Below are 71397 nucleotides of genomic sequence, written 5' to 3'. Positions count from 1 at the left end.
ATTTCTTACCTTCATTGTCCTCGAGCTGCTTCTTGGCACGCCCGAGCTCTTGCTCGGACCGCTCGAGGACCGCTCGAGGCTCAAGCGGTCCACTTCCACAGTCAGTGCGGCGGACGCAAGCAGGGAAGCCTGCATATGCATATTGACTCATTTTTGTTAGACTCCTGCGTATTCTAGTTGATCCTCTATTCGGCTTTTCTTCCCGAACGCCAAACAGAGCATCAGGGGCTACTGTCTATGCGGTACTATTATTTACACATTCTTTACTTACCTCAAAGCCTGTCAAAAGGCTAGTACAAGCTTCAGTCAGTCCGCTCTTGGCGGACTGAACCTTCTGGACCACTGCACTCATAATAGTGCGGTGCTCCTCGTCAATGGAGGCACCTTGGAGCGCCTCCAACATATTGTCCGACGCCTCCGGTTGGACGGGGGCCGCCGGCACGGTGGACTTGCTCCTCTTGGAAGGAGGTCCCCCACCGGACTCTGGAACCTTTGAAGGTTCCGGAGCGGTATCCGGCCTAGAGCCGGACTTGGAGCCCTGGGGGGTTTCATCCCCTTTACTCCTGGAGTCCGGGAGGTCACCTTGCGGCGCCTCCAGGACCACCTCCTCCCAGCTTGGAACCTGTTGGGACAACACTTCGGTGTCGTCCGTAGGGCGGGGGGAGGAAGCCGTCGGAAGCGAGTTCACATCCGACGAGTCTAGTGAGCCGCTCGACGACGCGTCGAGCCTGTCTTTGGGTGGGCTGCATAAACATATTCGACGTAAGGGAAAGCTGTGCAATAAACGAATACTATGAATTACTCTGGTATCGGATGCTTACGATTTTTCCAGGGGCTTGGCCCTGGGCTGCCACTCCTCTCCGCCGTCGGCATCGGTGGAGTAGTCCGGAGGAAGGGTTTTCCCCTTCTTGGACCCTCCGGCCTCCCCAGAGAGGGCGGCCTTCCTTTTCTTCTCTCCTCCCGCTGGAGGGGGGAGGTCTCTTCTTCTTACTCCTCGTCTTCACGGGAGGAATGTGCCTCGGAACCGTTGGATGATGGATCCGACACCTCCTGGCACCGGGCACTCTTTTGAGTCCTCGCGGCCTTTTTTGCAGCCTTCTTCTCCGGCACCACATAGGGTGCCGGAACCAGCAGCTTTGCCAAGCAAGCGTCCGCTGGGCCTTCAGGCAAAGGAGCCGGACAGTTGATCTGTCCGGATGTCACCTGCCAATCCTGTCAAAGGTAAGGGAGTTTAGATCCCGCATGGAGTCAAACTATGAAAAACGGATACCCTGTAAAAGGAAAAAAAACAGCTTACCGCGAGAGCATGACGCTGCGCACTGAATCCACGATCCTCGGTAGCGGATGCGGGAGCCTCGGCGCCCTTGAAAAGCACCTTCCAGGCATCTTCGTACGTCGTGTCGAAGAGCCTGCTCAGAGTTTGGTGCCGCGCCGGGTCGAACTCCCACAGGTTGAAAGCCCGTCGTTGACACGGGAGGATCAAGTGGATGAGCATAACCTGGACTACGTAGACAAGTTTGAGCTTCTTGTCTACCAGGGTTTGGACGCATGTTTGGAGTCTGGTCAGCTCTCCCTTCTTACCCCACAACAGGCCCGTCTCCTTCCAGGAGGTGAGCCACGTAGGGGGTCCCGATCGAAACTTAGGGGGTGTGACCCATTCGGCGTCGCGTGGCTCGGTGATGTAAAACCACCCCGATTGCCACCCCTTCAGGGTCTCCACAAAGGAGCCCTCGAGCCAGAGGACGTTGGCCATCTTGCCCACCATGGCGCCTCCGCACTCCGCCTGGTTGCCGCGCACCACATTTGGCTTGACATTGAAAGTCTTGAGCCATAGGCCGAAATGAGGGCGAATGCGGAGGAAGGCCTCGCACACGATGATAAACGCCGAGATGTTGAGGACAAAGTTCGGGGCCAGATCGTGGAAATCCAGGCCGTAGTAGAACATGAGCCCCCGGACAAATGGGTGGAGAGGAAAGCCCAGTCCGCGGAGGAAATGGGGGAGGAACACCACCCTCTCATGGGGCCTAGGGGTGGGGATGAGCTGCCCCTTTTCGGGAAGCCGGTACGTGATGTCGTTAGACAGGTATCCGGCCTTCCTCAGCTTTTTGATGTGTCCCTCCGTGATGGAGGAGACCATCCACTTGCCTCCCGCTCCGGACATGGCTGGAGAAGGTTGAGGTGGGGAGTGCGGACTTGGGCGCTGGAGCTCGAGTGCGCGAAAATGGATAGGCAAAGGAGGAATAAGGCGTAGGTGAAAAGATGGATCCTTATCCCCTTATATGGGTGGATGCGACTACGCGTCCCCACCAGCCTGGTAAAACTCGCTTATCTCCAAGCGCCGTAATCAATGGCGCGGTTGGGTTACCCATGCTCGTATTGATGAGAATCCCGGGATAAGGGGACACGATCTCTGCTTTAACAAGACATGCCAAGGAAACCGCCTCGCATGACGCGCTGAGGTGGGATAATGAAACGACTCGGATAAAGGCTTGGCCGTGGTGTGACACGCTACGGAATACGTCAGCAGATTAGATTGGTGTAAATATTATTCTCTCTATGGCAACATGTGGAAACTTATTTTGCAGAGCCGGACACTATCTTCGTGTTCAAAATCTTCTATGAAGTACTTGGAGGAGGAACCCGCCTTGCAATGCCGAAGACAATCTGCGCGCCGGACTCGTCGTCATTGAAGCCTGGTTCAGGGGCTACTGAGGGAGTCCTGGATTAGGGGGTGTTCTCGGATAGCCGGACTATACCTTCAGCCGGACTCCTGGACTATGAAGATACAAGATTGAAGACTCCGTCCCGTGTCCGGAAGGGACTTTCCTTGGCGTGGAAGGCAAGCTTGGCGATACGGATATGAAGATCTCCTACCATTGTAACCGACTTTGTGTAACCCTAACCCTACCTGGTGTCTATATAAACCGGAGGGTTTTAGTCTGTAGGACAACATACACATCAACAATCATACCATAGGCTAGCTTATAGGGTTTAGCCTCCTCGATCTCGTGGTAGATCTACTCTTGTACTACCCATATCATCAATATTAATCAAGCAGGACGTAGGGTTTTACCTCCATTGAGAGGGCCCAAACCTGGGTAAAACTTCGTGTCCCTTGCCTCCTGTTACCATCCGGCCTAGACGCACAGTTCGGGACCCCCTGCCCGAGATCCGCCGGTTTTGACACCAACAATCTCCAAACTAGATCTTCGCAGCATCTCTTTGTCACCTTTAATACTGAAGCCGACAAAGGTTAGAACCTGTCCTCCTTCAAGAACGGGCGCAGGCTCTTGGGCCTGCAAGGGGGATGACACATTTAAGGTGGATCCATCAAGTATCCATCAAGTACATGCTTATATAGTACGCATAATTCATGGATGAAAAAATTTCAGAAACTGCTATGCAAAGTTCAAAATTAAATACAAGCACAGCATGTTATTTTTCTTTTGGTATTTACACTTGAATCAATGACCTATCTGCTTCTTAGCCACGTTACCACATCAATTCAAGAAACTGAACTATATTAGAACATCAAGTATAGAAACTACACTAGAATGTCAAGTTCAGAAAATAATCTCGTACATCAAATTCATAAATTAATCTAGTGCATCAAATACATAAACTGATCTGGTGAGTCAGGTTCAAAATCTATTCTGCTGCATCTACTTCAGAAACTTCACTGATACATCAAGTCAATAAACCAATTTAATCAAAATTTAAGGTGCATAGCTAATTAAACAGAAGCATGGAGAGGTTGAATTTGTAGGATGGTTCACCATTTTGTTGCCGCGGTGATGTGGTATACCAGACAGAGTTCCTCCATGCATAACTGCAGGACCGCTGCCCTCTGCGGAGGTTCATCATCCCTGGTATACTCGACATCAACACCGATGTACTGAGGGTACAAGCCGCAGACCCTCTTCAGGATCCTGCTGATCATCTTGTCAGCTTCGTCAGGATTGCTGGTGCATATGACATCCAGCTTTTCCTTGCTGTGGATGTCAACCTCCTTGAGGTGCCTTTTGTAGTCATGCTTCTGACCGGGGACCTGAATGTCGTCGACCTCGATGCTCTGGTCGGATGTCTCACCACGGGGACGCTTGGCAGATGGTTCCTCCGCCATTACGCTCCTCCAGCGATGGCGGCCTTGAGACAGAGATTGTGGGGAGTTGCTAGTTGAGATGGAGCGGCAATGGTATTTTCGGAATTGAGCGGCTATGGAAGCGCAGTTGCCTTTTTGTGGCAAGGTTTGGGTCATGGAGGAGGCAGTTGGACGTGGCCTCGTCGTGGTAGTGAGGGCGGTGGACATGCGCTCGTCGTTGCTGTGCGTCGGGGCAACCGCCGAGTGGCAGTGCACGCGGTTGCCGGGAAAAAGCAACCGTCAAAGCGTCCTCTTAAGCACGTACAAATGTTTTTGCATAAGCCATTTAAGCACATACTGCACTGGCACGCTTAGATAGTGTGCACTCCGTTCAGCTATTAAGCACGTACTATGATGAACTGCTTGCACCTTTCCTGACGCACGCCGCTAATACCACACGACGAATGTTGGTGAGACTTCACACATGTAGACCCACAACCGATACTCTCTAAGTAGTATTCGCACCCATGTCTCTACTAGCACACTTCCCGACGCATGACTCTCACGTGTCCGTGGTGACACACGCTAGTAACTCTAAAGACTTCACAATCGTGACTCTCTGAGTGAGTCTTCGGATGCATGCCCCTGCCACCACACATTTGTGCATCCATAGAGTTGATACCAGTGCCTCTATAATTCCAATGCCGGTGCCTGTAGAGCCTGGTGTTTCGTGCCTCACACGTCTATTAAGATGCTATAATGAACAAAAAAACCACAGCCAAGCGGCACGAATCTTGATGCTAAAATGAGACCGTCGAACATTACAGACGGTTCCACCATTTCCATATCTCCCACCTCCACCACTCTCTTGCTTCCTCTCTTCCACAGTAAATCTCGAAACATTCCGCACTCACACAAGGTCTCCTCCTCCGTTTTGCACACGGGCCCAAAATCGAAGTACAGTTCCACTCACAAAACAACTGCCACCGCATTTCGCCAACCACCCTCCACTTCGAGATACACGCCGTCAAACGGTGCGCCCAACAACACAAAGTACCCACCCGGTGGCGACGAAGCGAGGACTTCAACACCGGCGGCGGAGATCACAACAAAAAAAGACGAACGGACAGAATAGACCAATGGAGGCGAGAAGCCGAACACAAGCAATCAAAGGTAAATGCCAATCTATCCCATTGCATTCCTCGAGGTAGATCGTAGTGGTTTCTCCATTTCTAGGGACAGCAACCCTAGCCACCACAACAGCCGAGTTTTGCACTATCCAAAATCAACTTGTCTAAAAAATTGAAGTACCATACACACGAGATTTAATAGAAATGCTACTGCTCCCCGCTACGAAATTTTTGCCACACGATATGTGCTTAAACGTACTATACCTGCCATACCACTAACTGGAATACCTCAAACGATTCAAACACTGCGAGCATACTGAGAGCTCAAACCTGGTAATTACACCAGATTTTCTCTGCCCGTTGTCCCTTGATTGTAACTGTTTTCAAGTTAAGTGCCTCATGTCCGTCACTGCAGTGTTTTTTACTTCAGTGCCTCCTGTAACTGCATCCGTGCCTCCTGTGCCTTCAATGTCGTGCCTCTTGTGCCTACATCCACGTCCCTCACGTGACACTTGCCGTGACTCTTAAGGGCCCGTTGTGCCACACCCATGTCACTTCACAACCATGGTTCTCTAACCGAGTAGTCGGACCCATGCCTCTGCCGCCACACATTTGTGCATCTAGGACATGCACGTGCGTGCATGTGTTGCCTTCACTTATGTGCCTTCCGTGCCTGCACCCACGCGCCTAATGTGACATGCGTGGCTCCTGAGACTTCACAACCGTTCCTCTGTAAACCGAGCATTTTGACACATGCCTCTATGACCGTGATACATCTCCGTCGTATCTACTTTTCCAAACACTTCTGCCCTTGTTTTGGACTCTAACTTGCATGATTTGAATGAAACTAACCCGGATTGACGCTATTTTCAGCAGAATTGCCATGGTGTTATTTTTGTGCAGAAATAAAAGTTCTTGGAATGACCTGAAAATCAACAGAGATTATTTTTGGAATATATAAAAAATACTAGAAGAAGAATCCACGTCAGGGGGCCCACACCCTGTCCACGAGGGTGGGGGCGCGCCTACCCCCTGGGCGCGCCCCCTACCTTGTGGTCCCCCTGACGCTCCACCGACCTCAACTCCAACTCCATATATTCGTGTTCGGGGAGTAAAAAATCAGAGAGAAGGATTCATCGCGTTTTACGATACGGAGCCGCCGCCAAGCCCTAAACTCTCTCGGGAGGGCTGATCTGGAGTCCGTTCGGGGCTCCGGAGAGGGGAATCCATCGCCATCGTCATCATCAACCTTCCTCCATCACCAATTTCATGATGCTCACCGCCGTGCGTGAGTAATTCCATCATAGGCTTGCTGGACGGTGATGGGTTGAATGAGATTTATCATGTAATCGAGTTAGTTTTGTTAGGGTTTGATCACTAGTATCCACTATGTTCTGAGATTGATGTTGCTATGACTTTGCTATGCTTAATGCTTGTCACTAGGGCCCGAGTGCCATGATTTCAGATCTGAACCTATTATGTTTTCATCAATATATGAGAGTTCTTGATCCTATCTTGAAGTTTATAGTCACCTATTATGTGTTATGATCCATTAACCCTGAAGTGACAATAATCGGGATCATTACCGGTGATGACCGTAGTTTGAGGAGTTCATGTATTCACTATGTGTTAATGCTTTGGTCCGGTGCTCTATTAAAAGGAGGCCTTAATATCCCTTACTTTCCAATAGGACCCCGCTGCCACGGGAGGGTAGGACCAAAGATGTCATGCAAGTTCTTTTCCATAAGCACGTATGACTATATTCGGAATACATGCCTACATTACATTGATGAACTGGAGCTAGTTCTGTGTCACCCTATGTTATGACTGTTACATGACCGATCGCATCTGACATAATTCTCCATCACCGATCCATTGCCTACGAGCTTTCCATATATTGTTCTTCGCTTATTTACTGTTCCGTTGCTACTATTACCATCACTATAAAACCCAAAAATATTACTTTTGCTACAATTACTTTTTGCCACCGTTACCACTACTATCATATTACTTTGCTACTAAACACTTTGCTGTAGATATTAAGTTATCCAGGTGTGGTTGAATTGACAACTCAGCTGCATATACTTGAGAATATTCTTTGGCTCCCCTTGTGTCGAATCAATAAATTTGGGTTGAATACTCTACCCTCGAAAACTGTTGTGATCCCCTATACTTGTGGGTTATCAGACCGCACTCTTGTGCATCCACAGGGTTGATACCCCGTGCCTCGAGAAGCCATAAGTCCGTGCCTGCGTTGCCTGGAATGTCGTGACTCTTGTGCCTACATCCACGTGCCTCCTGCGCCTACATCCACGTCACTTCACAACCGTGGTTCTCTAACCGAGTAGTCAGACCCATGCCTCTGCCACCACACTTTTGTGCATCTAGAGCGTGCATGTGCTGCCTTCACTTATGTGCCTTCCGTACCTGCACCCACGCGCCTAACGTGACATGCGTGGCTCCTAAGATTTCACAATTGTTCCTCTGTAGACCGATCATTCTGACACATGCCTCTGCGACCACACTCTTGTGCATCCACAGGGTTGATACCCCATGTCTCGGGAAGCCGTAAGTCCATGCCTGCGTTGCCTGAAATGTTGTGACTCCTGTGCCTACATCCACGTGCCTCCTGCGCCTACACCGACGTGACTTCACAACCGTGGTTCTATAACCAAGTAGTCGGACCCATGCCTCTGCCGCCACACTTTTGTGCATCCAGAGTGTGCATGTACGTGTTGGGGAACGTTGCAGAAAACAAAAAAAATTCCTACGGTTTCACCAAGATCCATCTAGGAGTTCATCTAGCAACGAGTGATCGGATGCATCTACGTACCTTGTAGATCGCGAGCGGAAGCGTTCAAAGAACGGGGATGATGTAGTCGAACACGACGTGATTCAAATCACCGATGATCAAGCACCGAACGGACGGTGCCTCCGCGTTCAACACACGTACGGAACGGATGACGTCTCCTCCTTTCTTGATCCAGCAAGGGGGAAGGAGAGGTTGATGAAGATCCAGCAGCACGACGGTGTGGTGGTGGATGCAGGGCGTCACAGTAGCAGGGCTTCGCCTATACTACGAGAGAGAGACATAACGGGGAGAGAGGGAAGCACCAAAGGCTGAGGTATGAAGTCCTCCCTCTCCTCAACTATATATAGGAGGGCCAAGGGGGGTGGTGCGCAGCCTAGGAGATCCAATCTCCTAGGTGCGGCTGCCAAGGGGAGGTTTCCCTCCCCCCAAGGCACCTAGGGGTGCCTTCCACCACTTGGACTCTTCCTTGGTGGAAACCCTAGGCGCATGGGCCTATAGGGGGTGGAGCCCCAGCCCACTATGGGCTGGGTTCCCTCCTATTTCAGCCCATGGGGCCCTCCGGGATAGGTGGCCCCACCCGGTGGGCCCCCGGGACCCCTCCGGTGGTCCCAGTACAATACCGATAACCCCGAAACTTGTCCCGATGGCCGAAACAGCACTTCCTATATATAATTCTTTACCTCCGGACCATTCCGGAACTCCTCGTGACGTCCGGGATCCCATCCGAGACTCCGAACAATATTCGGGTTACTGCATATACATATCTTCACAACCCTAGCGTCACCGAACCTTAAGTGTGTAGACCCTACGGGTTCGGGAGACAAGCAGACATGACCGAGACGACTCTCCGGTCAATAACCAACAGCGGGATCTGGATACCCATGATGGCTCCCACATGCTCCACGATGATCTCATCGGATGAACCACGATGTCGAGGATTAATCAACCCCGTATACAATTCCCTTTGTCAATCGGTATGTTACTTGCCCGAGACTCGATCGTCGGTATCCCAATACCTTGTTCAATCTCGTTACCGGCAAGTCACTTTACTCGTACCGTAATGCATGATCCCGTGATCAACCACTTGGTCACCTTGAGCTCATAATGATGATGCATTACCGAGTGGGCCCAGTGATACCTCTCCGTTATCCGGAGTGACAAATCCCAGTCTCGATCCGTGTCAACCCAACAGACACTTTCGGAGATACCCGTAGTGCACCTTTATAGTCACCCAGTTACGTTGTGACGTTTGATACACCCAAAGCACTCTTACGGTATCCGGGAGTTACACGATCTCATGGTCAAAGGAAAAGATACTTGACATTGGAAAAGCTCTAGCAAACGAACTACACGATCTTGTGCTATGCTTAGGATTAGGTCTTGTCCATCACATCATTCTCCTAATGATGTGATCCCGTTATCAATGACATCCAATGTCCATAGCCAGGAAACCATGACTATCTGTTGATCAACGAGCTAGTCAACTAGAGGCTTACTAGGGACATATTATGGTCTATGTATTCACACGTGTATTTACGATTTCCGGATAATACAGTTATAGCATGAATAAAGACAATTATCATGAACAAAGAAATATAATAATAATGCTTTTATTATTGCCTCTAGGGCATATTTCCAACAGTACGTGCCTGTGCTGCCTTCACTTATGTGCCTTCCGTACTTGCACCCACGCGCCTAACGTGACATGCGTGGCTCGTGAGACTTCACAATTGTTCCTCTGTAAACCGAGCATTCTGACACATGCCTCTACCACCGCATTCTTGTGCATCCATAGGGTTGATACCCCATGCCTCGGGAAGCCATAAGTCCATGTCTGCGTTGCCTGGAATACCGTGACTCCTGTGCCTACACCCACGTGCCTCCTGCGCCTACATCCACGTGACTTCACAACAACGGTTCTATAACCGAGTAGTCGGACCCATGCCTCTGCCGCCACACTTTTATGCATCCAGAGCGCGCACGTACGTGCCTATGCTGCCTTCACTTGTGTGCCTTCTGTACCTGCACCCACACGCCTAACGTGACATGCGTGGCTCCCGAGACTTCACAACCATTCCTCTGTAAACCGAGCATTCTGACACATGCCTCTGCCACCGCACTCTTGTGCATCCACAGGGTTGATACCCCGTGCCTCGGGAAGCCGTAAGTCCATGCCTGTGTTGCCTGGAATGCAGTGACTCCTGTGCCTACATCCATGTGCCTCTTGCACCTACACCCACATGCCTCACGTGACACTTGCCACGACTCTTACGTGCCCATAGTGCCACACCCACGTGACTTCACAACTTTGGTTCTCTAACTGAGTAGTCGCACCCATGCCTCTGCCGACACACTTTTGTCCATCCAGAACATGCACACCAGTGACTTGAGAAAACACATGTACGTGCCTGTAGTGGATTCACTTTTCTGCCTTATGTGCCTGCACCCACGTGCCTAACGTAACATGCGCCGTGACTCTTACATGCTCCCACTGCCACGCCCGCGTCACTCCTGACACTTCACAACCGTGCCTCTTTAACCGAGCATTCTAACACATGCGTCTGCCACCACACTCTTGTACATCGACATGATTGACACCCATGCCTCGAGAAGCAGCAAGTCCGTGCTCGTGTTCGCTTCATTTTCTGTGCCTCCGATGCTTACATCCACGTGCCTCACGCGACATTTGCCTGTCCCGTGGTTCTCTAACTGCCTGTAGAACATGCACTTCCGTGCCTCCTGTGCATGCATCTACGTGCCTGTAGAACCTGCACTTCCGTGCCTCGTGTGCCTGCATCCACATGCCTGTAGAGAGGCCCCACTTTAGCACTACCAGACTCAACACTAAAAAATAATAATACTATAGAACACAAAAAACCCGAGCCAAGCAGAACGAATCTTGATGCTCAAACGGACGGTTGTAGATTAGAGACGGTTCGATGGTTTCCATCTCTCCCTCCCTCTTCTACTATCTTGCTTCCCCTTTCGCAAAGTAAATCTCGAAACCTTCATCACTCCCGCACGCTCTCCTCCTTCCTTTTGCACAAAAACACAAATTCGAAATCGAGTTCGCGTCACCAGACAACCGCCACCGCATTTGCCAACTGCCCTCCAGTCCAACATACAGACAGCCAAACACTGCTCGCGACAACATCAATAACCCCGCCGGCTACGGCGACCGACGGCGAGGACTTCAACAGTGGCGGAGGAAATCACAACAAAAAAAAGAGCAACGACACAATAAGCGGATGGAAGCGAAGAACACCACACAAGTAATTGAAGGTAATTATCATTCTATCCCATTCCATTCCACCGGGTAGATCGAAGTGATTTTTCCACTTCCAGGAACAGCAACCCTAGCCACCGATACCAAGGAGTTTCCCAATACCCTAAATCAATTTGTTTAACAGGTTGAACTAGCGTAGAGATGAGATTAATAGAAATGCTACTACTCTCGGCCCTAGAATTTTCGCCATACGATATGTGCTCAAAGGTACTATACCTGAAACATCACTAACTAGAATACGTCGATAGATCCAAACCCCGCAAGCATCCTGAGAGGCCAAACCTGATAACCATACGAGATTTTCTACATTCCTTGTCCCTTCAATGTAACCAATTTTCAAATTAAGTGCCTCTGGTGTGAAAAACCGTGAACAAAGAATAGGTGTACCATGTGCTTCTAGGGTGAAACAACCTGTGCCTCTCTGTCCATACAAATTTGTTTTCACACCATGCAGTTTTTTTTCGTAACACTCAACTATGATTCTAACACCTGGCCATTTTTTATGCAGCAATGAGAAACCCTCACGAAGAAGCTAACACCCAGCAAAGTACTGACGAAGACCCTGCTGAAGAGCATGCAATACAGCAAGCTCCTGTCAAAGGTTTGAGCAAAGTGTCGACTCTCGATATAACAAAAACTATAAAGAGACATTAATAACTTAACTGCTCTCCTTGACAATAATAACTTAATTATTTATACAAATAAAACTACATGCCCCTTTTTATATATTTGTTTACAGAAAACATTAAAAATGTCCACACACTATCTTATTTTTAATTCAAAAACAGTTTATCTTACCCAGTAAATCTTCGACTCTGCTTGATGATATTCCTCCCATTGTGAAATATCACCTGGAGTGTGCATTTTTGTCCCAGAAAATACTTGACCCTAACTTCACTTCCTCAGCTGCACTTATAACCATAATTAATAGTTTGTTCTATCCCCTGATTACCTGAATCGGTAACAGTAGTAATATACTATTTTAACCCAAAAAAGAAACTAAAAACCTCGTTTCGGAGTTTCACATTCCTTATGCATAATAGTGGAAGAAATAAGTTTTAAATCTGTATCAATTTTTTCCGGACAAAACTATATCCTTTTTTGTTACCTGGTCATTATGCAGGACACAAAGACGGTGATACTGAAATCGCAGAAACACACAGCATGTCTCCTCATTCGTCAGAAAAGGACATAGAATAAAACATGAAGAACAAAGCACCTGCGGCAGAAATGGTAACTTACACAAGGCTCAACAGGACTAAACATATAGCAGCAAGCAAAAAAAAAGAGAAAATCAGTTACCAGTACTGTTTTTACTCCTGGAGCAAAAAGGCCAAAGCAAAAGGACAATGCTGAAAACATTGTCGACACTAGTACCTTGCAGCATCAGCCAATACCTCTAATGGTACTCCCGCCAACAGCACCAATCGCCACAAAGAAACAAGGTGAAAGCAAGAAGAAAAACAAACGACAAAGGGTAGAAGAAGAACAAGACGATGCCAACATCAAAGGTTCAAATACCGATGATGCCGACGATGACAGACAACATGATGCAGATTTCATTCCTGCAGACTGCGATGATGCGGAAGAGCATGACAGTGACATAGAATAGGACGACGATGTAAAAACGCACTTATGTACTCATTTTGAATACCACTATTCAACACTCAAGATCTAACGGTCCTTTCTAACAAAACCTTTTTTTCTTCTGAAACAGCCCAAATCAAGCCAGAAAGCCGGGAAGAGGAGAAAGGCGAGCGGAAAAGAATTGGCAGTACCAACAGTTGACGAAGAACAAGAGGCAACAACAAATAAGGACGAATGCAAAATCAAGGCAGGAGCAGCATTCGCTCATGTCAAGAAAGCATGGAAATTACTTAAAGAACGTCACAGGCAAGATATTAGGACGACATGATTTGGCAGCATAGAGAACTGCAAAATAACGGGCTCCATCTGCAGACCGCTTGCATCACACATCTACAACAACCTGGACACAGAAAGCATGACAATAACCTTCGGTGATGGTACCGAAGACAAAAAAATCAAGATTACCAAGGAAGCTATCCACAAGGTCTTTGGATACCCAAACGGCACGCAAATGTCAGCACCAAGACCAACGAGTTCCCCAAGTTCAATGAAAGAACTGATGTCAGACCTTGGCTTCAAAAGTACAGAGTTCACGCCAAAACAACTGTTCAAGGAGCTAGAAAAAATGGTGGAAATAGATGACAAAGAGTCGAACAGGAAATCAGTTAAAATATTTTTCCTTATTTTTTTCCACAACGTTGTCTGCGGGTCAACCGCCGCTATCTTCAGCCAACAAGCTATAATGGTCAAAAACATGAATTATGAATATATGGCACAGATGGATTTCTGCGAGCTAATCGTCGAAAGGATTAAGGAAGGAGCCAAGAAATGGCAGGAGCACAGGACATTGGATCAAGAAAGCAAGAACAAAAAGCACCTCAATGGTTTGGTACAGGGACCAGTAATCATGTACCTCGACTCCCTGCTACCGCCAACCGACACCAAAGAAATGCGGAAGATTGCAAAGACAATGGACAAGACCTCACTACCACGAGCAAACCATCTGAAAGAGAGTCACCTAGCAAAAATAGCTAGAGCAGACATGAAAACGGACAGAAAAGCACGACCGGATGACTATGAATTTGGCAAGATACAGGTATAGCTCTATTGTACATAAATCAATCCTTTCTTTTTTTAAACTATTTCCATTATAATGAACTCCATTTCTACCAAAATAATGCAGACATGGAAAGGAACAACAGAGAGGATCGTCTATGCCAGCATAGCATCAACTTACTTCAGATTAGCAGATACCAGGAGAACATCGCTGACAACAACAACACCAGCACACGACCAAACTACTACCACCTCCACCCAAGCGCTGGCGCGAACCACGTGTCAGCACCAGTGGAAGCAGGGAACCAAACACAAGCATCAGCACAGGACCAGAAGAAAGATTACAAAGGATAAAGAAATTGTTGGAAAAAGTGCTCCATGAAGCAGAACGGTTATCCAGAGTAACCACGAGGGTTGAACACCAATGCAGCGAAAAAGAGAAGAGATTGGATGAAAAAAACAAGAACTCAGTCGTGCAACAAACAATATCCCTGATCGAAGCTGTCGGACAACTCAGAGAATTTCAGGACATAGTTTGCGCAAGGTACCTGATAGACAAGGCGACCCTGCAGACACTAGAGCAAGCAGATCCAGTAGCCACAAGTAGACTACTCGATGACAACCGCACAAATGAAACCGTAGCCACAACAAAACCAGGAGAAAGGAGAAAAAGAAAGAAAGAAGAAGAAGACGAAGAGAGGAAGAGAAGAACAAAATCAAGGGACATGGGCATTGACAAGAAAAAGATAAAGCGGCAAAAATAGGTAAATAAATAGTAATGCATCGTGCCCTCCGCCCCCTAAAGCAAACCGCTGTTTTCATACCTCAACTGAAAAGAACTCTCTCAATGCTTTCAGGAACGTACCAATAGGACGCCAGGCCAAGATGAACTCCAACAGCAGGATGATGTCAACAACCCCAAAAACAAGAATGAATGCAACAAACAAAGAAACCTCACAACAGACAATGCTACAACAACAACTACCCCAACACAAGCACAAGATACGATCGACGACAGAACTAGTGAAGAGGTCAGTATGAACATCCATTTTTCCTTTCAAAACTGGATAGAGTTATAAGTTAACTGACAAACCTCCAACAAAATATAGGCTCAGCTAGAGAACAATCAAGTCAGCAGTCCCGCCAACCAAATGCAAGAGGCTGACCCACAATCAACCGTTAGCATAACAAACGACAAAGAAGAAGAAAACAACGAAGAGGAGGTAAACTTCCACATCCCACTACAGCCCACACCAAAAACTCATAATGGCAGGAAAGAAAGTGAACCGCAAACTCATATTGTTTGATCTCCAGGTATCACAAGCACTGCAAGACCAAGAGACAATCCGTGTTGAAATTGAACCCCTTAGTGAACCTCAAATAGACGAAGGCGTCACAGAACAGGAAGTTTGTGTACAAGAGATTTCCAGTGCCACAACATTGTAGATCACCATCACGAGTACAAAGGAGAAAGCCCAAGACATCCCAGCCGATGAGAAACTAGAGACTGTTATACCTGACAAAGAAACAGTCGATGCAGGCATGAATAACCCAGTCATCAACACAGAGGTAAAAATTCAACAACAACAACAACCCCTTTTCAAAATATTTATGATGTCTGAACTACCTAATACACCCCGCCACCGCAATACAACAATTATAAGGGATGTCTCACCCTTTTCTTTGAACAAATGCAGGAAAAAAATGAGTACGTTGATCTCGAAGATCAAGAAGTAGCACAACCAAAGGAAACTCAAAAACACACAGGACTTCAAACAACAACATCTGAAGAGGTGAGGTCACAAAACTCAGACACAAATGAAGTTCAGTCTATAATTTCAATTTTTATTAAACATGAAGAGGAAGCAAGCGAAAGCACTGGCATAGACATTGAACAAGAAAAACAAGAGGACAACACGAGACAAGGAGAAGCCGTAGTTCCAGCAATAGACAGTCCTGCCACTCCAGAGAAAGAGGTCTTATAAAAAAATTGCAACTGAATAGTCAGAGATGCACCCATTTCTTAAATATTTTTTGTGTTAGAGCAGGCCCAAGAAGCTCAAGAGAGCACCAACAATCAAGACCATCAAACACAACCGGAGGAGCCCAATGAACAACCCAAACATGTTCTTCAAACGGTAGACAACAATGCCACTGAAGACCAAGCCACAAAAAATTCACTCACCAAACAACAGGTAATAGAGACGGCGGCAGCGTCAACGATTGAGAAGGTAAAGTTACGAAACCCGCAACTATGAAATTATAAAATTGCTGCGTGCACACTCAAATAAACTCCAACCTACCACATATGTATTCACTCAAATGCACGCTCACTTTGCCACCTCTATGTTTGAATAGCTGCAAGAAAAAAACAAGGTCAGTGATGATGAACAGCAAAATAAAGAGCAAGAGAAGGACCCAAAACCACCACTCAACGAAGAACACGTAGAACAATCAACAGTAACAACAACAAATACAGAGGTGAAAACACATAATACCTCTTCACGATCTTATAGTTCAAAAATACGCATTTGACATTTCACTACCTTCCTGCATTGCAGACAGAGGAGACCAGTGAGCAAAAGGAGGGCACTGAAGAAGGGCAGCATGTTCTTCAAACGGCAGACATCAATGTCACAGAAGACCAAGCCCCAAAATATTCACTCACCGAAAAACACGCAACAGAGACGGCAGCAACGACAACGACTAAAAAGGTAAAGTTACATAAGCTGATCCTATGAAAGTATAAAATAGCTCTCTGGAACCTCAAATGCACTGCCACTTAGCCACATGTGTGTTTCAAAATCTACAAGACAAAAATGCCGGCAACGGCGATGAATTCCAAAAGAAAGAACAAGAAGATGCCCAAAAACCTCCACTCAATGAAGAATAGGCAGAACAGTCAGCAGCAGCAACGAGAACAGTAGCAGAGACAACAGAAGCAGTAACGATTGAGGAGGTAAAGTTACGTAGGTTGATTCTACGAAAATATAAAGTAGTTCCATGAAAACTCAAATGCACTCCAACTTAGCCACCTTTATGATTGAACAGCTGCAAGACAAAAACCATGATAGTGACGATGAACATCAAAAGAAAGAACAAGAGGATCCCCAAGAAACAACACTCAACGAAGAACGGGTGGAACAGTCAGCAGCACCAATGACAACTCAACAGGTAAAGTTGCACAAATTTTTTCCACAAAATTACAACTTAATCACAATCAAAATAGCTCAAAGCACACACCGAACGCTTCATTATTTTCCCATACAACTTCATTAATTAAAATAAAGTAGCAAGTTAAATTATTTCAATGCTTGTTCAATGATAACGCAGAAACACGAAGAAGGCAACCACGGAGATACAACCAATGAAGCAAACACACAGATTGTTCCAGAGAAAGAACCAGAAACTATCGAAGAAAACCCTACACCGTCGTACGATGCCGATTCCCCTGGGAGAGAGGTCAGTGCCAACCAGGTCGAGACTGAAAAACAAGACGGAAAAGACCACCAGCAAGACATGACGGTTGACAAGGAAAAACATGATGCTAAGAAAAGCACAGACGACTCAAATGAGGATGGAGCAGAAACTGGACAAAAGAATACAACGCAAAAAGAAGAACATAACATGTCGCAAGAAGCAGAAGGAGAATAAGAAAGGAACAACACTGGACAGGACTATCTTCTAGCACCGAAGCAGGCAAGACAATAGAAACTTAATTGCTATCTTGTGATTTGGAATTATTTAAATTAAATTCAAAACCATCGCAGGCACAATGGATAAAGGGGGCAAAGATAGTGATTCCGTCAACAAAGCCATCGAAGACCTGTACAACGATGTATGCAAGCCATGGACAAAGAAAGAAAGGTAAGTTCATGCAATTAACACAAAACACATTCTTACACACGATCATTTTAACTGTATCATGTGTAAACTAAAACATTTTTTAAATATACTTTGCATGGATGAGCTTTTCATTACAACGGACAAGTTTGATGTCAATCTAGGCCATGTCGCCGAAAGCTTCAAGGTCGGTAAACCAGTAAGCACCGAAGCAATCGAGCCCATGCTAACGATCTTAAGAAAACAACTCAATGGCACAGGGAGAAAGATTTTGTCGTTAAGCAACATTGTAAAGATCACGGCAAAAAGAATCACGTTTAAAACGATAAATATGACTTTATAAATAGATAACTGAACTAACAAAACCCTTTGTGTATCTGTGACAAAACAAGCAGCACTCGATAAAGGAAGCCGACAGCGAAGACCCAATGTGCTACAAAAATAATGATCAAGAACACATTAGAAAAAAATTACTACCTGCCAGGCTTAGAGCATTTTTCAACCTGCAAGAAGAAGAAAAACTGCAAGATTATAACATGGTAAGCAGATTAACTGTTTCAAAAACGAAATACAATAGCGTATATGTTATGCAAAGTTCTCTTTTTATTTTATATTTCTAAATATAAGAAGATTTCTAAATGTTTTCTTTTTATTTTGTGTTTTGCAGTTCCTTCTACCATGTTCGTTACGCGGGTTTGAGAAAGACGAAACTATAAGTCATTACTTCACCATTGCAGTTAACATGCAAAAACAGCGCTTTGAACTCCTTGACTCTTCAACTCCATACCCAGGCACAATAGAATTCTTCAACAATGTAACCAGCAAATTAATGAAAATCTGAAAGCACGTAAGCACAGAGCTACAGCTTTCAAAAAAAGCATCGACCATTTCAAAAAGGTCAAACTGCAAGTGCCACTTCAAGAAGTAGACACGTAAGCACTTCCAACATTACTCTTCTTTCTTTTTTTCAATGCAAGATTCACTACTACCATTACTGAAGTAATTCCGTTATTTCGTCTTTTCAATGCAACAATTACCACTACCGTTGCTCAAACATTTCTCTTCTTTCCGTTTCTTGAATGCAACAATTACCACTACCATTGCTCAAACATTTCTCTTCTTTATGTTTCTTGAATGCAACAATTTTACTAGTACCATTCCTCTACATGCAGAATGAACTGCGCATTCTATATGTACATGAACCTGAAGCACTACTCCAATGATGGAACATCAGCAATCTTAGAGCCAGAACAAGTACCAGAGTTGAGGAAAAAAATTCTATATCAACTAATCAGTCAACACAAAGAGAATACCAAACTGTCATTAATCAAGTGTACAACAGGTTAGTCTTTTCAGAAACAAAACCTTACAATTTTGTCACACTACAACAAGTAATAAGTTTTTTTAATTATTATTTTTTGATTCTAATACATATGCTGAAGTATGAAGTCGATATGGGAGACAAAGTAATACAACAGGCAGAATGTTGCATACTAGAAGAGCTTCTGCCAAATCCCGAGCCAAAGGAACATATTATGCATGCGACAACCACACAAGAGCATGAAGTTATTGATATATCCAGTAAACGGAAAGAGCTTATGCATGTCAGCAGCCACGTCGTCGCCCAAGAATCTTGCACAGACCATGAAGAAAAGGATCCACCAATAGAACCAGATCAACCACCACCAGACAACAAGATACCACATCATCCTGAAGAGGAAACAGACACCACAAACGAGCAAAATATCAACAACAATATCCCGAGCATAGAGCAACTTGAACAAACAGGCACTGCTTTAAAAAAGGATGACAGAAGCAACGACATACCAAATACACAAGAACAAGTTTCCGACCAGAATAAACAACCTGTTCTTCTTCAAGAAGAAACAGGCTCAACAAGCAATCAGCAAGGCACCTCCAGCACCATCTCTCTAGACTTCCTAAAACCCAAAACAACGAAAAAGCATGAAGAAGTTGATGAATTTCTTTTAAGCCTTAACTCACTCCAACTAAAGGAATACCATGAGTTTGTAAAGATGGGCTATAAATTCGATGTAATCAAAACATGGCTGAATGACCATGAAAGCTATGAATTCAACAAAGACGCCACGCCGTATCTGACAATCTTGCAGCAAGAATCAGGAGAACATTCAATGCCTCAATCATCTGAGAACAGCTCAGACAAGAAAATCTCGATTAAGAAGAGGCCGGTAAAGCCTTCAAGCAGACTCCATGGAAAAATCATGATTCCTACTTTTGTCCCAGGAGATTTCAAATTTATGAACAAAGCCAGAGCACTTCAAGAATACCTATTCAGCAAAGAAGGACGGGAAGAATGCGCAAAGTAAGTACTTTCTCTTATCACAACAAAAAACAAAGAAATGTTGCTCCTTTTTAAATCCACCTAATGTATAAACTTTTTCTGCCTGCAGTCTAAATGTATAAATTAGCTCGAAGCGACTCGATTGGATTACAGGAAAACAAATAATGGAACAGCTGCAGAAAGGATATGCAGGACAGATGGAGGGCTCCATCGCAAACGCATTGTTCGAAGAATGGACATGGCAGCAACAATACAACACAACTGATAAAGCCATACTTCCCGTAGAATTTGCAAACGTATGAAGTCCAATTTGACAAAAACACTTGCATCATTTTAGTGATTACAAAGATTGAACTAAAAAGTAGAAAACTTTTTTGTCGCAGATTGTGCTCGGTGTTAATACTGGAGAAGGAGGAGGACTAGCAGAATTCAATGAGGACGGAGCATTGAAACAGTTTGTACCCCGTGTATCAGGGAAGGAACTTAAAAAAAGCTGGTAAGTTAATAGAAATATACAAACATAATTCATGCTTCCTATATATTGCACATTTACATGTCATTTAATTCTTCCGACAAGAATGAACTTTAACTCACTCTGTCTCCAAACACCGCAGATTATGATACCTCACAACACAGCTAAACACTTCACATTGTACGTGCTCAACAAGAACACGAGCTCCATCGACATATTTGACTCACTGAATTACAGACACGAAGGGGGAAAAATACATGGAAAAAACACCATAAGGATCACCCAGAACTGGTACGTCAATTCAACCTTGGTTTTCTAATTAATTTTCCAATTCATGTATACCCTTTTTTTAATGGCAAAATCCAACAATAAAACCAAACCGTAATCACATATTAAAATGATGCATGCACTCATGAAGAAGCATTACGACGAAGCGGAACTACGAGCCAACAGTGAACCAAACTGGTCGAGGATAGCAGAAACACCTAACAAAGTTTGCATGCCAAAACAGCAGGGTATCCAATGCGGACACTTCATGGTTAAATTTGTAAAATACTGGAATGACATTGATCTCATAAAAGATGATGAGAATTTCCATGTAAGTGAATAGTACGAGAGCAACAATTTTATTTTTAGAAGCAGCACTACTTGAATAATTCAATTATCGCATCAAAGAAAAATAAAAGAATATCTGATGACCTTCATACAACATAGCAAGGTAGATGCCGAGTGGAAACTAGAGTTCCTTTTTACAACCATATTTGGTGAAACAAACCAAGTAAAGTGCGAGCAACTACCTGGAAGAATCAAAGAATTCAAACCAGAAACTTCAAACTTCTTTTCCACCAACAAAGGTAAGAAAATTGTTTCTCGTTATCTTTTTTTGTAATGACCTACCAATCCCATGGTTGATCAATGTCTTTGGTATCACAAGAGCTTACATATTACATATCTGCTTCCACTGACAGAAACAGATGAAACAAAAAGGAAAAAAGGACGAAGCACCAATCCATACCGAAGACATTCTCATTACTTCCAACACACAAAGGAGGCATCCGACCTCTTCCAACTAGTCATGAGCGACAGCTGGCAGGAGGAATTCAAAAAGTGAGTTGTTTTCTATTGCACATCAAAATAGTTGAACCGAGGCCAAAAATAAGGTAAAAAACTGTTTCTCAATTACCCTGACCTCTAAAATTATTTATCTCCCTATCACAGTAAAACTATATTTAGGCGCATCCGTAGGGAGAGAAAAACACGCAACTTACTGGAGCCCAACTGAAGGCAGTATTTGGTCCAAGACCAGCACAGACAAACATACCACATCATATGGAAAAGAGTGTGCTCGATGACATAGCAGAAATCTGGGAAAGCAGACAAGATTCAAAAGAGACTGACAGAATAATATTAGGCCCAAACTTTGCAGAGGTGAATTTAAAAAAAGCAAAATCTTGTCTATATTGCAACACCTACTCTTTCTATATTGTTACACTGCTCTTTTTTCTAACAGTTTTTCATCGTAATTATTATTTGCAGCATATATTGAATTTAAAGAAACACAAAACTAGTATTGCAAAATTTAAAAATGAATTGCAAAAAACAAAGAATCAACTGGTTCCCATGTATCTCAAAGAAAATCAACAGAAAAAGCTCTCAACAGCAAACATGGTAACATCCCTTTCCTCCATGATAAAATCAAAAAATATGCATTCTATTAAATTACTTTATATTAAACTGTCATCTAAGCAACAAGTATTTTGGACGCAGATATTCATTCCAATGGAGAAGGGTGACCGCTACATACTATATATGCTGGACAAATATAAACACAAAGTTCACATTATTAATCCTCGAGAAGCGACTCCAAAGGAATTTGAGAAAGAAAAGATAGACATGGATAAATTGGATCCACATGAAGCATATTGAGTTCTTCAGGAACATGAAGACGCTCAAAAAGAAAGAGAAACACAGTTTCAGAAATATCATGTTCATAAGTCGGCAATTGTAAGCATTTATACATAACAATTTTTTCAGTTTTACAAATTGTAATATTAAAACAATTACAAAATGCAATTCTCAGGTATCTAGGTTTAAAGAAGTCTTCAACATCATGTTAGGACAAACAATGAATGCCAAGGGTACAAGATGGCAGATTCATACCGTGCAAGATGTTCCAGTGATAGAAAAGGGCGAATCATCATTTGTTGTTTTAAATCTTGCATTTCTCTACGATGGTGAAAAATTCATCGAAGACCTGAAAGATTTGACAGTAAGTCTATATATATATTTATTTATATACAACTTTTATGTACCAACTCTAATAATATACTTCTCTTTTCGGCAAAATTTCATAGAATGAGGTCGAAAACTGAAGAGCAGAGGCAATGTACATTCTTTTACGTAGCGAGATGAATCAAGTCAAAACTAATGAAATGAGTGATGAGATTAGCAAGATCTTCAGCAACAATGAAGACTAAAACTTTTGATTTAGCCAACAAGGCTATCAAGACGTGACAAAACAGTTTATCAATAACTCACATTTGTATGTAATGTAATTAGAAATTGCGTGTTTATGTTGAAAGGAGAACATCATGAGAGAGTGCCATTACACTATAAACAACAGTGCCTCTTTTTATTTGTTCAACATCAGTGACTCCTTAAACGAACCCTTACGCATGACTCTGGAGACAACCTCTCGTGCCTCCAGAGACAATATCCACACACACATACCAAGAGCGCCTCAACCGTGGCTAGCCGCCACGCACACGTGACTATAGATGATTCACACCCGTGCCTCCGGAAGCGACAAGGCCCCATGCCTTCGGACAATATACACATGTGCATGCACGCACATACCTCTAGAGCCTCAACCATGGCTAGCTCCTACGCGCACGTGACTGCACATGCTTCACCCGTGCCTTCAGAGGCAACATACCAATGCCTTCGTAGGATGCACACATGTGCATCCACGCACATACGAGCCGAAGGCGAGCAAGAGGTTCCCTCGCGCCGGAGGCGCCGTGTCACACCACGACGGACAACGCGCAGCCCGAACCAGCACGCTGCACGCCCTACACATACTTCGACCTATGCCCCCTCTTCAAGATGTTTATGAAATTAAACGAGCCGAAGACGAGCAGGAGGTTCCTTCGCGCCGGAGGCGCCGTGTCACACCACTACGGACAACGCGCCGCACGAAGCAGCACGCTGCACGACCTACACACACTTTGACCTATACCCCCCTTCAAGATGTTTATAAAAATTAAACGAGCCGAAGACGAGCAGGAGGTTCCCTCACGCCGGAGGCGATGTTCTTCAATTTAATAAAGTTATACATCCGTGCCTCTACTTGTGTACACCTGTGCCTATACAGAATTCACACGATTGAACGATCCTGAAGACTGTCGTTTTGCATTAAAAAGTTGTTGTTTTTTCCTTACTTGAAAGGTCACATTTGATAGTGTTCGTAGTCCCCGCCCATAACTACCCCATAAATCTCCATTACCCGGAAATATAATGGAAACAAAAAGGAAAATGAAAAAGGGAAACAAAGAACCACCGCGTGAACTGGTATTTTCTTTGTGTTATCGCACGAAAAGGGAAAACGAAATTTTTTAATAGTTCGAGGGTCAAACTGCAAAACACACGAAACCACCAGAAAGGGAAAATCGGAAACCCACCATGCCAACTAGTTTTCCCTTGCGGGAACGCTCCACACGCGACACTTGTCACACGCGGAGCGTTCCTGAACTGCTTGTTACAAGCGCTTGTTAACTAGTTGCTCCCGTCAGACTAATTGCTCCCGTCAAAACCAGGCATGTCCCGTCTAAAAAAGTTTCCGATACTCCATGGCGAACGGGCGCCAGGATTGGGGTCCAAGAAAATAGGTTTGCCAAATAGACGGACAATACAGGTCGAGCACCGTACACGCGTACATCGCACGGTCGCACGCACCGAGCCGGAATGCCCGAGCATCAACGACACGAATCGCCGTCGTCCTCTTCCGCCTCCTCCTCCAAGCAAACGGAAGTCCCAAACCCAACTCGCCTCTCCTCTCCTCTCCCCACACTCCCTTCCCTCGACGGCCTCGCCCCCTCCTCGACTCCACCCCTCGCCTCCTTGCCCTTTCCTCCCCCGCCCCATGGGAGCGCGGGCTCGCTAGGGAGACTCCTCCTCCTCCTCCGCCGCCGCCATGTTCGAGGGGGTGGTGAGCCAGGTGCTCGCCGGCCTGCTCGGCCGCTACGTCAAGGGCATCCAGAAGGAGCAGCTTAAGATCGGCATCTGGAACGGTTCGTACTCGATTCCCTCCCAAGAACACTAGCGAGTAGAGACCACACCCCCGCGTTCCGCTACTTGGGTTGGCCCAATCACCCGCGAGCCAGCTGCTGTCCTGGTCCCCGCTGTTCTCCAATTCGTCACCCCTCGGCTGCCGCAGCAGTAAATTCGCTGGTTAATTCCATGGCTGCGTTTAGTGCTGCAGATGTTTGTGTTTTGATTAAGGCGTGACTGGCATTCGGTTTGATCGTACTGGGATTTTTATGTGCACGGGATGTATTGATTCCGTTGTTACGCCTGTTTATGCGTTGCATCGGTGATGGATACTGATATACATATTGCCAAGTAATTCTTCTTAGAATTGTTGACATTTTGCGCCTTAGCTCTGGATTGTGCTGTCTCTCTGATCCTGATGGTGGCTAAACTTTTGATGACTTCATTTTGTGCAGAGGAAATAAATTTGGAAAATGTAGAGCTCATTCTGGAAGCCTTCGACTACCTGCAGTTGCCTTTTGCACTCAAGACTGGTATGATCTATGATCCCACTCAGACTGCTTGGCTGGATGCTACCAACACTATTTTTGCTATTTTGGCACGTATAGGTAAAACTATGTGTTATCCTAAGTCGTAAGTTTCCATTCTGCTGTTATCACAGGACGAATCGGGAAGTTAAGCATAAAGATTCCATGGAAAAAACTTGGATGGGACCCTATAATTATTGTTATAGAAGATGTGTTTGTATGTGCATATCCACGGGAGGATTCTGAGGCACGTCGCTGAATCTGGTTTTACATTGTTCAATTAGCTTGCCAATGGTGTTTCCACTGTGTTGACCCAATAAATACGCTGTTTCTTTATCAGTGGGGATCCGATTCACTTGGTAAGAGAGAACTAGCTGGAAAATTGGCTAAACTTAATGCTATAGAGCTCGCTAAATTTTCCAGAAGAGTGACAGGTCAGTCTCGATTCCTGTGATCTTCATCATTTTTTTGCAAATTTCAGATATCAGTTTGTCACTGCAATTCACTTCAATATCAACACGCTAACTTCAGCTGTTTGTGCTAGACTGCTAGTGGTAACTTCAGGTTTCGTGTCCTTGCTGTTTTTCTTTATCTTCTTGCATGTGCATTAGCATGCATTATACTCCCTCTGTTCCTAAATATAAGTCTTTTTAGAGATTCCAATATGGACTACATATGGAGCAAAATGAGTGAATCTACACTCTAAACTACGACTATATACATCCGTATGTAGTCCATATTGAAATCTCTAAAAAGACTTATATTTAGGAACAGAGGGAGTATAAAAATCCGCGATCTATAGGTACATATGCTAACTACTAAATGTGTAGACCAGTGTCATCAAGATACAAACACACATTCCGGAGACATTTTTATCTATCAAATTGTATGCAAGTATCTGAAGGCTGCCAGTGATGAACTAGCTGTTACCAATTCGTAACACTTACTTGCTTATGTTTATCATACTGTTAATATAACATTTGCAAATTGCATGTTTATTTATACCGAGTTAACACACTGAAAGGTATTCCTGAAAACCCTAATTCTTTTGACTTCTAGATAACCAAACGGGGCAATCACTTCTATCCTACATGTCAGCAAAGGTAACAAGTTTACAATTTTATTCTTTGAACAATAGTAACATTGATATGCCAAAACACTGATAATTTTGCTCCGTTTGGCAGATACTGGACAATATCCAAGTTTCCATACGAAATGTTCACATCATATATGTTGAATCCCACAACGATCAGGTACGCAAGTTTATATCATATTTTCACTTTCTGTGCACCGAGTGTTAGATGCAATATCTATTTTAGTCAACTTTCAAGTATGCTTTTGTTGCCAGATGAAAAAAGTTAGAAAGTATTCCACACTAATAATTACCCATCTTTGGGCGTGCTATGCTATCATGTGGACAGTTGGTTTTAATTTGTATCAATCAGATTTTGAGGAACTTATGGTGGTGGACTATTTCTTGTATTATTTATAAATCCATGAAGAGACCATCTCCAAAACTCATCCATGTCCCCTCTATGTCTCCATAGTTCTTGTCCATCAAATTCTCATCATTTTTTCTTTATTTTTACCTAGTGTTTGGAATTACACTGCTCGATTTTCTTCTTCTAAATATCATGTAATGGTCTACTTTTGGAGTTTTGATAGTATAACCCAGTGGTAGGTTTGCAGAGGCATACCTGCTATTTCTAAAGCATAAAGGTTAAGCAGTACTTTATGTGTTGCCACATTTTGCACCTTGTTTTGAACTCAAAAGGAATTAGTTTGATATCTGCATACATACCAATTTTGCATATTGTTAATAAAACTGTCTCGGAATATCCACAGGTCGATATTTCACAGAAACTTCCTCGATACTCTTTGCAATCCGATAACATCAACGGTTGCGCTACAGATAAACCTAGCAGCAAACTCATTGCTTTTCAAGTGCATTTCACGCGTGTATCCCCATATATTCAATTCTTATCTTCAGCGTTATTTATTTTTCCTGCTGATTCTCAGATATACCTGTTTTTCTTGGTAATATACAGGGGAGCTTCATATTTGGTTTGGAATTCAGCAGTCTCTCGATACAAACAGATACACAGAAGCAAAGTTTTGCCATGTGAGTTACCGAAGCCATCTTATCCTTTTTATTTAAACCGATAACAAAGCTTCAATCTGCTAGTTAAGTCTAATATTTTTTGTATTCAACCTGACGGTTGTAGTACTGAAGATCACTAAATTTTAATTAGGAATTAAAATTATTCAGAGACATATAAAACTGAGATGCTTGATTAAAAGTAACGAAAATGCTTGGAAGCCAGTGAAGTTTCTTTAAGTGTTAAAATCATTGGGATTTTTTAAAGTAATCAACTTAACACTGGAGCACAACTCTACACAGTGTTTCTGCATAGCTGATTTGACTTATGAGTCCTGAAGGAATCCAAAATGCCACTAGAAATTTAACTTTGTAAATTTCTTGACAGTTAACTGTGGTGGCCTAAAATTGTATAGTAGCTTGCTTTACTGACTTGGTTTTATGTGTGGGTATAGCTGCTGTGCGATATATCATGAAACCATCAGGACTGTTTGTCATTGCATTGTAAAATATATGCTGCTTGCATTTTTTTGGAAAATCTTTTGGTATTTCAAACATTTGATTTATTGATTGTAAATGTGTATTTTTTGGGGCACTTTAGGTCATTGATGGCTAGGTCCAGACAAGATGAAGTGAACAAGAAGATAAATATATCGAATGTTGGAATTTACTGTCAACAGTTAGAAGAACAGCAGAATCTATATGATGTTGGTGCTCTTACTGATGCTCAGTCTAATTTCAGTCTTGGGTTGGCCCACCCAAGAGATGATTATCTTATAAATCCATTTTGTGTGACTGTGTCTGTGCTTGTAAGTGCATCTCTTCTCTCTACATATTCTCATCAATTATGGTATTATCAGGTAGTCTTGTTTGGCAACTGGGTTTCAGAAGCTTTCTGGTTACTTTCAGATCAGCCCTTCTTATTTTTTGCTGAATGCTGAGCAGCTTGTTCTAATGAAATTTCATCTGCATCACAGGCCAACAACTCCGGAAAGCGTGATGGTGTGCCACAGTATGACATGACTGCAGAACTAACTGCATTGGTTCGTTTCTGTTTTTAGCAGTGTTGATGTGTTAATCACTTCGGAGTTGATTTATCCTTGCATGTTTCATCTTCTTTGTAGGTTCTATCAATAGATGAAATCCAGCTTCAGCAAGTTTTGAATCTCTGTGATCACTTCACCATCTGTGCTCTGCGAACAAAGTACGCTGGTCTATTTACACGACCAAAAACTATTATCTGGTTACCGACATCTATCATAGGTTCCATGTATTTGTTCGTAGACAAGCATATGCTTTATTGTTATTTTCTCATCATGAAATCTTGTTCCAGCCTAAATGTAAGCCTTAATGCACAATACTCCCCTTCATCTTCTGCCTTTGATGGAATAATGCTGGACAGTGTAAAATTTCCTAGCATTTAAACCTGTGCTCGAAATAATGAACTCCTTGGTTTCACTGATTTGCTGAATACAAACAGTAAATGGCGTGAGGATTTGCTGATGGTAAATGAAATCTAACACCAAATTAGAACCACCTCTAATGTTTGTTGCTGCTATTTCACAGATATGGTCGTTACCGCCCGCCTGAGAGCTTTTTATCTAAGAGACAGAAAGGTTGGCAGATAATGTGGTGGCAGTATGCCAAGGATTCTATCATGGCAGACGTTGAAAGAAGACTGAAGAAAACCTCTTGGAGGTTCTTGGGGAAGCGACTGTGAGTTTTGTATTAGCTCTTCCCTTTTTTCAACTTGATCAGCAAGGTGTGAAATGAGCAGAAAATCTATAGTTGAATGGGCAGCAACTATTGCTAGACAGGATAATATAAAAATATTGAAAACAAGTGTAAATATGGGTTTGAAGGTTGCTTGAATTTTGTTGCTGAGGGCAATTAGGGAGCCTGATGATTGGATGCTTTCTTTTTTTATGTCAAGTATAGATTGTCAATGATAGCAAAATCATTAAATTATTTCGTAAATATATCTTCTACTTGATATTTTTAAAAAGCTTCAGGGAGCTCAGAGCTTCGCACCTGAACAACACATGTAGCCTATGTGCTGACAGATAGGAATAGAAGATTGGCATTTTCTTTGCTAAAGATGATACTAGCTATCGCTGACTTGGTTTATTATTCTGACCTAACAACCATTGATCTTAAAAAAATGATAAGCAGAAGATAAGGCTTTGTTATTTAAACAATTCCAGTTTAATGATTTATGACTTGGTGTTTACTTGCTTACAAACCTGTTGCACTGATGTGCTGCTGCTTGATGATCTTGTTTGAAGTGATATTAACAAATATATCTTTCATCCACAGTTGTTCTCTTCTATTGTTTTCTAGATTGATGTGTGTGCCTGTTTGTATGTTAACAGGGAGGACCGTCGGAAATATGTCAATTTGTACCGAATGAAATTGGAGCTCTTGCAGAAAGGACAGGTTGTGTGATTTTCTCAGTATAGCATGCATTTTTCTCATAATTCTGTAAATGGTTCCGACACACACATGAACAGAGAGTTCTTGCCTGTAATATAGCTCAAGACTGAGGTTTATAATCTCTCTTACTTGTATGTTACATAAAGTAAAAGGAAAGCCGATAGAACAGGAGGGAGGTCTATAGTACACATTGTCAACTTTAAATTATGTCAGGCGAAATTTGTGATAAGATGTACTCCTTGCTCAAATTTACATTATCACAAATCATGTGCATGTTGGACTGACATTCTGTATCATTTGTGTGTAACGAAATTGGCTAAGGGATGAAAATATGAGATGTCACATATACATCTTGTATTGTATGGTGTACTCACTGCTCCTCGTCATTTTCTAATGTAGATAGGGTCTGACCAAAATTTTGTTTCAGTCATATTTGTTTGTCTAGATCCTGTTAATATGCTTGTTTATTGGTCATACAGGCTACATAGCCCCGGCTTAGGTTGGTGATTCTGATTCTGCAACCGTTCTAGCTTGTGTATATACATTGTACTGCACATTTTTTATTCCCTCTTGCCAGTAAACAACATTTCTTTGTATAGACTAATTTCCTATTCGATTTTAGATAATATAATAGCACAGGATGTACATTATGTTATTGTTTGTTCATACCATGCTTTCCACTAGCTTACTTTGTTGAAGTTTTGCTATTTTCAGCTTGTAAGTAAAGACATTCTACAAAAGCTGGAAACTCTGGACAAAGAATGTGATATAGATGATATAGTTAGCTACAGAACAATTGCAGAACAACAACTACAGGTACTTGATACTTCATGTGAAGAATAATATAGTAATACTGTGAATTGTTTTCATCAATTATCAGTTTAACCGCTAAAGTTGAAACTGCCCACCTATAGGCATTTGAGCCACTAAAAACTGTACTCTTTGCCTAAACATTTTACATCTAACATCCATGCGCATTATCGCTATACCACTTGCCTAGCCAATTGCTAAATGTTCCTAATCTTGGATAATGATACTTCAAGGGTTTATATTGGTTTCTTCTCATTTCTCAACACAAGAATGAAATCTGCAGTTGTTTAGGTTCTTCCATAGAGCGCACGTATTTATGTTTTAGAGGTTAGAACACATTTCTGCCTCTTTCCGCGGGCAGGGGGGAGGCGGTGGGCTGGAAATGGGCACCTGTGCTAAAATCTCGCTGGATATTGTTGGCAGGATTTGTCTGTGAAATCTACAAAAGACAATTTTTCTAGTCCAGGAAGTCCTCGAACTGATGAGCCGTCAGCAGGGGCAGGCCGAGGATGGTTAAACTGGCTTTCTCTTGGAATGCTTGGTGCTGGTGGAACAGCTGACACTAGTTCATTTGCTGGTGTTGTTTCAGAAGACATTATTAAGGTTATACACTCTGAAGTATACAGCTCTTCACTTATCCTGTACAAGGCAGCCAATTTTAATGCAATTGCTATTTAGGAACAGGCAGTTCTAACATCTTAGTTTTTCATTCAGGATATCTACGAGGGAACAGAATTTCATCCTGTTTCTTCTGCTGAAAATCATCTGACAAAGGAAAACCACTACTCTTTGAGACTATCTATTCCTCAAATACTCGCAACTGTCACCTCCAGGCAAGTGTCTCTTCCCTGCTTCATCTCCCTGGTTATTTCATATTTTATGTTGCAAAAATTTGTTATTTGTCATAATAGCTTTACAGCCAGTGTGGTATTGCTTTGTTGTGCCATAGAAATAATTTAGTGAGTGATAATCTTTGCCATTTTTGGTTAATATTTCCGTGATGGCTCTAAACAGTCTGTGCCTATTAGTTATTACTCCCTCCGTCCCAAAATAAGTGTCTCAACTTCAGTACAACTTTATAAGTGTCTCAACTTTAGTACAACTTTATACTAAAGCTAGTACAAAGTTGAGACACTTAATTTTGGGACGGAGGGAGTATTTCCCAAGATAGTAAGGCATAAGTACTCCAAAAGACCACTCTAATGGCAAACACTCCATTGATTCATTCTGTTTTAAGCAACAACTAATTGCTTCTTACTATGCTGTTATTTGCTGCCCGATTTTCCGTTCCTGTTTATATGGTTTATCTTATATGTGAGCCCCTTCTTCATCGTCTAACTTTGCTATATTGATTGGTTAGGAGGTTTGGCATGAAGCTTATCGATGGGATGTTTACTGGTCTTGGTACTGAATATAAAATATGGGATGATTCAGCAACTATCCTTGCTTGGCTTGATTCACTTGAGATAACTAACCCGTTGAATAAAAATAAAGTCTTGCTGGCTGAAAAGGTACGCGTTACAGTTTGACCCTGAAGATATTTTTGGGACCCTTCTCTGAACTGTATGTCTTTAACCCGTAAGATATTTTAGTGTAGCACTGGTGATGGTCTAAGCGCACCTGTTATCAGTATTCAAGTCGACTTTCCGAAGTCAAACGAAAACTCAGAAGCTTCAACACGGGTACCTGTATTCTTTCCAGAAGAGAGCTGAATTCATTACATAGTACCTCTGTGGTGTCCTTAATTGCTGATTCTAGTTATTTTGCCTGTTATTTGTTAGGTTATTGTCCAGGAATTCAATGCCATATACGAACCAGAACTCTTCTTTAATCTGCTGCACATCTATGATTTGTTTTCCTCTTTCCAATTCCAGCATGATAGGGTAAGCATTCATGCTCTACATCTACGCTCCACTGTTTGGGAGAGTTGTAGTATTTTCTGGTGTCTTCCTTTGTTATATGAGTTTGCTCAATATAACTAACCATTGTTAATGAAGCAAGAGATATATGAAATAGCCAATAATGTAGTTGGATTATCAATTGAAACAAATTTGTGACCACACGTGTTGTTTAAGTAACGTGTACTGCAACTATAGTCCCCATTCTGTAAAATCCGTTTTCCTTAATTCCTAGAAGTGCAGAGTTGAATCCTACTATCCTTTTTGAACGAAAACTGTAGTGGAGGCCCTGACTCAAATCCTCTAATCTTGAATATGATATTCTCTCACAAATGTTGTTCCTAGATCAACTTGATTTTTAGGCATACACTTTTTATCCTGGATTTTGCATCAGCTCACTTTATTGTTACTTGTTGTGCCTTTCGAATACTTAAATACATACTGTTAACTCTCACTTGGTTCGAGATTTTTATCACCTGGAGGAAGTTATGCAAGTTTAAATGCCAAATAATATCCTAGCCATTCTGCATTCACCCAGGTGCTTTCCTCGCTAAACTGTTTTGATAATTTTGGAACAAGACTTCTTTCCAAACTAGAGTAAGTTCTCCCCCATTTACTTCTATATTTTCCGTACTGTGGTATTGCCAGTAGAACTTGGGTCATTGTTTAAACGTGATTTTAGGTACATGTCTGTGAACCAAAAGAAACTTCTCTGGGATTTAAGGATTCACCATTTCGTCATTAAGCTACCATCATATGATTGTGGAAGAGAACTTACTATGGTATGTGCCATTGATAAACAACAGTGTTTTACATTTTGACAATGGAGCATGTTAGTTCCACGGTATTACTATGATCAATGGGTTTATGGGAGTTTTGGACCCAACCGAGGTTCTGATAAATCGGATGACTTCTGTTTATTTCAAGTTGGAACTTGGAAATATAAATTTGACTTGTAGTGAATAAATTATGGAACTAGGCAAACTTGGATGGCTATAAACCTATAACCACGATTGTAAGCCTCCTAGTGTTTCATAATAGTATAAGGTATCATTTCCCCCTGATTTTGTTTTATATAGTGCCCATATGGAAATAAATGTTCAAGTTACACCCATGTGTGTTTCATACATTATAGGTAGTATCCATCATACCCTACCAGAGGGTATGTACGACTGTACGTGTAGTACGTATATATTATTTGTTGCTCAAACTGATGTATCTAGACGTATTTCAGTGCTAGATACATCCGTTTGAGCGACAAGTAATATGGATTGGAGGGAGTAGTATATAGGAATATTTACATAGTACTGAGTATATATATACTACTCCCTCTGTGAAGGTAGTATAAGACCGTTTAGATCACTAAACGATCTTATATTGCTTTACAGAGGGAGTACTTCTTAAGTACTATGCACCATATTTTACCATTCTCTTTTTTATGTACAAATATGAATGTATTTTAAAAATATACTAAAAACGATGGGCTTAGTTGCAACTTTTCCACGTAGTTCGATTTGGAGCATCTTAGTAATAGTATATGAACATACTCAAAATGATGAAGTAGTATATATGCTACCCGATGGTAGTATATGAGATGTGGGTGTAACTACACCTGGTTGTAGGATTTATTTTCCCTGTATAGTAGAATTGGGTCAAACTGTACATTTTGAAAAGGGTGGAGAAGTTGACCTTTTTTCCGCTCACCTTAGTTTAAAAATTTCTTAACCTTGAGGTGAAGCGCTCTAGTACTTGCATTTTGAAACAGAGGACATAATTGTTTAAATGAAAGACAATTACCTAGTCAGCCAGGTCGGTGAGATGCCAGTACATAGGGGTGTAGCACTTGGTCATGGTGAATGCATGCTGGCAAAATATATTGACAGGCTAAAGAAACTGCTCAACTGTGTTTATGACAAGAAGTGAATTTGAGTAAGTATCTAAGCATGTAATATCGTGCATAGCATAGCCATAGACTACTTTTCCTTTTGTCCACGCCACCGAATTAGGCAACAGAAACAACTATGTCATGTAACAACAGCCAATGCAGTGGATGGATTTACTTTAGAGGGTGTGTACTACATCACCAGCCGATATCAAGTGACCCCCCCCCCCCCCCCCTTCTCCAATCCACTCACAGGCACTACATGCCCAGTGAGAAAATCTGGCATCTTTCCAGCTGAATGTAATTGAAAGAAGATGGTTCTTGATGTTACTCTTAATTTTAAAACTTTTGGTTCATAGTAGGTAGCTTTGTCGTTGAAACAAGTACAAATTGCAGGTTTTTGAGGCTGAAGATGTATCCATGCGATCCAAAGATACAGTTGACAATGATTCTCAGACACAAGATAACAATTATTTTCTTGATTACATGTCGAAGAAAACTTCTACTTGTTTTTCTGACAGCCTGATACCTGGGTTGCAATTGGATGACCTATATAAACATTTTGAGGTTAGCCTCACCGGATTCGAGGTTAGGCCTTGTGTACATGCTCTTCAGTTAATTTTCATTCAACATCCACATGGACCAGTGAAAAATATATGTCTGTTTGCAGGTGAAGGTGTTGATGGCCAGTAGACATGATATAACCTCTACACTGGTCAAACTGGACGCTTCTATTGTCCTTGGATTGTGCATATTCTTGGATGAACCAATGCTGAAACAATTGGAGGTAATAGTTTTTGAAGGATAGGTGTCTTCTTGTATGGTTTTGATGTTCCGAATTCTTGTATATTTATAGAAATGCATACAAAAGATGGTTAGCTGGTTTATACTATATGCTCTATTTTCTTTCTTTTCCCTCTTTATTTTTTTATGAACTTTTCCTCTTTGTATGTAAGTGTCTGTAAAAATATTTTGTGGAACCATTTTGGCAGGTTGCTTCTATTGTGCGATCCGCCAATATCTACTTCTCTCAGACAATGTACAGTGCTGTTGTTAATTTGTGTACCTATCTGAAAGAAAGTAACCTAGTTGGAAACACTTCCATTGATACCAAGACTAGTGGGCCCAATAAACCAGCCTTAAATATGTCTGCATCTCTCAAGCTGGACAAACTGAGTTTAAGGGTTGACCTCGAAGACAATGGCAAGGAAGCTTCACTCATCACTGTTGGTGTTGGAGATATTGATATCAGGTTATCAATTTTCACAATCTTGCAATCTTGATTATCTCCTGTGATTTTTGTGTGAATTGGTGTTGTTATTGTAGGTATGCTGTGTGGGAACTGTCAGAACTTTGGGTCATCACCAAGATGGTTGAAATTACTTGCACTGATCTGAAGAACAAATCGAATTCGCATGTGCTATGTTCATCAGGAAACTACAAAACTAGCACTTGTGTATACTTGACAGGTTTTCCTGAAAGTTCTGCTGCTGAGGCTTGCTTAAAGCTGCATTACAAGACTCACAAATATAATGATCAAATACATCATGTGTACCAGTTGAACTTAAATGATGTTGATCTGCATGTTCATCCGTCTGTATTTGGTCAGATAAAGAAGTTTTTGAGCAATCTTGATGCAGTATCTCCTGGTGGCAGTGCTGTTGTATCCTCATCGATGGACCAGAGTTCCATGAAACCTAAAGCAGCCAATGCCAAATTTCCCAAGCTTTCATTGTCAGATATCTGTGGAGCGGAGAGCGCATCATTTGGAGGAGTTTCTGTTGATCACTTTCCCTTTTTACATGCTGATATCATATCTAATTTCGGATGTTTAGAAACTCAAGATGTTCAGGCCTTAGATATTACATCTTCAAAGAGTAAACAGTGTCATGAGACTTCAGGTTTAAATGGTTACTCTGCACCAGAGCTTGCAAGCAACGTACAGTGTAAAACTGAGCATTCCAGCTGTTCATCTAACTCACCGAATAACGGAAATAATGTCAGCACAACCATTCTGGATTTATCACTTGTTTCGGTTAGAACACATTTCCATGAATCATGTGGTATTTTAGCAACACTTACTGTTCCCGAGTCTATAGCAACATTCTCACTGGCAGATGCAACCTCATGGGACCTATTATTCTCTGCTAAAGATATAATGCTTGCTTCACCGTGGACATCACCAAGTGTCAGTGAGGTACTCTGGGGGACTTATTCACATTGTAATTCTAATGTACTCAACGTCCGTGTCAAAAAGGACTTGTCTGCCCTCTCGACTGAAGTATGTATTGCAACCCAAAATGTTTGTTGTGTATTACCAACAAAATTGTTGGCAATGTTTATTGGATATTTTTTATTGGATGATTGGGATCCTATGGTGGAAGAGCATCACTCTGTGGCAAGTAACAATCTTGAGTGTTCTGGAGAATTGCATGACAGTATCACCTACAAAATTGAGATATGTGATTGTGTTATACTTTTTCCTGTCGAAAATCAAGAACTTTTTTGTATAAAGCTTGGTGTTCCATATTTTTTCTGCGAGTTCATTCCAACTGGGATTTCAGCAGAATTTGTCAAGCGTATTCCCAAAGAATTCTTCAGTTTAGAATGTACTCTTTCCAGTAGAGCTGACGTCATCAGCCTATGTTCAAGAAATGCATCCATATCACTTGTATTCCTGAATGAGCAAACAAAATTTATCCCGAAGCTTGATGAGGACATGCCTGCAAGAATACACCCTCTTGTGGAAAAGCTTGATGCTGGTATATGGATTCAAGTTCCTTGCAAAGAACTATCCTGCTCCGAGCAGCCTTTGTTGGCCACTTTCATTATGAGCAAAATATCAAAATGCAATTTGATACCAGAAGGTATAGATTTGGATTGATGTATAGATTTGGATTGATACTATCTGCTTTTAAACATTTCTTGATATGTATCGGTTATGCAATAATACCATACTCTGTCTTATCTTGTACAGATTTGTATTTTATGGACGGGATGGAGACAGTTATTCATATTTCTGACGAGTTAACTTCAATTGTCAAAGAAAGTAAAATGTACGAAGGCAATGCCCGTCAGTTTTTAGAATGTAGAAGATCCAATGAGGAGAGCGTTGAATCTAATGAGCCTATTAATATTACTATTTCTATCAAGGATTTGGTGGTTCTCTTTGGTCACTCGAAAGATAAAGATTTGCCATTGGAGAAGGTTGCCACTGCAAACCTTGAGTTTGATGTTTCTGCTGTAATGGTTAGTGAAAAACCTGAGCATGTTGACATGGATATTGTCTCTTTAGCTCTACACTCATCTGGTGGCCACACTCTTGCCTCCATAGTTTCTGATGGACCATCATCTCCTGTTCTAATCAAGTTCACAAAGCATCATGCTGGGCGAGATGAGATATTAATTACTGTACCCTTTTTCGAGACCTGGTTATATTTAGTTGATTGGGATATCATTATCAACCATTTTCATTCCTACATAAGAAAGGAAGGCAACAGTTTGCATGTGGGGCATCCAGCAGCTTTGCCTCATTTTTCAGGCTCTGCAATGTCATCATTTCTTGAATCAGAATCACAAGACAATTCTTACTTGGTGGTAACATGTGAAAATATTGCTGTTGTTGTTCATGTACCTATCTGGGAGAAAGAACAAAATGAGAGTAGCAATTATCCAAGGGTTGATGGAAATTCTGGTTCTTATTTTATCCACCATGCAGATGATAATCAATCCATTGAACCAAGAGGTTGCAAATTCGTTACCTTAACTTTCGAGAGTAAACATTTTGTGGTCATGTTAGGTGAAAGCTGGGTGAAGTTCAAATGTGATTTAGATAGAGTAAAAGTAATACTGGAGATGATCCAAGTGAGCAAGGGCACCTCTGTTCCGTTCATGCATATATCTAAGATTAAAGCTGGTGGCTATATTCATCAATCAGAAACTGACATGCCACATCTTTCTGTTGATCTACAAGCAGAATACATGGATGTTAGTTTTTCACACCAGATATTTAGTTTCTGGCGTAGTATAGAACTCAGATTTCCTAAATCGTCGTCATCAGCTTCCTCATTTTGTTCTGTGACATTCAAGGTGGGATTAAGAAAAGGTTCTCTCCTGCTAAATGATGGAAGGGTGAGTTATGCTACATTGCTAGTTATTAATTTGCTGTAGTGAAATGCCATCTAGGCTTAGATGTGTAACAAATATCCTTAGACCAGCTATTTGTTGAATGTTTTATTCGGGTTTGTGAGGTGGAGTATCACTGGAAAATACTTGTAGTCTCATGCGACTTAGCCATTTTCTTGGCCATTTGGTAGATAAAGCGTCAAAAATAATTTGAATATATTGCTTTTAACAAAGGAGCACTATGAAGTATTGAAGCGAGCTAAATAATGTAAAAAAAATGTCACAGAATGAAACATTAGTTAGTGCCTTCCAAAGACGATTCTGTACTGTCAGCAGTAATGGATCATTAGCTTTGTTTGGTCAACCTTGCAACTGAATCTGTAAGATGACTTTGAAGTCTACTTTGCCCCTAACAAAAAAATTGTCCATTTTTTAATTGATCAGACAACAATTTTTTTTATGTCTGTCTTTTTGTGAACTCAAATATGCTGATTGACATATCCTCTTTGTAAGCTTAAACATTTAGCTCATTCTGGTTTTTGGTAATACTTGATTGACAGTGGAGCAGCCATGGGCCTGTTATTGAGACGTTGGTGAAGAACTTGTCACTGCAATTTAGTCAAATGGGTGTTGAGACTGAAGTTTCTGCTTTTGTTGACTTTCTGATAAATTACAACAACATCGACAAGGTAAAGTTATGCTTCCTTGCTGCCCGATGTATCATGTTTTTCATGATATAAAGGAATAACAATTTATATGTATGTAGGTTATGTGGGAACCTTTTATAGAGCCCTCAAGTTTTCAGTTAAACATACTTCGAAAATGTGCTGATCATGCACTGGATGTATCTCCCAGTACTGAGGTGTCGCTAAATTCAAGCAAGCAGCTTAATGTCAATATATCAGAGCCCTTGATCGAGGTACATGATCTTGGCATATTGTATTTTCAAACTTGTCAGGAGGCAAATTATTGTTCTGTCCTATCTTCAAGTGATTAACATTATAGTTTTCTGCTGCCATTATCATCTTGATTAGCGTGATTCAGGAATCAGGGCAATGGGTCTGCAGATAGAATGTAGCCATATATCTGTTCTCAAGGAGCATTGGCACTTTAGCTTAGAAGTTCTCTTTTTCTTAACTTAACTCAGCAGTGTGTGATATCTGTATGTGCTTTTGAGTCCCAATTCTCAAGTATGTTGCTCTGATTTTATCATTTGCATATGTAGGCTATCTTCAGACTTAGTGAGATGATTACAGATTCTCTCAATCCAAGTAGTGGAGGTGATCTTCGAGAAGATCCTGGGATTGTGAGGTTAAGCCGTGATGATGTGCACACCAGGAGATATGCACCATATATTCTCTCAAATGACACATCATTGCCATTTAGTTTCAAGGTGTACCGTGGTGCTGTTAATTCAGATGACATTGATAGTTTCTCTGTAGTAGATGAGAATTCTGTGCCGGCAGGATACTCTGTCCCGATATATGTTGAAGAAACTCTAGATGAATTCTTCTTCCAGCACAGGGAAACACAATCATCTGAACACCTCATCGAGAAATGGATGAGTGCAGTCTCACACTATATGATTTCCATTGAATTTGAGGGGACTTCCGGGTCCTCTAAGCCAATGTCAATTGACCTTGTGGGCATTTACTTCTTTGAAGTCAACTTCTCTTCAAGTAAGAAGCCAATTCTTGGCGAGGAAAGCTTGGAAGCATTTGGATCTAGTAGAAAGGGTAGCCATCATGATGGATTAATTGTGCCTGTTGTACTCGATGTTTCCTTGCAGAATTATAGCAAACTTGTACGAGTTTACTCGACGGTAATAACCTTTTGAATGATCAGTTACATCATTATCCTCATACGCAGGCTTATGATCTCTTTTTATAGGTCATACTCTTCAATGCAACATCAATGCCCCTTGAGTTGCGGTTTGATATACCATTTGGTGTTTCTTCAAAGGTATATATATATATATATATATATATATATATATTCTTCCTAATTTTATCTTGCAACTGTTTTGAGAAAATGTTGATAAAGGTACTATCAAAGTAAGAGAATAGATTAATGTTGGCCTCATTGTGCCTTTATTGTTCATTCATGTTCTAGATTAAAGAAAATGCGAAAGATAACTATTGGAAATTGGGGAAAAGCAGGTGGTTGGTGGCTGAATTTCAAACTTTGAAGTCGCATTTGGATTCAAAATGTTTATTTATATATGAAATAAAAGTTGACCATGTTGCCAAAGGACAATCCTGCCATGAACTCCGATAGATTGCCTGCTACCAGTAGCTTTAGACTCATAATTCTATTCTTGCACAATGCACAGAGTAGTTGCACGGTTTGCCCTGTTCAAATCTGTGCGTTTTACTCTTCTAAACATGTTCTTGTATACTTCATTTGCTACCTAATCCCAACTTCTCAGCTACTCACTGTAGAGCACTCTTGGTTAAGTGATGATTCACAAGGAACAAACATGAGATTTCTCAAGAAACTTTATCCTGCAGGTAATCGGGCCAATTCTTCCAAACAAAGAGATTCCCCTGCCGGTTCATTTGTCTGAGGCTGGCCAGATTAGGTGGCATCCTGTTGGCAGAACTTATTTGTGGAGTGAAACCCACTCCTTATCAAGTTTGCTTTCACGTGAAAGCAGGGTGGGTTTTATGAAATCATCTGTGTGCTATCCTTCTCACCCTAGTAATGATCCATTTCGCTGCTGTGTATCTGTTGAAGAGTACACTGTCCCTTCATCTAGTAGTGCCCAGAAAGGTCAGTACTGCACTGACCATTTGAATGCACAAGTAATTCTCGGAAATACTGCTCCAAGGGCTTCTAAGCAGGTTTTAACAAGAACACATTTCATCCGGCAAGTCCGACTTAGTACACCACTTCTCATAAAGAACTATCTCCCTGTGTGTGTATCTTTGACAATAGATAATGGTGGGGTTGCACATCAGGTTTCACTTAAGGAGGTAAGTTTCTGATACCATACATATATATTACCTCGACTCTATTATTTCGCTAATTCGTTACTGAATGATATTCCCAGGTGGGCACCGCCTCTATTTATTTTGTTGACCCCTCCAACGATCTTGGAATCACATTTCATATTCAAGATTACAGATCCGTGACCATAAAGTTTCCCCGTGTGGAAGCATTCTCTAATGGAGCCACATCAAATGGCTTGAAATTCTCCTTAACAGAGACGATTGCGTTCTACTCAAATGTGTCGAAATGTATGTTGTTCAGCCTTTCTCTCTACTCTGAGTAAGTTGATAGTGCATAGCTAAAATTTCGGTGGTGGTTTCTTTGGCAGGTCCTTTCAATGTTATGCTTGAGAAAGCAACAGATGCTCATTCTGGTGCAAGAGAGCTATGCCTTTCCGTGCCATTTCTTTTGTACAATTGCACAGATCTCTTGCTTACAGTCACAGAAATCAGCTATGAGAGGAGCGGGTCCACCCTTTTGATCCCTTGCAGTTTTGAGTTAGATGGGCACACAAGACATGTGCTTGGGAAAAATGGCCTTTCTCTTGTTTCAGAAGATCCATCCATCCAGTCAGTGGCTATGTCCCTTAAAGCATTCATATGCGTGTGTTAAAAACTAACTTTGTTTTTCGGCTTCGTATTTGAAATAACTAGTGCGTTTCTTTTACCAGGCGCTTTGCAAGTAAAATGCCACAGTTGGATTTTATTGATGGACACAGCTCTCATTCAAACAGAAGAGTGGCAAATAACAGTGAGCATGTGCAGAAAGAATGTGACAAAGAGGCTAAAGCTTATATGTTTGCCCCTGCCGGACATACACCTGCAACTGAACTTTCAGTTAAGCTGAATGCATCTGTACCTAATAGTGGAACTGAAACAACTCGACGAGATTGGTCGAGTCCATTCCTCCTTGTCCCTGCCAGTGGTTCAACGAGTCTCACTATTCCACAATCATCTACTTCTAGTGCCTTCTTAATTGCCGTAACATCTGTACCTGTTTCGACAGAACTCTTTGGGAGGACAAAGGCTATTGCTTTCCAGCCGAGGTAATTCATCAACTGCTTGTAACGGCGACGAGATTGTTTCAGTGCTCATCGTTATCTATCAAGTTACAATGAGTTTTGGAGTGGATTCCACTCACTAGAAAGAAAAGCAAAACAAAAAAACACCATGATCATTTACCCATAACAAATGAAACTTAGCACACTGGAGTTCTGCAGTAGCCTTGGCTGGCTCATTCCTTTTAACATGATTTACTTTGTCATTGTCTGTAGTCCTGAAATGCTATAAATTTCAGACATAATTTTTCCGAGGATTCCACTGTACCTAAGGCTGTAGCAGCTCATCAAAACTAATTTTCAGTTTAATTCTTTTTGTTCTGACATGTAACTTTTTCATTCTATGGTGGCCTGGCTAATTTGTTATTGTACCTCTTTCCCCCTGTTTTTCCAGATATGTAATTTGTAATGCATGCAGCAATGATATGTTCTATAAACAAAAGGGAACAAGATTTTCTAAGCATTTAAGCTCGGGGCAACACTCTTTTCTTCACTGGGCTGATACAGCCAGGTGAGTTATTATCCTTTGTATCTGGAGCTTAGCCATACAATTTCTTTTCTGAACTAGCTTGCTTAGTTTGATTTTTAAGAGATGGTCAATTCATATGTATGAGTCAACAATTCATGCATGTATATTTTAGAAATTTGGATTTAGAATATTAAATGAATTCAACCGTCAATTTTATCAGCATGGTATGGTTATATGTGCTCTCCATAGACCCTTTTTCAAGTATTTACAGTTTGTTCTGAGGAAACTCTGTTTGCAGAGAGTTGCTTGTCTCGATTCGATTTGATGGGCCAGGATGGCAATGGTCTGGTAGCTTTTTCCCTGACCGCCTGGGAGATGCTCAAGTGAAAATGAGGAATAGTGCTTCAGGTGTATCAAATATGGTTCGAGTGGAAGTACAAAATGCTGATATAGACATACATAGCAAAAAAATTGCTGGAAGAAACAATAGTACTACCGGTACAATACTGATTCTGCTGTCTGATGACAAGACTGGTTTTGTACCTTACAGGATTGACAACTTTTCGCTTGAGGTAAATAGCTCTTGCTATGTAGCTTTCTTGAAACTCTGGTTCTCAAGTTTATGATTGTTTTTCTTAATTCAGAAACTGCGGATATATCAGCAAAGATGTGAATCTATTGAAACAATTGTATATCCTTACACGTCATGTCAATATGCCTGGGATGAACCTTGCTATCCTCACCGTCTTGTTGTTGAGGTACTTTATTGAGCTTCTTTCTTCAGTTATTTTTAAATAACTTATTTTTTCAGTTTAATCTCTCAAGCAAGTATACAACATGGTTTCTCTCTGGTACAGGTTCCTGGGGAACGGAGTTTGGGTACATACAGTCTGGATGTTCTCAGTGATGATGTTCATGTGGCCCTACCTTCCACACCTGAGGTAGTTCAATGTCTTGTAGCTGCTGCTAACTGAATAGATCAAGGGCTAACTCGGTTTTTTTGTTATTAACACGATAATATTGACTGGAGTTGCTAAACTTAAGAGGCTTTATCAAATAATTATCAGTTAATAACAAGTCCTTTTACTTGAGCACTGTTTATGCTTGCAAATTTTGTGTGTGGAGAAGCTTTGTAACAATAGGAATTGTGTGACCCGATTTCACATGGTTCTATTTATAACGGCCATGGAAAATTACTACTTAATCACATCAAAGAAAGAGAAAAGGCTGGTTTCATGCTTGGTTTTATTTATGACAATCTTAGTCGGTTCTGCTTATTAATATTGTTGATGTTTTTCAGTTGCTTTCTGACCTGGTTCTGTTTAATATGCTTTTGCCAGAAAGCCGAAAGAAAATTCGGCATCTCGGTGCATGCGGAGGGAGCAATAAAGGTTATTTTCCAAGGACCAGTAGCTATCAAGATTTGATCAATATATTTCTCTTGTTAGTTTTTCATTGCGATAATAAACTGCAGGTGCTCAGTATTATTGATTCAAATTGTCACAACATGGACACAAAAGAAGCAGGTGTCCTTGGATCAAGGGAACCAAAAGATGCTGATCACAAACAGGAGATCGGGTTGAACTTCACTGAAGTTATCAAAATACACTTACCATTCATGGGCATATCTTTGATAAGCTCTTCTCCTCAGGTGAACAGAGTGCTATGATTGAGGCTGAATCCCACCAAGTAATTTTCAGCACTGCATTTATTTTAATATACTTTGCTTTTTTTTTGCCAGGAATTGTTGTTTGCTTCTGCCAAGGATATGACATTTGTTGCCATGCAGAGCTTAGATCAGCAGCGGATTACGGTTGAAATACCAAGTATGCAAATTGATAATCAATTCTCTGACAGCCCATACCCTGTCATGCTGTCATTTGAGGGAAGTCACAAGGGAAAATCGATTAATTTTTTGAAGAGTAAAGATACCAAGCAGAAATCTCTAAGTGAGAGTAAAAGTTCTAATACCCTTGAACCTGTGCTGCGGTTCGCTGCAGTAAAATGGAGAACTAGAGATACATCATTTCTTTCGTACCAACGTATAAACATCAGGTATTATTTACACTATCAGTTTAAGTTATTTCAGATGTTTATATCTGGACTTATGGTAATTCTCTTCATTTGGTGGTTCACAGTGTAGCACCTTTCTGCCTTGAACTTGAAGAACGACTTGTCCTAAGCATGATTGACTTTGTTAGATCCGTTTCCTCTAGAGTGCATTTTGGTGTGTTGGAGAAAAGTGTAGACTCAAGTATTTTATGTGGTGCTACTGATAATTTTGGTGAATATGCAAAAATCTCAAAAAACCTGTCAGACAAGCCCCAAAGCTCCTACACAGTGGACACTGATCAAGACAATGGACTGCTGCCTTCTGTTATCCCGATTGGTGCACCATGGCAACAGATACACCTATTAGCCAGGAAGCAGAAAAAAGTATATATTGAATTGTTTGAGTTGACTCCTGTCAAGTTAACTTTCAGGTTATTCCTTCTCTGTGTTTATGTTTCCGAATGCCACTGTGAAAAAACATTATCAATTTACCAGTGACTCTCTTTTGCTGTAGTTTTACTAGCACTCCATGGCTCAATAGGAATGAAGGTGTCTCAGACCCCAGCACAAGCTTCAACAACAGTACTGCTATTCAGGTGGAACAATACTCCATGACACTTCCGGAGATGTTATGCAAAAGAAAATGTTTTTTGTTTCTATGGTATTATTTGGCCCCGCTTCTTAAAGGATAGTTATATGCTCATACATTTCTACAGGCCCTGCAAATGTTAATGACCTCATTCTGTACTACAACTGAATTTTTTTATAAGAGGTGTTCACATCAGAGCATTGTGCGTGCTTCTGTTATCTACATAAGTTCTTTCTTTCTTTTTGGAGGAACTACACGCGATAGTAGCAGCGTTATTTCTATGAAAGCTGGATCCATTGAGTTCTCTTTTCTCAGAGAGTGTGCTGATTGATACAGTTCCCAAGATAGTATATTATCTGTGGCTCTTTCTTGAGTTGGAAAATGCTATACGAGTGCAAACAGATTTGCTTGTCCTGAATTCTTATCTAGTGTAGGTAGTGTTGACCTGGTAGCACATATGCACATGGATTTTTCACATTACTTGATTTGTTTGTAGGCTCTGAAGTTATTTACTAGGGTATTTCCTTGTATGCCATCTTAATTAAGCACTTTGGTTGCAGAGAGGCCTTATGGCTCTCATTGACGTTGAAGGAGTACCAGTTCATCTAGGAGAAATAATGGTAGAAAATCTTATGGCAAGTTGGCAATCCATCCAGGACATTCTTGTGAGGCACTATAGCAGGCAGTTGCTTCATGAACTCTATAAGGTAAATTGGCACCATTCAAGCTAGTATTCTTTCTAGTCAAGTATATCTTTTTCTTCTTGGGCATCTTCTTTAATGTCCAAAATAACCTTAATAAGCTTATCGAACAATCCTGGAACCAAAACAACATGGATACTTGTTGCTCCCCTCAGATCTTCTGCAGTGTGAGTGGCTGCAACCATGTGCTTGTGCCAACATTTACCTCCATTTCTTTCCTTTTTCCCGTTAAGAAGCGGGCAGTATTGAATTCTGTAGGACTACCTTGGTTTATATAATCTGTATTTCCAATGTCCAACAGTATTACATAGTTACTACATGTGTCTTGGGAGCAGAATTTGTTGTGATATGCTGTAAGTGCAGGTTTTTGGCTCTGCTGGTGTTATAGGGAATCCTATGGGTTTTGCCAGGAATGTTGGATTTGGCTTAAAAGACTTTATGTCTGCCTCAAGGAAAGGGAAATTGCAGGTTTGTAAACGCAGTTTTTTTAAGGAAGTAGCAATTCTTTAATCCTTCTTTTCTTAAAGTTCTATTGATTTACTCTTTGACAGAGTCCTGTTGAGCTATTAAATGGTATCGCACAAGGTTCAAAAAATCTTATTGGCAGTACGGTTTATGCAGTCAGTAGCGCCACATCTCACTTTAGTAAAACTGCCTATAAGGTATTATCTGAGCTCCAGTTTGATCATTGGAAATTACGCTCTCCAGAAGTCATGGGCTCACATAGCTCATGGAAATTTGTTATGCAGGGCCTTGTTGCATTTACATATGATGAGCAAGCCGCTTCCAAACTGGATGAACGGGACAGACAGCTAGGTTTGCATGGGGAAGGAGTGCTGAATGGGTTTCTAGAGGTGAAAGCCATCTCTCTTGATCAAGTATTACTGATTTACCTCTATAGCCGTTGTCTGTTCTCGTGTGACACCCAAATCCTAGATGACTCTTTGAATTGGAACCTGATGACCTGTTCTTGCTCCATAGTTTTGATAGTTGTACACAATTTAGTAACTGCGTCCTTCCACTACCATACTATTGGAAAGAAAATCTGTCACAGCTATTATTTACGCATTCATTCTTCAGTATGCGCTTCATAGAATGTTGCTGGACCTGTCTCTAAAGCAGCATACGATGTGTGCATTTCAATCTTGTTCTGTAGGGTCTGACTGGGCTCCTCCAATCACCAATCAGAGGTGCTGAGAAACATGGTCTTCCTGGGGTTATCTCAGGTAATGCCACTCGATAGGCCCTTGCAGACAGCTTTTGTTGTTCGAGACATTGACCAACTGTATCTATTTTACAGGTATAGCAATGGGAACAGCTGGGCTTGTGGCTAGGCCTATGGCCAGTATTCTTGAAGCCACGGGCAGAACTGCACAGAGCATAAGAAACAGAAGCAATCCTCATGAATCCAACCGCCTGCGTGTCCGTTTCTCGAGGCCTGTGGCCAGAGATCGCCCTTTGTTCCCATACTCCTGGGAAGAAGCAGTTGGAGTATCTTTGCTTGTCCAAGCTGATGGTGGCAGGCTAAAGGATGAGACATTTGTCGTGTGCAAGACACTTCGAGAGCCCGGAAAGTTCCTTGTGCTTAGTGAGAAACTGCTCCTGCTAGTCTCGAGCCGGTACTTGGTGGATTTGGGGTCACCCCGGTTTGTTGGTGTTCCTCCTGACCCACAGTGGGCGATTGAAACTGAGATGAACCTGAAATCTATTGTTCATCTGGACAGAGCTCAGGAGGTAGTGAACATTGTTGGTAGCAACGGCGAAACATCGCCGAGGGACAAAAGAGGCAGATCAAGAGACATTGCCCTGAGCTCAGCCTTCATCCCACTATTTCATTTCAGTGTCGAGCTGCCAAACATCGAAGATGCAGAGGGCACGTTGCAGTTCTTAATGGCACTTATCGAGAAGGGAAAGGCAAGGAGATGGGACAAGAACATCCTTCACCGAAGCAACATTAGCTGAGGTTTTGGGGTCTTGATCCTTACTACAGTACTCGTGAATGAGTAGTCCGCATACACCTCAGACGACACCAGCCAGGACCTCAGACGACACCAGCCAGGATCACGGCGCAGCGTCCAAGTGAACGTGGATGACCTTTGGAACAGCTGCTCCATACAAGAGGCGTATTAAGCACAAGTGAACGTGTAAGCATCTGTTGATACCACTAGTAGATCAGGATAGATACTGATATACGAGGGGCTGGAGTAACTGGCTTAATTTTGTAGCCTTTTTCCTGGATGATCGGAATAGGTAGGATTAAGGTTTCAGCCTTTTTGTAGGCCAAATGTACACATGTAGGGTTTTCCAGAATTTTGTCCACGGCTTTGTAAATGGTGGCATTTGAGTCGCAAAAGTTTTGTTATCCACTATCATTCCCTTTTTATTGCGAATCGCCACTATCATTCTTCATTATGCGCATTTGTGTATCACACGAAAGTTTAACATATTTTTAGTCAAACAAATTGTTCAAGCTACCACGCAAAACAGCCAGCCAACATCTTCAAAACTAAAGCCTTGAACTTTCCATTCTTAAAGGATTGCCCTCTGCTTGCCGCTTTGGCGGCCAGTGATGTGGAAGGGAATCTTGGTACCTTCGCTTCGGTTTAGGTTAGGTATTTTTAGTCCTAGGTGCTGCACTTGGGCAAGATGGCGGTGCTTCTTAAGTTTGTTCGTAACCTGAGTTTGTCTATTTTGATGTAGTCGACGGAATAGATTCCCCTCGTCTCTTTGGGCTATGAGATCAGGATTTCTCGTCATATGCCGCTATGATATTAGGGTGTATTGCTATATGACAAGATTTAGGGCCTGTTTGGGACTGCTTCACTTCGCAAAAATTGGTTTCGCTTCACTAAATTCACTTTGGAGCAGTTTCATCTAGAAGTTGTAGTACTACCAGAGGGAATGTTTGGCTGTCATCTAGCTCCAGCTTCAAGAATGAGAGGTTGAGGGGGAAGAAACGAAGGGGTGAGCACCCCCTAAAGAGCTTCATAAAAGACTAAGAGTTGTACCTCGGATTCTAGTTTTTTTGCAGAGCAGCATATCATGGAGCTCTTAACCCCATTTGGCTTGTGTTTTCTGAAACAAAGCTGAATTTTAAGGAGTAGAGCAGTGCAAAACAAGCTCTTAACCCCTTAAGTTCGTACATTTTGATGTAGTCCATGGAGCTCTGTCATAAATTCCTCTCTATGAGATTAGGGTTTCTCGTGTGATACTTTGTATTTTCAGTGAACTTTCATAATATTTCATAATACATTGATTCTTTAAAAAGATAATTTGGATTTTCGGTGAACTTCCATAATAAATTGATTCTTCAAAAAAAATTGAACCAGCATTTACCCGAGTGAGCCAAGAAAAGAAAGAGCGATGGATGCACATAACAAAGAGAGAGTGTTGCATGGATACAAGTATATATATATGGCCAATAAGAGTCAGTCATGGCGTAAGTTTAGTATCAATTTCATGGGTTTTTAGTTAGTAAAATCAGAATCTGAAATTTTGAGGTATGCCAATCTTTTCTATTCGTTTTCAGTTCGCGAAGGAATGAAAAACCATTTTTATATTCACAAGGGGTCCATGGAACTAATTAGCCAAATTTCTACAGAACTGCCTAAATTTTTCTTTGGAAAAACTGGTATTGGTAGATGTACTGTACTGTCAAACTCCTGCTGTTATATTCAAGTATGCGCTTGTTGCACAACAAGCTGCCAAATTATCATGCAAGAAGTACCTTTCCATTAGAAACAGATTACTCCCTACAGGGCCTAATATGTTTTTCATGTCAGGGCCTAATATGTTTTTCATGTCATGTAGTAGTCAAACACGGTCTTGAAAAACGCATTAGGCCCCTATATAGATGAAAGGAGGGAGTATAAATGTTTAGCAGAAATACACAAACCCATCGGCACACATAATACGAGCAGCTACGTGCACCCCACCAAATCAGCTGCATCACCATAATTAATCAACGGGACACAATTTCAAAAAAGCTACAGGCAGTCATCCAAGCACAGAGCATAGAAAACTGGTGACAACATAATCAGTAACTGACCAGAAAAAGGAAAACATGCACCAAAAGATCAATAAACATAATGTAGAACCATTTTCATTCTAACAAGACAATCCCAAGGAGGTTTTGCAGTACTCATTGCACAGATACTTAGTCTCAAACAGCATAACATAATAAATCTTCAAAATTCGACCTAAAAGCACATAAGACAAGTCTTTCGCATAGAAGAACCCACAGGAGAACTGGAATTGAACAGCTTAGTCGAACAAGCTGAAGCCCATGTCATCATCGCTCTCTTCCTTGGCCTCTTCTTTCTTTTCTTCCTTCTTCTCTTCAGCGGCAGCAGCACCACCAGCAGCCGGGGCAGCAGCAGCAGCAGCTGGAGCACCACCTCCACCTATAAACAAATAAAATACATTACTACATTGACAAGATTAAAAGTAAAGAAAAACGTAAAGCATAGAACGACTGCTGTTGCTGCTCATGGTAAATTACAAACATCAAGAGTAGCATACTCGGTTTCTGCTATTACAATGCAGAAGATTGGTCAAACAGGGATGGCTACAAATTTACACATGAAATTAAATTCAGAAACATAACAGCTAAGAGGTACATATACTAGAAGATCATCCTTCAATTTAATAATAAATTGTCTAACATGAAGTGAAGCGATGGATTCTCTACTTGCACAGACTAACCAAGCAGCAGATCAAAGTACGTTACATAAATATGATCTACTGCAAAGTACACAACGGGCCAGGTGAATCAAAGCCTCGGACAAACTACAGAGGATTATAACACAGTGAGAGCGGGAGAGATTTACCAGATCCGACGGAAAGGATGAGGTCATCGACGCTCCTCTTCTCCAGGAGCTTGGCGAAGAGCGCGGGCCAGTAGGCCTCAACCTTGATTCCGGCAGCCTTCACCACCGTCGCGATCTTCTCGGACTGCGTTGGGCCAAGCAACAACACTCAGACAACGAAACAGACCAGGAATCGCGCAAAGAGAAGGAACCAAGACAAACAACTTACAGTGATGGGGATCCCGTCATCGTGGAGGATGAGGGCGGCAAGGGTGCAGGCGACCTCGCTGGAAGACATGGCGACGGATTCTCACCGGAGAGGATCTGCGATCTGCAAGAGTAAAGACACGATGCAGCGTCAGGGGGGGGGGGGGGGGGGGGGGGTTGCGGCGGCAAGGTGGGAACGAAGGGCGGCGGCGGCTCTTACCTTGGGGAGGCGATGGGAGTGGAGGCGCAGGAGGCAGGGGTCTTCTAGGCTTTGGGGAGGCGCGGTGGGATGGGAATTTATAGGTGGTTCGTGCCGAGCACTAGGGTTTCGCGGTAGAAGTTTGGGCTGGACTGAACGGTCGCATGGGCCTTTGTGCGGATGCGGTGCAATGTGGTAAATGGGCCCATTGTTTCGTCATGTGTCGGGTCTGTAAAAAAACTGGGCCTCTTAGATGGGAACTCCTCCTAACTGGATTCCTCTTTCTAGGACGGCCCATGGTTCGACTGTTTCTACGACTGTGTTCGCGAATCGTTTTGTGAAATCGAGTACTTGTAAACACTTCACTTTCCAGGTCGCGATAAGTGACGCACATGCAACACGTCATTTGTTGCAACTTGAGAATTTTTTTTATAGATTCATTTATTTAAAATGTTTTATTTTTAAAATCGTGTGTTCAAATCTCGAATCGTTTTCACCATTGGATTCCTCGCGTTGAAATATTCAAAACTAGATCTCATGTTAATAGGTTTTGACAAACTTTTTTTCACAAAAAAAGAATGAAAAAAACCAGACGAAAAAACTGAACCGAAAGCATGATTTTTTTTCGTTTTCAAAAGAGGCATGCCCGTGCCTCTCGCGAAATCACACTCGTGCCTTTTGGAAGCAAAATCGTGACTCTCGTGAAAGGGAAAAAACAGAAAACACGTTTTTTTTCGTTTCCGAGAGGCATGGCCGTGACTCTCGTGAAAGCACAACCATGCCTCTCGCAGAAGCAAAACCGTGACTCTCGCGAAAGAAAAAAAAACAAAAAACGCGTATTTTTCACCTTTCTGAGAGGCACGGTCGTGACTCGCGCGAAAACACAACCGTGCCTCTCGCGAAAAAAAAAACAAAAACGTGTTTTGTTTTTCCTTTCCGAAAGGCACGGCCGTGACTCTCGCGAAAGCACAACCGTGCCTCTCGCGGAAACAAAACTGTGACTCTCGCAAAAGAAAAAAAAACAGAAAACGCGTATTTTTTCCTTTCCGAGAGGGGCGGTCGTGACTCTCGCGAAATAACAACCGTGCCTCTCGCAGAAGCAAAACCGTGACTCTCGCGAAAGAAAAAAGAAACAGAAAACGCATTTTGTTTTTCCCTTTCCGAGTGATACGTCTCCAACGTATCTATAATATTTTTATTGTTTCATGCTATATTATATCATGTTTTGGATATTATTGGGCTTTATTGTACACTTTTATATTATTTTAGGACTAACCTATTAACCGGAGGCCCAACTCAGAATTGCTGTTTTTGCCTATTTTAGGGATTCGCAGAAAAAGAATATCAAACTGAGTCCAAACGGAATGAAACCTTCGGAAACGTGATTTTTGAAACGAACATGATCCAGAGGACTTGGACCCTACGTCAAGCAATCAACGAGGAAGGCACGAGGTAGGGGTGCGCCTAACTCCCCCCAGACGCGCCCTCCACCCTCGTGGGGGCCATGTTGCTCCACCGATGTACTCCTTCCTCCTATATATACCTATGTACCCCAAAACTACCAGATACGGAGCCAAAACCCTAATTCCACCGCCGTAACTTTCTGTATTCACGAGATCCCATCTTGGGGCCTTTTCCGGAGCTTCGTCAGAGGGGGTATCGATCACGGAGGGCTTCTACATCAACACCATAGCCTCTCCGATGAAGTGTGAGTAGTTTACTTCAGACCTATGAGTCCATAGTTATTAGCTAGATGGCTTCTTCTCTCTTTTTGGATCTCAATACAAAGTTCTCCCCCTCTGTTGTGGAGATATATTTGATGTAATCTTCTTTTGCGGTGTGTTTGTTGAGATCAATGAATTGTGGGTTTATGATCAAGTTTATCTATGAACAATATTTGAGTCTTCTCTGAATTCTTTTATGTATGATTGGTTATCTTTGCAAGTCTCTTCGAATTATCAGTTTGGTTTGGCCTACTAGATTGATCTTTCTTGCAATGAGAGAAGTGCTTAGCTTTGGGTTCAATTTTGCGGTGTCCTTTCCCAGTGACAGTAGGGGCAGCAAGGCACATATTGTATTGTTGCCATCGAGGATAACAAGATGGGGTTTATATCATATTGCATGAGTTTATCCCTCTACATCATATCATCTTGCTTAAAGTGTTACTCTGTTCTCTTGAACTTAATACTCTAGATGCATGCTGGATAGCGGTCGATGTGTGGAGTAATAGTAGTAGATGTAGGCAGGAGTCGGTCTACTTGTCTCGGACGTGATGCCTATATATATGATCATACCTAGATATTCTCATAACTATGCTCAATTCTGTCAATTGCTCAACTGCAATTTGTTCACCCACCGTAATACTTATGCTCTCAAGAGAAGCCTCTAGTGAAACCTATGCCCCCGGGGTCTATTTTCCATCATATTAATTTTCCAATACTTAGTTATTTCCTTTGCTATTTATTTTACTTGCATCTTTATTTCTCTTTATCATAAAAATACCAAAAATAGTATCTTATCATATGTATCAGATCTCACTCTCGTAGGTGACCGTGAAGGGATTGACAACCCCTTTATCATGTTGGTTGTGAGGAGTGTATTTGTTTGTGTAGGTGCGAGGGACTCGTGCGTGGCCTCCTACTGGATTGATACATTGGTTCTCAAAAACTAAGAGGAATACTTACGCTGCTCCACTGCATCACCCTTTTCTCTTTAAGGGAAAACCAACGCAGTGCTCAAGAGGTAGCATCGAGCGGCACGGCCGTGACTCTCGCGAAAGCACAACCGTGCCTCTCGCGAAAACAAAACCGTGACTCTCGCAAAAAAAAATAGAAAACATGTTTTTTTACGTTTCCAAAAGGCACGGCCGTGACTCTCGCTAAAGCACAACCGTGCCTCTCGCAAAAAAAACCGTGACTTTCGCGAAAGGAAAAAAGCATTTTTTTCGCGCAAAATTTGTTTTTCAAATTTTTTTGATCGAAAAGTTAAGGAAGACCGGGAGAAAACCAAAACGTCGAAACAACCCAGAAAAAAAACATTTAGAAAACCGAAGCGTGCGGAAAAATAAAAAAACAAAATCCAGAGGGAGCATCCAGAGCGCGACACGTGGCAAATGGCTGAGAGCGCGCCAAGTGACGCTGATCATTACGAGGCTCCCGAAGGAGCGCTCGTTAACTAGTTGCTCCCATCGTTTTCTCTTCTTTCGTTAATGTTTCACGGTGTACTTTCGGTTCGTTTTTAAAGAAGTTACGAGAGCCCAAGTCTGTATGGATTCGTTCATGGGAGAAGGAAGGAGGAGTATCGAGCGTTAAATATATTGTACGTGTATATTGTATCTTGGGTTCACCTTCTAGTTTATCTGTATAATTGAGGTTGTGCCCCCCTTTGTATATCATATATACGTATGTGGTGCACCGATCAATGCAATTGTGTTGCATAGCCTATTCTAGTCTTTTACATGGTATCTATCACAGCAAGTTCCTAGACCTAGCCGCCGCCGCCTAACCGCCATAATGACTCTTGGATGCTCAGAACGCGACGCCTAACCGGCTCGAGGATTCACAGTCTTCAAATGTAACAAGTCTTCAGATCATGCGGACAGAAAGACTTCAGTGATGCCTAACACTTTTTGGCTCTCGGTGTTTTGGGTTTTATCCTTGCAAGGATCTCTCTCTCAAATGGTTCGGAGGTGGGTTGCTCTCAAACGAGAAAAGCCATGCACTAACTCTGAGCAGCCACCAATTTATGGTGTAGGGGATGGGCTATTTATAGCCAGGAGGCAACCCGACCTGATTTGTCCGAAATGACCCTGGGTCACTAAGGAATTGACACGTGTCCAACGGTCAGATTTCAAACACATGCGGTAGCTTGACTTGGGCTACAAATAAAGCTGACTCATCCAGCTATGGATAAGATATGCTCCCATTGTCTTCGCTCGAAGACATAGGATTTGGTTGAACATCACTTTAGTCACTCTGACTTTGTTCACTTGGACCCCACTTAACAGTACGGTGCTTCCTATGACTCAACAAAGATGGAAAGGAAACTATGAAACAACTATGTCTTCGCACTCCATAGTCTTTATGTGAATGTCTTCTCATGTCATAATCTTCACTATGAATATCTTCACATACCACTATTGTCTTCAATGTCTTCACACATTTTTAGGGGTCATCTCTGGTAGGTAAACTGTATCAATATGGGACTACTGCCTGTGTTATCCTGCAATTCTCACAAACACATTAGTCCCTCAATCAAATTTGTCGTCAATACTCCAAAACCAACTAAGGGTGGCACTAGATGCACTTACAATCTCCCCCTTTTTGGTGATTGATGACAAACCGGTTGAAGTTTTCAACGGGGATAAAAGTATGTGAAAGTTTAAGAATTAAGGCATTGTCTTCATAAGTAGCAAAGGCTCCCCTGAAGATGTGCATATAAGTAGTTTGCTTTTGAATGCAAATGCACATGGTAGGTTATACTTTGTGGAGATTCTCTTCAACTTACGAAGACAATTCATCATGCATATAAAGAGATAACGAAGATAATGACATGCGTAATGAAAAATGGACGTCTGCGGAATGGCTTCATGCGGAATTTATCATCGCATCACAAGATAGCAGAAAAAGTAGCAGACGACCATCGAGTTTAAGTGTTACAACTCAAATAACCAAATGTTTCAAAAGACGAGAGTTGTAAAGACTTAGCAAAAATAATGCAACCACCCAATACGGACCCGCTTGAAGACTATCAACTCATAAGCTTCTCCCCCTTTTGTCAGTACTGACCAAAAAGGTTTGAAGACATAGAGTATCTACGTGTTCCCATCATAAGTAGATGAAGGAGCAGGGTCAACATTGGAGTTTGGTGGTGCCGACGGGCCTGATGCAGTGTCGAGATGCAGTGCAGCCATTGTTGGTGAAGTGACGTCGTCTTCTTCATCGACGACTCTCGCAACAATATTTGCAACCAAAGATGAACGCTCAGAATCTTCAATTGAGGGAGTGCGATGCCAGCTTGCATTTTGTGGAGGCCTGGAATCAAACTTGAAGTCCTCAGTGAAGCCATCTTCGCGAAGATCATCTTCAGGACAAAGCAGTGTGAGACTCTTCCAGGACCGCCGACAGGCTTCATGGGTAACAAACGAGTTCTTGGTGGCCAAGTTTCGAATGCGATTGACATCCACCAAGGCACTCTGCATCTGACGCTTTACCCAGTCATGATGCTTATCCTACTTCTGATGCAAGGCCCCAAGAAGCTCTCGGTCATTGAGTACTCGAGATCGCTTCCGAGGCCTTTGGGCAACCGTACTTGCAGTGGCTTCGGTGTTGGCACGATGTGGCACTATCATATTCCCAGCCAGATGATAAGTAGGGGTCGCAGTATTGGGGACAAGAATTCCCTCCATTGGTTGTGAGAAGCTTTGGTGTTCGGCATTCTGAAGATGTAGAGGCTTCTTGGTAGGCTCGGGGTAGGTGGCTTCAATGGACATATCAACCTCAGGCAGAAAAACAAGATGGTTGATCAGGCGCATCACCTATGGAGCATAAAACTTCAAGCCAAACAGATCAATCTCAGATGCAGCGAGTTGTTTGAGGAAGAAATCCTGGGTATTGAATCTGATGCCATTGATGATATAAAATACCAAAGTCTTCATGGCTCCTTCAAGTTTGGCTTCAGAAGAGTGTCCCTTGATTGGCCAGAGAGTACGCCTCGGAATATGATAAACTGTGTGTGGCAAGTACTCGGGGTCCTGCACGAAGAACTCTTTGGGGTATTCAGCATCGGGAGGTAGTGACTTCATCATACTGAGCATCTCACTCATATTTGGCTCGAGCCACTGGAAGATACTCTGCAGTTCATCTTGATGATGCTGACAACTAGGCTTGTAGAACTCACTTGGAGTGGGCAGAGAAGTAAGCTCGATAATGTCACGAGCTTTGGCTTCGTGGTGTACATCACCTGACATCCACTCAAGGATCCATGTCTTCGGATCCCTGTTGTAACCACGAATGTGAACTGTAGCATAGAACTGCAGCAGAAGCTCTTCATTCCAGTGCTCTTCGTCTGTCACAAATGGTAGAAGACCAACATCCCTGAAGCAATCAAGTGCTTCTTCAAGACAGGGCAGCCCAGCAATAGCTTCACAATCAAGACGCATGTGTGGAAAGATTTGTTCTTGATTGTATAGAATGCAGGAGTAATAGCTGCGCTGAGGATGGCTCCAGAATCAATCGGAAGAGATCTTTGGCTTCGAGTATAGATTCTTGTCACTGTCAAAGAAGGTGTTATGCGCTCTGAAGCTGTGCACATTGAAAGAACTTGGAGTAGTTGCAACACCTGGAAGCCTTGGCAGTCGTGGCTTGGGCTTCTGAACTTGTGGCCTCTGCTCCACATGATAATCATACTGTGGCCCAGGAGCAGTGGGAGGAACCATAATAGGCCATCTAACTGTGGCAAGCTGACCATGATCATAGGCCTGTTCAATGGTGTGATGCCTTGGAGGTGGAACAGTGGCTTCAGCTTCCACGTTGGCTTCAGGCTCCACATTGTCTTCACCCATGACAGTGTCATTGGCTTCAGTGGTGTTGTTTGTGGCAGCCTTAGTGTTTTCAACCTCCGTTGTTCAATAACAGGAGGGTCGGGCACAATCACATTCTCCTTGCGAAGGGGCTAATCAGTAGCAGGGGGTGTGGCAACTCTTTCTTCTTCTCTTGTTTCTTCATTTATCTTCATTGGCTGATGCAGCCGAAATGTCTTCGGCATCTTTGGCTTCAGACTCAGAGACATTCACAGTAGGGGTGGCTTCATGAAACACTTGACGTGCTACTGAGCTTTGTTGCACTTCCCCTTCCGGAATGCTCGACATGGTGACCTATGGCCTGGGGCCTTTGCGAAGCCTGCGAAATGCGGGCTACGACTTTGGTGAAGGAGTGGTCTGCACCATGTAGTTGCCGTCGTCAAGCACCGGAGTGGTGACTTGAGGTGGTGGAGTTCTGGGTGTCTCATCAAGGACGGGGGTGTCTTGCTGAGGGCGCTCAGCCCATGAGTCATCCTGAGAAATTGGCGTCAATGGACAACCAATGTTGATAAGTTCACTGCTCGTGGGAGCAGGCAATGATACCGACTGGGGCTCGAGTTGAGGAAGGACTACATCATCTTCAACATTGTCATCATGACCAATGTCTTCAGCTGTGATGGGGTCAACAGCTGGAACTTCTTCATTTTCAGGAGCCTCTGTGGAAGCAGGCTCATGAATCACAAGGCGACGCTCTTGGTTGGTGGAGGCGGGAAGAGCAACAGAAATGGGTTCAACAATGAGGGGCTCAGAGGCTGCAGCACGCTCTTTCTTTGAAGACTTTGTCTTTAATTTCTTCTTGGATGGGGCATCATCAGACGCATCCTTGTGCTTGTGTTTCCTGGCTTCGGCTTCAGCTGCCCTTGTCTTTTTCAGCTCTGAAGCTGCTGAGGTGACCTTATGCTTCGAGCCTGTCATGCTGGCAGGGAAGACAATGCGAGGTTCTTCCTGCCTTGATGCTTCAGTTTGGGCTACAACAAACTTCTTCTTTTGCTTGGCAGCCATCCTGGGATCGATGCCAGGACACCTAAGAGCTTTGTGCTTTTCATCTTCATTGTGGGCTTGAACACATTTATCTGCGAAGTACTTCATACACTATCGTGAGCCTTTGGCTTCTTCCCTCTTCTTGTGAAACTCTTCTTTGAGATCATGCATCATCTTCTTGAAGATTTGAACATCTGCCACACTAAGCTTGGCCACGTTCTTCTTGAAATGTGCCTTCTCATAATCAATCTTGTTTTTCAGCTCGATGATTTTCTGAGCCACGGCCAATTCATTGGCAATGGCTCCGTGGAAGGTGACACTGATGTCCACAGGCAGCTGAAGATCATCAATACCAATGCTATGGTCACCGAACCACTCATCGATGAAGTTGTTCAGAATGTCAACATCAAAGAGGGGCAGATCATTGAAGATCTCCGCCTCTTGCTTGCTCTTGATCAACTGCTCAAGTGCGTCATCGCCAAGATCTTCATCACTAGACAGATCAATGGTGTCTTCCTCGTTGCGCAGAACGGCAGCAAGAGTCAGTTGATGCCCAGAAATCTTCTTGGGCTTCTTGGTTTTCTTGGACTTCTCGGCCTTCTTGGAGACACGAGACAAATCTTCGGACTGCACACTGGCTTCAGGAGGTGCAGTAGTCAATGGCTTCACAGTCGAAGCTTTGGGTGTGGCAGAGGGCTTCGAAGCTTTTGACTTCTTCTTCATCTGCTTCGGTGGTGCTGGCGCATCTTCAGAATCTGCGTCATCAGTAGATTGATTCATCGTAGCCCTCTGAGCAGCGACGTGAGAGAGGAGGCCATCGAAGTTGTCGAAGGGGCCGGTGACATTTGGATTGGCATCGCGCGTGCCATCAGCCCTTGGAGCAGATGGACCAGGGTTGAAGTTGAGTCCTAGCTCCTTCTTATTCCTTGTAGCTGACTCCTTAGCAAACTAATAGTTGCGCTTGAACAGATTGTCTTCGCGACACCATAACATGGATGATGGGTCGGCATTCTCAGGCTTCGGTCCTCGGACCATGCAATGGGTAGAAGCCTTGGGCAATGGCTTCAGGCTTCGACTTTGGCTGTAGATTCCTGTACATGATATCTCCCCATGGGCGCTTGATAGCTTTCTTCTCTGCATATTCAGGGGTCACGAAGTTATACTTGAACCACTGTTCAGCCCAATATCTTCGAATCCATTGGATTATGGTCTTGCGCTGACCGTAACTTTCTTCAGGATCTGACTTGTACAGTTCATACAGATCCGGAGGCAGATCTAAAGTTGTGTTGCCTCTGTGCTGCCTGCCACCTTTTCTAGCTAATTTCTCTGTTGCCATTATATTCAGACTGATTGGCTTCAGAATGGTGAATGGCTTCCGTCTACTGGTCAAACAAGAACTGGCTTCAGGGGAGTGAATGCGATGCTGTAAGAACTCTGCAAATGAATGCAGACTATGAGAGCCAAGGGATTCTCCCATTGACATGTACCTGTGACAGCATTAAGGTGCGAGGGAAGTAGAAGAGGTCATATGCATTCTCAGAAGATTTTGAAGATAAATCAGTTTGAATACATTAACCTCATAGTGCGAAGGCATTCACTTATTTGAAGAGAGTTGGTTCCAGATTTGTATGAATCCATGAATACGTACAAGTGAGGAATCTAACTAGTTATGAAGCATAAGTGAATACCCTAAGCATAATATGAGATGCAGACAGAGACAAATCCAGATTTTGGAAGTGTAGAAACTACATTTGGTCAAAGTGGATGGATTTGACGGATCAAAAGATAGTAAAAAGAGAGTTTTATTTACCGCTGACGAACTGCTAGACGAGGCAGAGTTTTGAAGCCGAGCAGTTCAATCTCCCGTGCCCTAACTTGGCGACGGAAGACACCTACGGCAGCGACGGAGAAGACGAGGTCCGCGACCGGCGTGAGGATGGCGTCGAAGAAGTCGGGGCAGCTAAGCGCTTCGTCTCCAGCGTCGACGCGAGCTAGCGAAGGCGCTAGGGTTTGTGCGAGGTGGCGAGGTGGAAGAAGAGATAATGACCGCGGTGTGTGTGTATTTATAAGGATATGGACGACACAACATAATTACGCATGTGCCCCTGGCGGTTCACATCTGAAGGACACGTGGCATGCATGCAACTTATTGGAAATTGTTCCATGTTCCCACACATGCCTAGATTGTCGGGTGGTCGTTCTGGCTTCTCCAGTATTCAGGCAAAAAGGATATGGCATTTAAAACAGATTTAAACATTTGTCTCTGTGTCTTCTGCTGACAAGGACTCAGAGAAGACATTTGACAGGTTTCAACAGAGTGCATATGATTTGGATAGATAGAATTTGAGGTAGAAGCACAGAGGGGGTTAGGGTCCGATCACATTCACTTAGATCAGAAAGATTCAAGAGTGAAGACATAGCTATAGGTGAATGCTGTAGAGGACAGAACATGCATATATATATATATATATATATATATATATATATATATATTAGTATGAGACCAACTCAACATTGCGAAGATAAACTAAAAAAATCAAATCAATGTTGAAGACAAACCAAATGCGAAGACTATGCAATTATGACATCAAATGAAACACTCCAAAAGGGATTTGGTGGTGGCGTTACCCACCGTATAGGAAGTATTAGACCCAGACACGGCGCACAAATATCGTGGCACTACGAAGTCAAATTCTGCATTAATGTATTCACACTTAGAGTGTATGTCTTCATTGATTGAAGATATATGTTACTTTGTGTGTTGCACATCTAAGCCATCAACATGCACAAGCGTTAGGATGTGTGTCCAACTACAGGATATTCGAGGATTCTAAGATATCTAGCTCACACCACAACTTGTAAAAACCTTTTCTCATCCAAGGGCTTTGTGAAGATATCTGCCAATTGCTCTTCAGTGTTGACGTGAATAATATCAATATCCTCCTTCATGGCATAATCTATGAGAAAGTGATGTGGATCTGAATGTGCTTCGTCTTCGAGTGTTGGACCGAGTTGTTGGCAATCTTGATGGCGCTTTCATTGTCGCGGTAGAGTGGCACATGCTTTAGATGGATGTCATAGTCCTTGAGAGTTTGCTTCATCCATAGAAGCTGAGCGCGGCAAGATCTAGCAGCAATGTATTCAGATTCATCAGTGGAGAGGGATGCACAGTTCTGCTTCTTTGAAGACCAACAGACAAGAGATCATCCAATAAAGTGACATGTGCCTGATGTGGACTTGCGATCAACCTTGTCACCAGCATAATCATCATCTGAGAATCCAACTAGATCAAACTCTAAGCCTTTTGGATACCATAATCCTAGTGTTGGGGTGTAAGCCAAATATCAAAGAATTCGCTTCACAGCTAAGTGATGTGATTCCTTTGGTGCCGCTTGGAATCGGGCACACATGCAAACGCTAAGCATTATATCTGGCCTCCACATAAATAGAGTAAAGAACCAATCATGGAGCGGTATACCTTTTGATCCAAATCTTTACCATTGTCGTCGGAGCCCAGATGACTTTTGGTTGGCATTGGCGTCGTGTATCCTTTGCAGTCTTGCATTCCAAACTTCTTCAGGAAATCTTTGAGGTATTTTTCTTGTGATATGGAGATGTCGTTGCTTTGCTGACGGATGTGAAGACCGAGGAAGAATTTCAGCTCACCCATCGTGGACATTTGATATTGCTCTTGCATCATGTGTCCAAACTCATCACTGTATTTCTTGTCTGTGCAGCCGAAGATAATGTCATCCACATAGATTTGGCATACAAACAATTAGCCATCATATGTCTTCGTGAAGAGTGTGGGATCCAGGGAACCAGGTTTGAAGCCTTTGCTCTTTAGGAAGTCTTTGAGTGTGTCATACCAAGCGCGAGGGGCTTGTTTGAGGCCATACAGTGCCTTGTTGAGCTTTCATACCATGTCAGGATGATTTGGGTCTTCAAAACCAGGTGGTTGTGCAACATACACTTCTTCTTCAATTTTTCTGTTTAGAAAGGCACTTTTCACATCCATTTGGTACAGAAGGATGCTGTGATGGTTGGCATAGGCCAGCAGTATGCGAATGGCTTCAAGCCTAGCCACGGGAGCAAATGTTTCATCGAAGTCAATCCCTTCTACTTGAGTGTAACCTTGAGCAACGAGACGAGCCTTGTTTCTAACAACTTGACCATGCTCATCTTGTTTGTTGCGATAGATCCATTTGGTGCCAATGATGTTGTGCTTGCGAGGATTAGGACGCTTAACCAGTTCCCACACATTGGTCAGCTCAAACTGTTGAAGCTCTTCTTGCATCGCTTGAATCCATTCAGGTTCCATGAAGGCTTCAGCAACTCTCTTGGGTTCAGATATAGAGACAAATGCAAAGTGCCCACAGAAATTTGCTAGCTATGTTGCTCTTGAACGAGTGAGTGGACCAGGTGCATTGATGCTATCAATTATCTTCTCAATATGTACTTCATTTGCAACACGAGGATGAACTGGACGAAGATTTTGCTCTTGCTGATCGTTGACTTAATATTCAACATTGACTTCGGGTTGAGCATTGTCTTCGGGTTGATTAGGTGCAGAAATGGTGATTTCTTCTTCAGCCTGTGCCTCTGAAGGTATGATTTCTCCAGTACCCGTAAGCTTGATAGATTCACTCGGTGAGGCTTCATCTAGCACATTTGGCAGGTGCTCTCTTTGCAAGCCGTTAGTCTCATCGAACCGCACATCCACGGTTTCAACCACTTTATAGTGAAAGAGGCTGAAGACTAAAACCTTCATGTCCTTTCGGTGCGAATTACCAGTTACTCTGAAGTAGCTCATATGATGTCTTCTTTAGAAGCTTGTGAAGATAAACATGGTTGATGACGTGGCATGTAGTATCAATGGCTTCAGGCCAGAACTTCCTTGGTGTCTTCTACTCGTCAAGCATTGTTCGTGCCATCTAATGAGGGTTCTGTTCTTGCGCTCCATGATGCCATTCTGTTGAGGTGTGTATGGAGCTGAGAACTCATGTGTGATTCCCAATGTATCAAGATAAGTGTCGAGACCGGTGTTCTTGAATTCTGTGTTGTTGTCACTTCTGATGTGCTTGATCTTGATGCCATAGTTGGTCATGGCACGATTGGCGAATCGTTTGAAGACATCCTGCACTTCATTCTTATAGAGGATTATGTGCACCCATGTATATCTTGAGTAATCATCAACAATGATGAAGCCATAGAGGCAAGCAGTGGTAGTAAGGGTAGAGTAGTGAGTAGGGCCAAATAAGTCCATGTGAAGTAGCTCGAAGGGACGAGATCTCGTCATGATTGTCTTCGAGGGATGCTTGGCCCTTGTCATGTTTCCAGATTCGCAGGCACCACATAGATGATCCTTCTTAAACTTGACGCCCTCGATGCCTACGACATGCTTCTTATTCGCGGGAGTGTACAAGTTCCTCATGCCGGCATGCCCTAGCCTTCTATGCCAGAGCCAACACTCTGAAGCTTTTGTTAGAAGACATACGGCCAACTGTGGTCCTGCTGAGAAATCTACCATGTACAGATCGTCTTTTCGATACCCTTCGAAGACTAGAGACTTGTCAGATTCCATAAGAACAAGGCAAATATATTTTCCAAATATCACAATCATGTTCAGATCACAAAGCATTGAGACAGACATTAAGTTGAAACCAAGGGATTCAACAAGCATCACTTTATCCATGTGCTAATCCTTTGAGATTACAACTCTACCTAGACCCAATACCCGCTTTTACCAGTGTCAGCAAATGTGATGTGACTCTTGTTAGATGGACATAGGGTTGAATCCATGAGGAGACTTCGACCACCAGTCATGTGGTTAGTGCATCCACTATCCATAATCCACTCAGAAGCCTTTGGTGTCGTACCCTACAGTGCAGTTCGGGGAATAGGCTTCACCAACGGAAATGTCAAGCATAAACATTTGATGAACAAGCATATTATGAAAGTTCAGATCCTGGTTAGGATAGATAGGATGGTTGTCAAGGAATCCTAGAACGAAATGCATAGTAAGACCATTCGGACATTTTATCTTGCGTCCCACAAGATGTTTTAGGTCCTCAGCATAAGCATCAGACACCTTTGATTTTCGGCTTTCCCTGCAAAAGAGAGTTAATATTTCTTAGCCACCCACATCTTCAGGGGTGGCCTAGAAGCAAAGAGTCTAAGTGCGGCATCTGAGAGCTTCGGCTTTGGAGCCCTAGCAAATAGCCTTGCAGATGGTGAATAATACTCATAAGAATAAGCAGAATAGTTCTTGGTCTTATGAACATAGTGGTTTGATGAAACACGCTCATATTCATAAGTCTGAGTATGGTTTCCCTGCAAAACATTGGCGTTAGGGTGACTTGGTGAGTCCTTTGTCTGTATGAAGTCTTTGGACCATATGAAGCCTTTGGTCTGGGGTTTGTCTTCTTCCCAGGTGGTGGCATGATGACATTTACAGGAAGATTCTCAAGACAACTTTTGGGCACCCAGATCTTCTTCAAAGATGGTCCATTCCTGTAGTTAGTACCAATATACCTGGCAAATACTTCACCATTATGATTCTTAAACAATTTGTAGTTTACATCAAAGGATTCATCAATGGTAATAGGGTTAGCACAAGTGAAGCCAGATAGGGTAGATGGATCCACTGAAGGTTCCTTTGCAGCAACCCATGTGATTTTGGGGTACTGCTCAGGCTTCCAGTATGAACTATCAACATTCATTTCCTCCTCGAACCCAACACCCTCTTTCCTAGGGTTTCAGTTCAGAATCTGTTTCTTGAGGACATCGCATAGTGTCTGATGCCCTTTGAGACTTTTGTACACCCCTGTTTCAAGCAATGTCTTCAACCTGGCATTCTCATCAGCAATAGTAGTGGTATCCTCAAAAGAGGGGTTAGTTTCCACATCAGTAGGTGAAGACATAGCAACAGTAGCATCAGTAGAACATCCAGCAAAAGAGACAACATTATCACGCTCAAGACAATTTAAACATGGTGGCTCAAAGTCTTCCTGAGCGGAACTGATCTGTTGAGCGCGGAGTGACTCATTCTCCTTTTGAAGATCTTCATGAGCCGATCTCAAGTTCTCAAGCTCTTGCTTCCTTTGAAGATAATCATAGGAGAGCTTTTCATGAGTGGTTGAGAGCGTTTCAGGATGAATTTCAAGTTCTTCATACTTAACGTGAAGATTTTTAATGTCTTCAATTAAGGACTGAGTTCGAGTCATTTCCGCGTCCAACAGGTCATCGCTTTTGTCTAGCAACTTTTGAATATGTTCCATAGCATTTTTGAAAGTGCTAGTTATCGACTAGAGGGGGTGAATAGGCGATTTTTATGGAAGTCTTCAAAACACTGGGGCTTTGAATACAAACAATAGAAATGAACCTATTTATATGCAGCGAAAGGTAGACTACACTAGACAAGCCATAGTCAAGTAAGCAATGAAGTGAAAGCACGAAGACTATCAACAACTAGGTAGAATGGATCAGGATGGAAGATAGTATGAAGCCAAACAACAACAGTCTTCACACAGTGAAGTCAATCAGATCATGCAAGCAGGCAATGACTTCACGAAGACAAACAGTAAGTAAAGAGAGGTAAAGGATAGAACCAGTTGCTTGGCGAGGACAAGGATTTGTTGGACCAGTTCCAGTTGCTGTGACAACTGTACGTCTGGTTAGGGAGGCTGGGATTTAACTTAGAAGACCGCGTCTTCACCTTTGTGACGCCCCGAGACCGTTGCGCCAGGTGTCTTCCAGTTATTCGCTGTCGTTGCCATGTCATTCGCTTGCGTGTTGCATCTTGTCTTGTCATCATGTGCATTGCATCATCATGTTTTCAAAACTTGCATCCATCCCGGCCTCCCCGTTCCTTCTGTTGTCCGTTCTGAGTCCAACCACACTTGCCCGAGCCCGCGGCACGTCTGAAATATTATTTTATAAGTGGCCGGAAAATGTTCTCGGATTGGTTTGAAAGTTGGTGTGTGGTCTTATTTTAGTGTAGATAGACCGCCTGTCAAGTTTCATCTCATTCGGAGTTCGTTTGATAGCCCAACCGTTAAACTATAGCGGCATTATAGCCGGTCTAACGTCGAACGTTTTTGGTCTTCGAAAACAGTCGCCGGGCCTCCCTCTCTTCTCTTCTCTCAGCTCGAGACCGTCTACACAGCCCACTACCTACCGCCAGGTCCAACCTAACCTCTCTCGTCAGCTCGCAGCCCTCCTCGCGCGCGTGTCCGATAGTTGTCCCGAACCCGACTCGGACTTTCGTCACCGTTGGATTCGGTTCATCCCCAAATATCCCTAGAACATCTCCCTTTTCTTATTTGGACTCCCTACCTATCTATTTCTCGACCGTCCGATTACGATCGTAGGGACGAGATATCCCTAACTTAATCCCACTTCTATATATATAAACCATCCTACCATAACCTAACCCTAGACCAACTCCCTCATTTTCCTCACCCCGCCGCCACTTTCCCCATCGGGATCCACAACCAGCCAACCACCTCCCTCCTCTTTCAGCCACCTTCCAAATCCATCGAGCCATCCAGCCATGCGTCTTGCTCCTCCTCGATCCCCTCGCGCCCATGGAGCCCGAGCCCCTCAAGCAAAGCCGACCTCGACCTGGCCGACCGGAGCACCAGGTCATGCTGCAGCTCCCCGTCGCCTCCCTCTCCTCCCTTTCCCCCTCCCTATTTCCCTCTCTCAGCTCTCTCCCTTCTCTTATTCACAGGAACAGGAGACGCCATGGAAGAAACTACCTGCTCCTTGTTGACCGCCTCGTCCCGGAGTAGCTCGCCGGCGTTCTTCGTTGTCCTGGCACGTCCGCCACAAAGACTGGCCGGATCCATGCGCTGCCTCGACTCCAACCTGTCAGAGTCGCTTCGCCGTTGGCAGAACCCTCTGCCTCGTATTATGCGGCGTCGAGCACCAGCAGCTCGATCGTTCACATTGACCGAGCCACGTGCGTGGGTCAGCGCCGCCGACCTGAGCCCTGCAGGTCGCCGTGTGCCCTTGATTCTCCCTTCTCATTTCTCCTGTACTTCCCTAGCTCTCTCTCACGCTGTCCGTCTCTCTCTGTGTCCCTTTCTTCACAGCACGTCGCCATGGCCGGCCCTGCCAAGCTCCAGCCCGCCATCCACCATCTCCTGTCATATCTGCATGGTCCTGGACGTCTTCGTCGACCGCCGGCCATCCCTGCTCGCCATGCGCATCGCTGCCGTCGCCTTCGTGCCGCAGCCCAAACGCTGCTCCGCGCCGCGCTGGCTCCTTCTGTCGGGAGCAGACAGAGGAAGCCGCCCCTGCCCGTTGACTTCCCACGCCTGTGTGTGCGCAAGGGCCTCAAGGCTAGGGGCGCCCAGCTCCTTCCGCTTACCCAGCCAACCAAGGGCCAGCATCGCCATGGTCGCCGGCCTCTGTTTTTCCCGCTGTGAGCAACTTCCTCCATTACTGCAGCTTCGTTCTTTTCCTAGATCCGTTCTGGCATGTAGAGGTTATTTAGAGTTGCCACTAAGTTTTACCACAAGCATATCAGCTAGCCCAGAGGCTAGCGCAGCATCTATCCATCCCAGGAGTCCAGGGTTCGAGTCCTGGCCGGCCCCATTTTTTGCTAGGTTTTCCTATTATTTTGCACTCCCACATCTGTTGGGCCAGCCTTCCAGTTTCAGCCCGTATAGGTTTTTTCTAGGCTTTGTGAATTTCTGTTTTATCCAGAGTTTAGTGTATTGCAGAAAACCCCTCCATCTTCATGCATATAATAACTTAATAACCATGTATCGGATTAAAACAAACTTAATATGAAAGTTGCTTAGAATTTTGTGTAGTTTCATAATATGCCTTTTTCATCCATGTTTAAAATGCTGTTTGCATATAATTTGCTCCTATGCCATGCTAAAATGATTTAATTCATAACTAAATAACCGTAGCTCCAAATTTAACAAACTTTATATGTAAATAGGGTAGAAGAATGCCTAGTTTAACATGGTGGATTTACTTTGCATGTTTAACAACTCTAAAATATGGTTTAGGGCAGAACAATACCAAACCTAATATATGCATATGAGGAGTTTCCAGACTTGTTGTTTTGTTGTTCCGGCCTCATTTAACCTTGCCTAGATAGATAGTTTCATTATGCTTCATCTCTTGCCATGTTTAACAACATTTAATATTCTTGGGTACATAAACAAGATCGAAACTAAATAACTTGAATGTCGTGTTTCGTCAATATGCAACGGAGTTGCATATTGAGCTCCACTTAATTTGTAGGGTTGTTTGTGCACTTTGCCATGCCATGCCTCATTAAACCGGACATGCATCATACTTGTTTGTGCATTGTGCCATGCTTATGTGGTGGTTGTTTACTATGTTGTTTGCTTCTTTCCGGTGTTGCTTCTTCGGGTTGGTTCCGATAACGTCGTGTTTGTGAGGATTCGTTCGTCTACGTCCGTTTGTCTTCTTCATGGACTCGTTCTTTTTCCTTGTGGGATTTCAGGCAAGATGACCATATTCTTGAAATCACTTCTATCTTTGCTCGCTAGTTGCTCGCTCTTTTGCTATGCCTATGCCGCGATACCTACCACTTGCTTACCAGGCCTCCCATTTTGCTAAACCAAGCCTCTAATCCACCTTGTCCTAGCAAACCGTTGTTTGGCTATGTTACCGCTTTGATCAGCCCCTCTTATAGCGTTGCTAGTTGCAGGTGAAGATTGGAGCTTGTTCCATGTTGGAACATGGATATTTGGTTGGGATATCACAATATCTCTTATTTAATTAGCGCATCTATATACTTGGTAAAGGGTGGAAGGCTCGGCCTTATGTCTGGTGTTTTATTCCACTCTTGCCGCCCTAGTTTCCGTCATATCGGTGTTATGTTCCCGGATTTTGCGTTCCTTACACGGTTGGGTCATAATGGGAACCCCTTGACAGTTCGCCTTGAATAAAACTCCTCCAGCAAGGCCCAACATTGGTTTTACCATTTGCCACCTAGCCTTTTCTTTCCCTTGGGTAGGCCTGCCCAAGGGTCATCTTTATTTTAACCCCCCCGGGCCAGTGCTCCTCTGAGTGTTGGTCCGAACCGAGTAGACTACGGGGCCACCTTGGGGCAACTTGAGAGTTGGTTTTACTCGTAGGATGTCTCATCTGAGTGTGCCCTGAGAACGAGATTTGTGCAGGTCCTATCGGGATTTGTCGGCACATTCGGGCCGCTTTGGTGGATTTGTTTTACCATTGTCGAGGATGTCTTGTAACCGGGATGTCGAGTCTGATCGGATTGTCTTGGGAGAAGGAATATCCTTCGTTGACCATGAGAGCTTGTCATGGGCTAAGTTGGGACACCCCTGCAGGGATTTGAACTTTCGAAAGCCGTGCCCACGGTTATGGGCGGATGGGAATTTGTTAATGTCCGGTTGTAGAGAACCTGAAGTTGATCTTAATTAAAATACATCAACTGCGTGTGTAACCGTGATGGTCTCTTCTCGACGGAGTCCGGGAAGTGAACACGGTGTTGGAGTTATGCTTGTCGTAGGTTGTTCTAGGATCACTTCTTAATCATAGATTTCTCGAACGTGCTTTGCCTTCTCTTCTCGTTCTCATTTGCGTATGTTAGCCACCAAATATGCTAGTCGCTTCCTGCAGCTCCACCTCATACCTTTTCCCTACCTATAAGCTTAAATAGTCTTTATCGCGAGGGTGTGAGATTGCTGAGTCCCCATGACTCACAGATACTTCCAAAACCAGTTTGCAGGTGCCGATGATACCATGCAGGTGACACAACCGAGCTCAAGGAGGAGCTCGATGAAGATCGTGTTTGTCATGTTGTTCCGTTTCCAGTTGATCAGTAGTGGAGCCCAGTTGGGACGATCGGGGATCTGTGTAGCATTTGGGGTAGTCTTCTTTTATTTTGGTTCCATAGTCGGACCTTGATTGTATCTGGATGATGTAATGATTTATTCATGTATTGTGTGAAGTGACGATTGTAAGCCAACTATGTATCTTTTTCCCTTATGTATTACATGGGTTGTGTGAAGATTACCTCACTTGCGACATTGCTTTCAATGCGGTTATGCCTCTAAGTCGTGCTTTGATAGGTGGGAGATATAGCCGCGTCGAGGGCATTACAAGTTGGTATTAGA

At 42.9% G+C, this 71397-nt stretch overlaps 3 protein-coding genes across 10 annotated transcripts; 2 read left to right on the top strand and 1 right to left on the bottom strand.

The window, feature by feature from the left end:
- Nucleotides 1–24552: 24552 nt before the first annotated feature.
- On the top strand, nucleotides 24553–48874 carry LOC125518605 (vacuolar protein sorting-associated protein, putative (DUF1162)). Of its 8 annotated transcripts, XM_087538105.1 has the most exons (49): nucleotides 24553–24879; nucleotides 25315–25392; nucleotides 25521–25633; nucleotides 25727–25820; nucleotides 26446–26489; nucleotides 26571–26639; nucleotides 27232–27345; nucleotides 27435–27508; nucleotides 28086–28293; nucleotides 28462–28527; nucleotides 28609–28688; nucleotides 29051–29200; nucleotides 29857–29920; nucleotides 30632–30733; nucleotides 31151–31330; nucleotides 31442–31560; nucleotides 32088–32238; nucleotides 32320–32409; nucleotides 32509–32610; nucleotides 33164–33222; nucleotides 33308–33407; nucleotides 34904–35095; nucleotides 35178–35294; nucleotides 35500–35759; nucleotides 35834–37374; nucleotides 37485–38638; nucleotides 39193–39321; nucleotides 39399–39551; nucleotides 39858–40454; nucleotides 40523–40675; nucleotides 41143–41607; nucleotides 41685–41871; nucleotides 41952–42192; nucleotides 42294–42668; nucleotides 43075–43191; nucleotides 43448–43721; nucleotides 43794–43907; nucleotides 44007–44090; nucleotides 44490–44540; nucleotides 44624–44800; nucleotides 44891–45204; nucleotides 45288–45632; nucleotides 45716–45797; nucleotides 46351–46497; nucleotides 46855–46959; nucleotides 47043–47153; nucleotides 47241–47345; nucleotides 47648–47717; nucleotides 47792–48874. In XM_087538105.1, exons 1-49 carry the CDS (start codon nucleotides 24783–24785, stop codon nucleotides 48451–48453), a joined length of 10476 nt encoding a protein of 3491 aa, XP_087394231.1. In that variant the 5' UTR covers nucleotides 24553–24782; the 3' UTR covers nucleotides 48454–48874. The 8 variants fall into 8 exon arrangements, with proteins under 8 accessions (XP_087394231.1, XP_087394230.1, XP_048539389.1 ...); XM_087538104.1 differs by having other exon boundaries at nucleotides 27232–27330; nucleotides 47043–47345; XM_048683432.2 differs by having other exon boundaries at nucleotides 40523–40594; nucleotides 47043–47345.
- A 1697-nt stretch (nucleotides 48875–50571) lies between these two features.
- Nucleotides 50572–51852, bottom strand: LOC125518606 (uncharacterized). The gene is made up of 4 exons (XM_048683438.2): nucleotides 51727–51852; nucleotides 51529–51630; nucleotides 51321–51444; nucleotides 50572–50894 (listed from the first exon to the last, which is right to left on the bottom strand). The coding sequence occupies exons 2-4, from the start codon at nucleotides 51595–51597 to the stop codon at nucleotides 50755–50757; spliced, it is 333 nt and encodes a 110-aa protein (XP_048539395.1). The 5' UTR covers nucleotides 51598–51630; nucleotides 51727–51852; the 3' UTR covers nucleotides 50572–50754.
- A 16162-nt stretch (nucleotides 51853–68014) lies between these two features.
- Nucleotides 68015–70395, top strand: LOC147959973 (uncharacterized). The gene is made up of 4 exons (XM_087533070.1): nucleotides 68015–68139; nucleotides 68365–68685; nucleotides 69643–69782; nucleotides 70304–70395. Exons 1-4 carry the CDS (start codon nucleotides 68015–68017, stop codon nucleotides 70393–70395), a joined length of 678 nt encoding a protein of 225 aa, XP_087389196.1.
- Nucleotides 70396–71397: the final 1002 nt, after the last annotated feature.

The sequence above is a fragment of the Triticum urartu genome, chromosome 7A (genome assembly GCF_056163025.1).
Source record: "Triticum urartu cultivar PI428250 chromosome 7A, HENAU_Tu73, whole genome shotgun sequence".
Taxonomy (NCBI): Eukaryota; Viridiplantae; Streptophyta; class Magnoliopsida; order Poales; family Poaceae; genus Triticum; species Triticum urartu.
The sequence above is the reverse complement of the archived record's forward strand: the minus strand, read 5'-3'. Positions and strand labels throughout refer to the sequence as shown.

What these genes read in the sequence shown, in the direction of transcription:
- LOC147959973 (XM_087533070.1), top strand. Translation starts at nt 68,015, where the DNA reads ATGGAAGAAACTACCTGCTCCTTGTTGACCGCCTCGTCCCGGAGTAGC. An exon ending in CGCTGCCTCGACTCCAACCT is followed by an intron (nt 68,140 to 68,364) that starts GTCAGAGTCGCT and finishes CTTTCTTCACAG; the next exon opens with CACGTCGCCATGGCCGGCCC. An exon ending in GCCATGGTCGCCGGCCTCTG is followed by an intron (nt 68,686 to 69,642) that starts TTTTTCCCGCTG and finishes TGTTGTTTGCTT; the next exon opens with CTTTCCGGTGTTGCTTCTTC.
- LOC125518605 (XM_087538103.1), top strand. Translation starts at nt 24,783, where the DNA reads ATGTTCGAGGGGGTGGTGAGCCAGGTGCTCGCCGGCCTGCTCGGCCGC. An exon ending in ACAACAGTACTGCTATTCAG is followed by an intron (nt 45,798 to 46,350) that starts GTGGAACAATAC and finishes CTTTGGTTGCAG; the next exon opens with AGAGGCCTTATGGCTCTCAT. An exon ending in CAAGGAAAGGGAAATTGCAG is followed by an intron (nt 46,960 to 47,042) that starts GTTTGTAAACGC and finishes ACTCTTTGACAG; the next exon opens with AGTCCTGTTGAGCTATTAAA.
- LOC125518606 (XM_048683438.2), bottom strand. Translation starts at nt 51,597, where the DNA reads ATGTCTTCCAGCGAGGTCGCCTGCACCCTTGCCGCCCTCATCCTCCAC. An exon ending in ATGACGGGATCCCCATCACT is followed by an intron (nt 51,445 to 51,528) that starts GTAAGTTGTTTG and finishes GGCCCAACGCAG; the next exon opens with TCCGAGAAGATCGCGACGGT. An exon ending in CATCCTTTCCGTCGGATCTG is followed by an intron (nt 50,895 to 51,320) that starts GTAAATCTCTCC and finishes ATTTGTTTATAG; the next exon opens with GTGGAGGTGGTGCTCCAGCT.